We start from the raw sequence: 72,089 nt of genomic DNA, 5'->3' as shown, positions 1-72,089 counted from the left end.
CAGCTAAACAAATATATATATATGTGTATATATATATATATATATAAATTACATATATACGTATGTGTACATATGTACACCCTCACACTCATATATATATATATATATATATATATATATATATATATATATATGCGCTGTATCGATTGGTTTTCTACGTGTAAATCCAATGAAACTCGCGTGAGTTATTATTGGACCACAACGCTACATTAGAACAGTAGCCACATAATAAACCCAAAATAATTCGACATGAACTAAACATGTTAACCTATCAAATATATACACACATTATGAGAGAAAGAATTACCGAATAAAATTGAAAAAAAATGACAACCAATGAAAATAATTTAATTTATACACATAAACACCTTTGCCACGAAAATTACCAAAACATCACTGTATTAGGAAAAATATGAATACTAATACACCACACTTATTCAAATCTTATTAATAAACCCATATACCCATTTAAATAACTAATAACCCGACCATAAAACGTATAACGTATATAGTAACAAACAAAAAAATTATAAAAAAGAAACCAGAGAAAAACACACAAAAGAAAATATGAAAACTAACGAAGGGAAAAATGTGAATTAACATATAAAATAAAAAATAAATAAATAATAAACGAAATAAAAACACTTGTCAACAGATAGGTGCTAATCGTATGAAACCGCACTTCTCCCCGCCGCATCCTTACTCAAAAAACTAGAAAACCAAAAACAAATGAACAAAAATAAAAAAAAAATTAAAACAAATAAAAATAAATAAATAAAAATGACACTTGACAAAACGAAATTAAAGTCACAACCAGTAAAGGATATACAACCGCAAAATCCAACTAAGATATGAAAAATATTTAATCAAGGGAATTAACAAGCCTCCACCTAAAAGAATCACAAAACCCTTCACCACTTATAAAAGAACAACACAGAAAAATACGCTTAAATTTTTTATTTTAATTAATGCATATATTACATTTATATTCTTGAGCTTATTCTCTATTGGTTATTATTTTTTATCTGCAAAATAAGTAGTGCCCTTAGCGTGCTCTTCTGACTTGGCTCTCCCGCGGAGCACATTCGTAAAATACGCTTAAGTATGATATTGTAAACCAGAACCAAGTTTTTTTTTTAGTATTATATTATACGCAATTTTGTTTTTAAAGATAACGAATATGACATAAGTGCAATAAGCTTCAATCGAGATTAAACAATTAGGACACCAACCCTCGTCGTTATTATCTGCCATATCAATAGACAGATAAGAACATAAACATTATATGTATATTAGCTCATGGGTAGAAGTAACTGGTTTAGTCGATTTACTCCTGACGAGGTCAAATTAATTTTTCAATTCTAACCCCGTAGCAGTTATATTTACCGGCTAAAAAACTAATCGAATTTATTCCACACGTTCAAATCCACTACATATCTAGTTTCACATCTGTAGACCAAGAGTGGAAGATAAGTCTGGCAAAGCCTTTTTCTCTATACAGACGGACCATGCGACGTGCGTGTGATGGATCTTTTTTATCATAAATGCCAGCAATTATGCTCTATGAAGATAGTGTGCATAAATAGAACTAGCTGTAGTAGTGAAATAGAATCATAACTAATTATTAAAATTCATTTCACAAAGAAATATGTTAATTTGTAAGAAATTATGAAGTCGCTCGCATAACCAGTACTGAGCACATTGAGCACATGTTAAAAATTTTTTTAAACAGAAGTAATAAGCTTTGCATATCAAGGTCAATGCTACAAAATACTCGACTATATATATATATATATATATATATATATATATATATATATATATATATATATATATATACGGAATAATCACGTTGACACACCGGTTAACGGTCAAATAACTGAAGTTTAGCAACGTAGAGCTTGGCCAGTAACAGCTGGATAAACATTTTCCAGTACAATGTGGATAAACATTTTCCACTACAATGTGGATAAACATTGGAAAGGCTAAGCACTGACTGTACTGAGTGCGCCGAGTAGTGTACATTTCTCGGTGGTTATCTGGGCCGCATAAATACTTTAAGAGAGTTGTGCCTCCAGTCTTCGTTTAGGAGAAGGAAACTCGGATGTAAAAATCTGCGGTCTACTGTATACTATCTCCTGTGGCAGTCTTATGCGCCGACAAAGATAAACAGTAATACAAAAAAGTGTATTGGTTTTACACAAAGCTTTCACCACTATGAACACATGATTTGTGCGGATATTTCGAGCAAATTAGTTGTTGTAGCGGAATCCCATACCTCGGAATCGACGTGAGAATTCGTCATATATGTATCGTTAATTTGATTCTATTAGTGGGCACATTTTCCGACAAAAATTAGCGAATTTCCATTTTTTTTTTCATTTTAACCTAACTTTCAATAACTCGTATTTGTTTTCATTATTTTTCTACGTACTCAAACAAAAAAATGGGTATTAAACATCTTAGAGACTACACGCTTCGCGTATGAGCGTTTAGTCCGCCTTTTAAAGCGTACAATACCAGTTCCTACCGTATATAAAAATATCTAAACTGGATCGCATACCTTCACAAAAGGCGAATGAATCATTCAACTTCGAGAATTTAATCTATTCAATTATAAACGCTTAAATTACCAATTATATCTGTTTGATTTTTTTTTATTATCATTATAATTTTTTGTTTTCATAATACACTTCATATTCAATTCAAGGTTGATTTTGCACAAAATATGATTCAACTCTTAGTCATAAAGTGTAGTTTTTTTTGTTTCTATTGAATAATATATCATTTCAAGTATTTCTTAATAGAAATCCGTGTTACCGTTACCTCTCTCGCTCTATCAAAATAAAAGAAAAACAACCCGATACCCAAGCGAATTAATCATATTTTAAATTGTGTGTCTTAAAATATTCATGAATGTAAAAACATTTGAAAACAGTTAATTTTAAATAAACGACATTGTAAACAAACTGTAATTAAGAAGATTTTTAAAGTTAATAATAAAGGTAATGATAATTGCATATATTATAGGATTGTACACAGTATGGGAATCACTAAATATGAGTAACGATACTATTAATACAATTCTAATTTAGTTGCTTTTTTTCAGATAGTAATAACTAGTATAATTTCATAATTTATAATTTTTTTCGCATCTTTTTAATGAATTAATTGCTTACTAATTAAGCATTCAGGAAAAATAACGTTGAGATAATTCGAAAAAAAAATCTCACAAAAATAAAACAATTATTGTTAAGTTTGCAGGTTTAAACAAGTAACGTAGCAAGCAATACAAATGACGACTCGACAACAATGGTAGATCAAATAAGAAGTGTATTAGGAAAAGGTATATTTACAGGATATTTACATAATGGTGTCAAATAAGGGAGTCTTTGCTGGAGAAACATATCTGCTCTCGCCGGCTTTCGGTGGCTTCTGGTGAACACACCCTCAGACTAACTGAGTCTTCCTTTTTATGTGTAATTACTATCCACATATGCAAATGAATGTGTGCCACCACATCAATTATATAAACTGTTAAATATATAACCTCTACAACTTGAAATATAAAAAACTTGATATAATGTTAATTGTGTTAGTGTTTCCACGATTTTAATACAGTGCATTTTTAAAATACAACCAACAGATTGTATTCCTTCGTCTTTCTATTCATATTGATTCCAAATTTTCGCATAACTGTATGTTATTGACATTAGTTTCATGCGAATAAAGTGTACAAGTATATATATACACATATATATAAATGCCTATACACGCACACACACACACATATGTATATATATATATATATATATATATATAACTAATATAATTGAATGCAATTCTAGTTGTAGAAATAAGAATAATTATGCAATACGTAAGAAACAGTTTTATTTCAAATATGGTTTAGAAATAATGGGAAATGATACTGAGGTGTGTGTTGGCTGCAATAACACTACATTAACCATTTTTGTTCCTTCAAAATTGGGTCAATTTCTTAGTTTGATAAAGTTTCTACGTTTTTAGGTAAATGTGTAAGAGGATTTGATTAGTAGAATATTCATAAAAAAATTAAATTATTAAATAAAACAAATAAATATATGCATACAAAGAGAAGACTGCAAGGAGTGCGTGTTGTATTCCTTTAATATAGTGATATCTATGGGTGTTTTTTTTATTACAAAATGCAAAACATTTAACAAAAACTTTCTCCCTGGAACAAGGAATGCATTAGCCTACCATATTCGGAAAAAGCCAAGCAATCTGCCAAAAATGTCGTATCAAACTCAATTGGATGCGATCAGGGCACCTTCCTCCTGAATTTACTTTCATAACAGAAAATAAATCGGGTGACATTCACATCCATTTGTGATGTTGTCAAACTCATCAAAACTTTGATGCTCACAAAATAAATAATCCTGACAATATTCTAGTCATAGTACTCAAAACCGACGACTAGAATTAGCATTGATCTTGAAAACCTGTGTAATCGATGCCTATAGAAGAAATAATCCCATACATTTTGGAAGAAAAATTGTTAGTTTGTGTAGTATTTAGAAATACTAGCGATATGTCCTCTGCAGTTCGGTACTGACCATATAGCATCATGTGCATCACGAGTACGGTTCTTTAATCTGTATTAAATTGAGCAGTTTTCATTCACCTTGAGCAAAACAATATACTCTGTGACAAACAATATGGTTTCCGTCTTGAGAGATCTACAATTTATGTACTTACTGTTATTTCACAAACTATCAGCGAATCACTCGATGCGAGGATTCGTCTTTAGAGAAATAGCAAATACATTTTACAAAGTTTTGCATAAAAGTCTACGACACAAAATATCCAGCTGGAAATAACTTCTTAATGCTCGAATATTTCTTCTCTAACAGGGTTCTGAAAGTAGTAATCGATGTGCAGAAATCCGAAAAGCAAACTATAAAAGTAGATTGATTTTCGGATTTTTGCACATTGATTACTTCTAAAAAAATATCAAAGAAGATGCGCGTCAAGGATCAATCCGGGGTACAACTCCCTCCTTATATTTATCAGTAAGCCCTCAGATCATATTCTAAGCTTATTCGTAGAAATATTGCAGCCGACACTACCATCTATGGTAAAACTTCAAATGCCAGCAATTGGCAAGATTATCTGGGTATCTTTCCTGATTTTGATCTTAAAATTGCAATAGGGCAAACAATTGTTGGTCAATTTAAAGTCGTAAAAAAACAACCTCTTCTTTTTTTCACCAAACTCGCCATTGAGAACATATGGTATTAATGACACTTGTCTCAACTAAGCACCGTGTTTCAACAAAGATCTAGGGTTGCAATTCACCCGTGACCTGAAATGAAAGACTTACATCAAATCTGTTACCCCTGTGGTTTTGCGTAATTCTATCGCTCCAGATTGTATCTCAGTCCCCATGCAATCCACTATCTGTATGAGAACTAAATACAAATAGAGAAATGTTGCTATACTTGGGGAGAAGTTGCTTTGCGCACCCTATCCTTCCTTAACAAAATTCAAATCCGCTTTCGACTCGTAGCAGTCAATGCTCTGCAACCTCTCCTCTACGGAGCAGACGTTGCTAATCTGTGTCTGATCTTGCATTATTTGCCCGGTAATTCCTGTCTGAGCTACATTCCATGTTACAACTTCCGCCAAACTTTCATAAAAAGGAACTAATTAGCTCCAACCACTACCTCCAATTACCCCTACTCTCTATCAGTGCCTAAGTTGATTCACTGGCCACGTTAGACACATGAACACCTATACTCAGGTGACATCCGGCACTGGATAAGTGGTGATTCCTTTGTAAAAAAATTCATAATGTTGCTGTGCGCATTAATACTGTGGATAATTAGAAGGCAATTGAATATCCATCTAATTAGCATGTGTATTGTAACTCCTCCTCGTGGAGAAGGTGGTTAGAATACCTTTTATATCTGGAATTCTCGGCTCGTGTCGTCTAGTCTTCTCTGAGGTTGTTACATGAAATCTGGTATGCTGAAAGCGAATATCAAAGCCACAGGCAGGAAGAAAGAAAAACTGATGTAGACTAATCAACAGTGTTAATTTTCAAACTTATGTATAAATGTTTTTACAAATATCACTCAGTTTTTTGTAAGTTTTTTCAAAGTCTCAAATCTCTTCACAGACAGCGACAGACGGTTGGATAAGGAAGGTGGGGGGTCACGTCTCAGCGGGAGCGGTCACACACTTCGAAACTCTTTCGTGAACTCACTAATTTCCGCATGACAGTCGGATATATAGTGCGGTGTGTGGATGCGATGTAAGTCTCCCTAGCCAGTAAGATTTCGCCACAAAATCGAAAGCTTTAGGTTTTTGCGTGGGTTCAATTCCCATACCTGGGATTTGAATTACTAATTCTCACGACGCAATAAAGTCAGATTTCAATTCTGACATCCGACTTTGAGTTCACCAAGATCAGACAATGTTATACGTGACATTTCCTGTCATCAACTTTTAGCTGCAAAAATATATTTCTCTGGTTTCAAATAATATCTATTTTGACATGAAATTATATATATATATATATATATATATATATATATATATATATATATATATATATACACACATATATTTATTTATTTATTAATCTTCTCTATCTTAAATCCTTGGGTTATCTGGAGTCACCCGTGAATGATAAGCTATCTCAGCGTAGTTCTAAAGCTGCTCAATGGCGTCTACGTCAAAGTATGCTTTATATACCGCATACATAAATTAGATGGCATATTAACATTCACTTTTAGTTGTATGCATATGAACTAATACATTGTGACTATAATAAGAAGACGAAACAGAAGAAGAAAAATGGAAGAAGAAGAATCGAATATAATAATAATAATAATAATAATAATAATAATAATAATAATAATAATAATAATAATAATAATAATAATAATACGAGGAAGGAGAAACGATAAATCACGTAAGTGAATGTAGCAATTAAGTCTGAAGGACAGGCACACCTGTGTAAGGATAACAGTATACAGGGAACTATGCAAATAGTACGTATATGAGTAGAGTACTAGAAAACAAAAAATACAATATCCTCTCGTGAATTGAGATACAAACAAATAAACCAGCAATGATACCGTGCACAATATTTGTTTAAAAATAGTATAAAATCGTAGATTTTTCTGTTCTGTAAAACACAGAGAGTAAAGATCTACTAGACTTAAAAACAAATATAAAACCCATAACTTGTCATGGACAAAAACGCATGGAAAAATTAAGACAGCTCGATATTTTAGGAAAATATTCGAATGTTCACATCGATAGAGGTTACAAGTATTTGGAGATATTGGAACCGGACAAGATTTAAACACAGAAATGAAAAATCAGTTCACAGTCGAGTACATCATAAGATTAAGGTCTATTATGGAAGCACATCTCCACAATCGGAATACAACGTCAGAGCAGTAGCTACTATTTGATATCCTGCTGGAATACTTGACTGGAACGTGGATAAATTAAAATGTTTGGACACAAAAACACGTAAAGTGCTTACAATTTATGGGGACTTTTCTAAGAAAGGCATGTAGATCGACTGTATCTAACTAGAAATGAAGGAGGCCGAAAATTACTTAGTGTTGAAGATGTTGTAAATATCGAAGCAGAAAGACTATGTAAATATATTTCTGAAAGCCATGAAATTATTCTAAATAAGAAGAAATATATTAAGATCTGGGGGTAAGAAGAATCAGCGATTTCAAGAGAGAGAGAGAGAGAGAGAGAGAGAGAGAGGGGTAAAATTATTTACACAGAAACTACACACTGCATTCTTTAAGAATACTTAACTTAGAGATGGTATTTATTTGCTCCCCCACTGAGCAAATTAGGCACAAGGTCGTTTTTAATGTGAGGTAAAAACCAGCTCCCCTAAAAGTAGGCAAAAAGGGGGCACTCTGGTTACCAAAAATAATAATTGTCCCAGTATAAAGGGTTTCCCCTCCATTGACTGGTACAAATTATCTTAAGTGCAGCATCTGCCGGAACAGATGGTGTTTATTTGCTCCCCCACTGAGCAAATTAGGCACAAGGCCGTTTTTAATGTGAGGTAAAAAACCAGCTCCCCTAAAAGTAGGCAAAAAGGGGGCACTCTGGTTACCAAAAATAATAATTGTCCCAGTATAGAGGGTTTCCCCTCCATTGACTGGTACAAATTATCTTAAGTGCAGCATCTGCCGGAAAAGATGGTATTTATTTGCTCCCCCACTGAGCAAATTAGGCACAAGGCCGATTTTTAATGTGAGGAGTGAAGGGAGGGGGAAGGGGAAAAGGGGACCAGCTCCCGAGAGGTGGGAAATGGGAGCTGGTTAAAGGTCAGGCATGTGGGGTTGCCCCCACATCTGGTGTTTGCTAGTCATAGCTTGCAGTATCTGCCGGAACAGATGGTGTTTATTTGCTCCCCCACTGAGCAAATTAGGCACAAGGCCGTTTTTAATGTGAGGTAAAAACCAGCTCCCCTGAAAGTAGGAAAAAAGGGGTCACTCTGGTTACCAAAAATAATAATTGTCCCAGTATAGAGGGTTTCCCCTCCATTGACTGGTACAAATTATCTTAAGTGCAGCATCTGCCGGAAAAGATGGTATTTATTTGCTCCCCCACCGAGCAAATTAGGCACAAGGCCGATTTTTAATGTGAGGAGTGAAGGGAGGGGGAAGGGGAAAAGGGGACCAGCTCCCGAGAGGGGGGAGATGGGAGCTGGTTAAAGGTCAGGCATGTGGGGCTGCCCCCACATCTGGTGTTTGCTAGTCATAGCTTGCAGTATCTGCCGGAACAGATGGTGTTTATTTGCTCCCCCACTGAGCAAATTAGGCACAAGGCCGTTTTTAATGTGAGGTAAAAACCAGCTCCCCTAAAAGTAGGCAAAAAGGGGTCCCTCTGGTTACCAAAAATAATAATTGTCCCAGTATAGAGGGTTTCCCCTCCATTGACTGGTACAAATTATCTTAAGTGCAGCATCTGCCGGAACAGATGGTATTTATTTGCTCCCCCACCGAGCAAATAAGGCACAAGGCCGATTTTTAATGTGAGGAGTGAAGGGAGGGGGAAGGGGAAAAGGGGACCAGCTCCCGAGAGGTGGGAAATGGGAGCTGGTTAAAGGTCAGGCATGTGGGGTTGCCCCAACATCTGGTCTTTGCTAGTCATAGCTTGCAGTATCTGCCGGAACATATGGTATTTATTTGCTCCCCCACCGAGCAAATTAGGCACAAGGCCAATTTTTAATGTGAGGAGTGAAGGGAGGGGGAAGGGAAAAAGGGGACCAGCTCCCGAGAGGTGGGAAATGGGAGCTGGTTAATGGTCAGGCATGTGGGATTTCCCCCACATCTGGTCTTTGCTAGTCATAGCTAGTCATAGCTTGCAGCATCTGCCGGAACAGATACTACACTTTGATCTTGGCCAAAAGGCCAAGAACGTTTTGAATACTTAACTTAGAGATGGTATTTATTTGCTCCCCCACCGAGCAAATTAGGCACAAGGCCATTTTTTGATGTGAGGAGTGAAGGGAAGGGGGAAGGGAAAAGGGGACCAGCTCCCGAGAGGTGGGAAATTGGAGCTGGTTAAAGGTCAGGCATGTGGGGTTTCCCCCACATCTGGTCTTTGCTAGTCATAGCTAGTCATAGCTTGAAGCATCTGCCGGAACAGATGGTGTTTATTTGCTCCCCCACTGAGCAAATTAAGCACAAGGCCGTTTTTATGTGAGGTAAAAAGCAGCTCCCCTAAAAGTAGGCAAAAAGGGGGCACTCTGGTTACCAAAAATAATAATTGTCCCAGTATAGAGGGTTTCCCCTCCATTGACTGGTACAAATTATCTTAAGTGCAACATCTGCCGGAACAGATGGTGGTATTTAATTGCTCCCCCACCGAGCAAATTAGGCACAAGGCCGATTTTTAATGTGACGAGTGAAGGGGAAACGGGGACCAACTACCCGGGGAGTAGGATAGTGACAATTGGTATGAAGGGATGCCCCTACATTTACCAAGGTCTTATATGTGAGGTTGCCCACACATATGGTCTTTGCTTGCAGTATCTGCCGGAACAGATGGTATTTATTTTCTCCCCCACTGAGCAAATTAGGCACAAGGCCGTTTTTAATGTGAATTAAAAACCAGCTCCCCTAAAAGGGGTCACTCGAGTTACCAAAAATAATAATTGTCCCAGTATAGAGGGTTTCCCCTCCATTGACTGGTACAAATTATCTTAAGTGCAGTATCTGCCGGAACAGATGCTACACTTTGATCTTGTCCCGAAGGCCAAGAACGTTTTGAATACTTAACTTAGAGAGGGTATTTATTTGCTCCCCCACTGAGCAAAATAGGCACAAGGCCGTTTTTAATGTGAGGTAAAAAACCAGCTCCCCTAAAAGTAGGCAAAAAGGGGGCACTCTGGTTACCAAAAATAATAATTGTCCCAGTATAGAGGGTTTCACTCCATTGACTGGTACAAATTATCTTAAGTGCAGCATCTGCCGGAACAGATGGTATTTATTTGCTCCCCCACCGAGCAAATTAGGCACAAGGCCGATTTTTAATGTGAGGAGTGAAGGGAGGGGGAAGGGGAAAAGGGGACCAGCTCCCGAGAGGTGGGAAATGGGAGCTGGTCAAAGGTCAGGCATGTGGGGTTGCTCCCACATCTGGTGTTTGCTAGTCATAGCTTGCAGTATCTGCCGGAACTGATGGTGTTTATTTGCTCCCCCACTGAGCAAATTAGGCACAAGGCCGTTTTTAATGTGAGGTAAAAACCAGCTCCCCTAAAAGTAGGCACAAAAGGGTCACTCTGGTTACCAAAAATAATAATTGTTCCAGTATAGAGGGTTTCCCCTCCATTGACTGGTACAAATTATCTTAAGTGCAACATCTGCCGGAACAGATGGTATTTATTTGCTCCCCCACCGAGCAAATTAGGCACAAGGCCGATTTTTAATGTGAGGAGTGAAGGGAGGGGGAACGGGAAAAAGGGGACCAGCTCCCGAGAGGTGGGAAATGGGAGCAGGTAAATGGTCAGGCATGTGGGGCTGCCCCCACATCTGGTCTTTGCTAGTCATAGCTAGTCATAGCTTGCAGCATCTGCCGGAACAGATGCTGTTTATTTGCTCCCCCACTGAGCAAATTAGGCACAAGGCCGTTTTTAATGTGAGGTAAAAACCAGCTCCCCTAAAAGTAGGCAAAAAGGGGGCACTCTGGTTACCAAAAATAATAATTGTCCCAGTATAGAGGGTTTCCCCTCCATTGACTGGTACAAATTATCTTAAGTGCAGCATCTGCCGGAACAGATGGTATTTATTTGCTCCCCCACCGAGCAAATTAGGCACAAGGCCGATTTTTAATGTGAGGAGTGAAGGGAGGGGGAAGGGAAAAAGGGGACCAGCTCCTGAGAGGTGGGAAATGGGAGCTGGTTAAAGGTCAGGCATGTGAGGTTGCCCCCACATCTGGTCTTTGCTAGTCATAGCTTGCAGTATCTGCCGGAACAGATGGTATTTATTTGCTCCCCCACTGAGCAAATTAGGCACAAGGCCGTTTTTAATGTGAGGTAAAACCCAGCTCCCCTAAAAGGGGTCACTCTGGTTACCAAAAATAATAATTGTCCCAGTATAGAGGGTTTCCCCTCCATTGACTGGTACAAATTATCTTAAGTGCAGTATCTGCCGGAACAGATACTACACTTTGATCTTGGCCAAAGGCCAAGATTTGTATCTGCCGGAACAGATGGTATTTATTTGCTCCCCCACCGAGCAAATTAGGCACAAGGCCAATTTTTAATGTGAGGAGTGAAGGGAGGGGGAAGGGAAAAAGGGGACCAGCTCCCGAGAGGTGGGAAATGGGAGCTGGTTAATGGTCAGGCATGTGGGGTTGCCCCCACATCTGGTCTTTGCTAGTCATAGCTAGTCATAGCTTGCAGTATCTGCCGGAACAGATACTACACTTTGATCTTGGCCAAAAGGCCAAGAACGTTTTGAATACTTAACTTAGAGATGACGACAGCTGGAATTTGGTGGTGAAGGGAGATTTAAAAATATTTGCTGTGAGCACATTAATGACATCCCAGGAACAAGCCACTTGCACTAGGTCTATCAAACACTACTTCGACAAAACTTCAGAATCGCCGATGTGCAGAATGTGTAACGAACGGGAAGAAATATTTGCGCATATTGTATCAGAACGCCCTATGCTAGTTAAACGTTAATATAAAAAAATGGGGGCACAAGAAAGTCACTCTGGTCCTACACTGGAATATATGCAAACTCTATGCATTAGACAACAGTGAGAAGTGGTATGAGCATGAACAAGAAGTGGAGCAGGAGAACGACAATGTCAAACTTCTTTGCGATATGCGCATATAGTCTGATAAGGTCCTTGAACACTCATGACCTGGTATTATTTTATTAAATAAAAAAAGAGAATCATTGACGTAGCCTGCCCTTTTAAGTAAAATATGCGAGAGAAAGCACAAGTAAAATAAATACAGACCAAGATGTAAAATAGAATTTCTTATACTCTTGAAACGAAAAGAAATCAAGGCGATTCTCATTGTGATTGGAACGCTTTAGACCATAACAAAAACTTACCACATATGGCTTTAATCAGATGGACAAGGGAATTTCTCTTACGATTTTACAAAAAGTTTACCTGCTGGGAAGAGCAAAAGTGTTAAAGCGACTCGAATGTCTAAAGTAAAAGGAACTGGCCTGATATTTGAGAAAGAAATCCAACTAAAAACATTCAAAGGTTGAGACTACAATAATAATAATAATAATAATAATAATAATAATAATAACATTAACAACAACAACAGCAACAACAACAACAATAATAATAATAATCATAACAATAATAATAATAATAATCAAGAAAAGGAGAAACGAAGCAAATACACAGAGCTAGCAAGAGAGTTCAAAGGGATTTGGATGTTGAAGAAAGTCCAAATAGTACCGATAATAGTAGGAGCACTAGGAACAATTCCGAAAAACTTCGAAAAAAGAATGTCAGAAATTGAAATCAGATGAATAACTGCAAAAGTACAACGACTAACGATAATGAAAACGACTGAAATATTAAGGAAACCTCTTGAATGCGGAGAATAATACAAGACAATATAACGAATAAGCATTACAGGGAATGAAGAACACCGAAACTGCATATTTACAAGTTCTACACCCCCCATCATGCATTCCCCCCCCCATTATTTCATCACCGATCCCCCCCCAAAAAAAAAGATACCAAAGGGCTGAGAAGGGTCAATAAGGACTGAAAGACCGAGGAGCGAGCGCCAACTAGACCTCGGCTGGACAAGCGCAAAGAGAACTGGGACCTTGGGGAGGCTGAGTGCCACTCAAATTCCAGTATAAACCAATGGCCACTACCAACGGGAAATCAATGGTAAGCGGTTGTTGCGATGACGCAAATTAATTTGCAAATGCTACCGAAGGATTTGGAGAGGGCTCGACGTCTGGGGAGACTTGTTGTCACTCAGCTTCCAGAGAACACCACAGGTTTCCAATCAGATCGTTTATTGACTTGTGTTAAAGCTCCATGTGAGCCAATAATAATAATAATAATAATAATAATAATAATAATAATAATAATAATAATAATAATAATACAAAGAAGCAGAACAACCAAAACAAGAAGAAAAAACGAAGAAGAAAAAGAAGAAGCATGAGAACAAAAACGGGAGGAAGGAGAGAAGAAAACAGAAGAAGAAGAAAAATATAGAAGTAAAGAGCTGTCTATTGTTCGTAGGTATACAAACGTAAATGCTCTAAATAAACATTCCCCATACTATTTCTGAAAACTCTACTTATTTTCTTAAGCTTCCTGTATATTTTCCGTGTGAAAAACTCAAGTGCTTTCAAATAGAAAGGACGAAAAAAAAATAATACATGGGTAAATGACGAAACGAGTTTCACGGAAAAATGGGATGGGATATGACATGGATAATATGGGGGGAAAAACCCAAACGGAACAATTGATACTTGTTTGCTGCGTTTTACTTATTAAGTCAGAAGAAAATAAATAGCGTTATTCTTAAATAATTTATTTATTTGTTAGTGCGTAACATGGTATGGGTTGCTTATTTCTTGAGATATATAAATAGTAGCTGGTTGATCAAGACGATTATAAAACTGGGCTGAGGGCAAAAACACTACGATTCCTGCAAGATGTTCCTCGCAAAATACTTGACCGCACTGTTGTTGGCGATCAACGTGTGTTTCTTCTTTTACATCGGCACCTGCCATGCAAATCCCGGTATACGAGTTCAAATTACACAGAAAGGCCTCAACTACGGTAAATAGATTTTTTTTTCTATTAATTTATTTTTTTATTTCAGACTATTATTCTCATCTTTATGAGTTGTTGTTTTTTTTATCTTTTATTGGTTTTGTTATTCACAACATTTCTACAGTTCCAGATAGACATTGTCTGAATATAGCGGTTTCAATCCCACCCAAAGGGTGCCAGAGGTTAATTGGTCAAAATGTGGTGAGACGACAACAACTATAGATGGCAGTGATGGCTGAGAATGCAGTTAGGAGATTCGAAGTTCCTATCCGTCGCGGTTACCACCTGACGAAGGTCAGAGGAATAGTTGGCCGAAACGTTGTGAATAAACAAAACCAATAAAAGATTAAGAAAACAACTCATAAAGATGAGAATAATAGTCCGAAATAAAAATAAATTAATATATAATGCTCATCTCAAAAATGAAGTCCAATTAAGGAATAATATATAGTTTTTTTTTCTATTTTATATAATACTATATTATTCAACTTGATACGCATGTCAATTATACATACGAATCAAAATCATTATATTTTATCATTTTGATTTAGAAAAAACATTGTTTTTCAATAATTTTATTTAACATAACAAAGGTTTCACATGACAGCAATGACATTTGCTTTTTTTTTTAAATGTATATTAAAGATTTATTTTTGCATGTTAAGTTTAAAGTCTGTACTTAGAAGTGTTAATCATTACTGTGTTAAAATCCGTTTTGGATAATGATATCATTAAAGGGAGATAACTATTTGGGTAGTACCATTTATTCCCCAGCTAAAGTGTATATGCCAATAAGTGTACGCATACATGCATACGTGTATGTGTGTACACACATGCATGAAAACAGATGCACATGTGGGCATACACAGATGTATATACACCTATATATACATGCAGTATATGTATGTATTAATTTATTTTAATAAGTAAATTAATTTATTTTGTTACACTTTTATTTGTTTATTTATGTTTTTTTTATTAATTTCTTTTATGTAGTATCTATGTTTGTTTATTTATGTATGTGAATGCATACCCATGTATATTTTCTTTGTTTCATCTCATCTTTTTTATTACATTTTCTTCCCGAACTAGGCACATTGCCACTTTCGTGTAGGGGTCTACTATCAGGGACATAGACATCATGAGTACTGTGTAGGGAGTTGGGCAGCAAGATGTCGGTTCACGTTATACTTGAACTTCTGCATGTCAATATAGTTTGGGAAGAAGGGACCCGGAAGGGAATTCCAAAGTCTAGCTGGCCTGGGGAAAAATACTGGAGTAGAAGGCTATCTAGGCATCTCTACTGTGAAGGGATTTAGCTGTTTGTCCGGTTTGTCGGGGAAGTATTTACGTCGAGGGGACTCAAGTGCTTGCGGTTCGCCAGAACATTCACCGTTTAAGTAGAACGGGCAGAGGGATGCAACATTTCGTCGATGCGACAAAGGCTGAAGTTTAGATGAGTGTTCAGAGCCTATCAGATCGGCGACTCTCTTTTGAACCTTGTCTACGAGCGAGAGACTAGTGACAGATGCACCAGCCCAAATATGACAACAATACTCAACACATGGGTGAATGATTGCCTCATTGAGGTATAAGATATGTTCGGGCGTTAGTATCTTTCTAGCACATAAGAGATAACCTACCTTCTTAGCAGCGGTCCTGGCGATACTCTCAATGCAATTGTTCCAACTCATGTTTCCTGTGAGCGTTAGTCCGAGGAGTTTAAAAGATGTACTTTCAGATAAAGAGTCATTGGCCATTGCTATTTGTGATAGAGAAGGTTTCTGTTAATTATTGAAGGAAACGAGTTTAGTCTTGCCAGCATTGAATGTGACCATCCATGTATAAGTGGTAATTTATTATATAATGTTATTTTTTAGTGGTCAAGAGAATAAAAGAATTAGTTGTTTGTTATTTAAAGTAGTCATTGCATGTTCGGAGGGTGTTTTCAGTGTTTCTGTGTTTATATATGAAAAAATTAAAACAAAATGGCGAGGTATATCGTGGCTTTAACAAGTGATCATTCAATCTGTATTCGAGTACATTACCACTTAGCTACATCTCCAGACTATAATGCCGGTGTTACTAAAATACCTTCATGCAAAATTATTCTTTTAATCTATAACAGAGAAAAGTCATTTTTAATAGGATTTTAAAAATTGTCTGAGAGTTATCTGATGAATTTATCGACAAAAAAATCCAATAACATTGCTCGTAATATAAATTAGATTTGTGTGGAATTTACAAAAGGTAGGCTCACCCGTTTCGGAACCTATGGGGAAGGAACTCACACACACAAAATGATTTTTTTATATAATAGTAAATGTATATGTTTTCATTAACACGACCACATCTGAACAAACTGATAATTATATCTAGTACAATCTTTATAATTTCTTTTATGCTTTCATAATGCGTCGTTCGGATTAAATTATATAAATGAAAACAATTGACGCTACAAATTAAGAGTTTGCCAATATAAATAAGATTGAGAATGATCTAACTACCATAAATAGTAATAGGCATACATTCATATAATCAAACATATCCAAATGTTATAAGATCCGAAAATGTGTACATAAACACATACACACATATTATATGCATGCATTCCTGATCAAAAATTAAAAATCACTTGTAAAAGAATAAAGAAACCTTTCTAAAGGATCGATTTTAAAATCCTCTACTTAAAGTTACCAATATTTCAACTTAAACTTTCATGGAAACAAAAAAAATATTTATTTTTATTTATTTTATTTTAAGTGAACCTTTTTACACTTGAACAAATTATAAGACCAGAGGTATAATTGTTTTTAGTTCAGTTACAGATTTGCAATTAGTACTTAAAGCATCTCAACGCCTAAAGCAAACAATGTTAGAAAAGTTGAGCGTGCTCGAATTCTAGTTTTCGTTAAGCAAGATTTGTCACATCCGCCGATCGCAGCTACTGTAAATCGAAGTAAACATCACCTTTCTAAGGAACATTGAGAATTATGGAAAATCAACGTTAACTGGCAAGCCTCCAAAAAATTCCCCTGCATTTAGTGTGTGAAAGACGAGACTTTCTTCAAGCATAATAAGGCAGTCACAGCTGGTGATTTTAGTGCAGTAATCATTAGACAATATTTTCGACAAAAAGGCATGGTAAATAAAAAAGCGTAAAAAAATAATTGCCTGCCTCCATGTCACTATGCTGGCCTTAAGGTTTGGTTGTATATACCAAATATGGGAAGTTGGGAAGTAGAAGATTTTTTTTTCTGGTGATAAAAATAAATCCAGATGGTCCCGAATTATTGTAGCGATATTGGCATAATGAAAATATGCCTCTTAAAATTTTCCCAGGTCATAGTCATGGAGGGTCTCTAATTGTATTGGGTGACCTTTACTAACAGAGGGAGGATGGAACTCCAGCTTATACAGGGTAGTCAGACATTGACTAGTTATGTTAGCATGCTACAAAAAAGCATCGTTGATGACGGAGGACCGTCTTTTGTGTAAGGATGTATGGTTATTCTAACTGAATTATGCTGCAATATACGCTGCACGATGTACGTTAACTATCTGCAAGAAAATAAGGGTCATATCATTAGACGTTTTGCATGGTCAGCGGATCTGAACCCAATACAAAATGTTTGGGGATGGATAACAATGGATGTTTATCTAAATGGCAAACAATATTGAACAAAACATGAAGTACGTTAAGCCATCTTCAAAAGCTAGATATATATCCCCTGCACCTTAATGGAAACGCTAATTTATAGCTTCCGCTAAAAGAATGTTTGGTGCCATCAGAACAAGGGGAGCGATAATTCATTATTTAATTTAGTTGTTGAATATTTTCATAAATTTTTCGCACAATTTGAGCTTATAATTTTCATCAAGTCTTAAATTTCATATAAATGTAATTAAGGAATACACTATTTAGAATGTACAGTTTTTCCATGCCTCTGTATTATTAGTAAACCTCAATTGGAGGAGGTTAAAATAAATCGTTAAAATATGTTGCTTGTAAAACTTTGCTAGTGGTCTTATGTTTTTGATCAGAAGTGTGTTTGTGTATATATATATATATATATATATATATATATATATATATTAAACAGTTTTTGTGTATTTCTATGAGTCTGTGCGTCCCCTATAATCATAAAATTTAGAGAATCTACATAAACATTTATGAGAATATTTCTAGATATTATTTACCGGGATGATTAAAGAAGTTAAGCAGAATCTTCAAGTTATGATATAATAACTACAGGACAAATTCTAATATATATGATTTTTTTTAAATTTAATTTCTTTCTATAATTCTTTTACTATCCATATATAATAAAAATACTGCGAAACATCTCTCTGAAATAAAATACCGAAGGTTTACCGCAGCAGATTCAACATTAAAATTCAATGCATCTACTATATCATGTAGCTTTTAAACTATATGTTACACGCATTAAGTCTTGATATCAAAATACTACATTACATTCTAGGAGCAACAGGACTACGGTCTCAATCTTTATAGAGAAAAGAGTCCATTTTTTAACTAAATATTAACTCCTATCAGTACTACCAGTTATTCCCAGAACGAATTCTATATTATAATCTGTTGTATCACCGTAACTGGCTCAAGAGATCATAGACCTAACATACTATTTTCAATTTCCTAGTTAGATTATTATTTCCCCTGCCGTCAATTTCATTTAATACTCAGATTATTTAAATCTTTTGAGTGTGTGTTCGTTCAATTATGTATAATCTAATATACGCGTTTGTCATTTCGTATTTATTAACATCTTCAAAAATTCGACTAAGTTTGTTTTAGTTAGATGGCATATGCCGTAATCACAAGGACACTCACTTATATTTCTAATTTCTTCAATAACTATTTCCGTTACTAATTTATACCGTATAGTTTTTCGTGCGTTTTCGCTATTTACATTAATGCGACATGGCAGTTCATTAAATCTTATTCGTTAAACTTGAACATCTTCATTTTATTTTCATAATTTCGCAACAATTACGAAGAGAAAGGAAAATATTTACGAACATTCTCGTAAATTATATTTGAATAATTTTCGCTGCAAAAATGTGTGTGAAAATAAAGTTATTTTAAAATTTACAAAAAAAAGTATGCCAAAATAATTCCTCTTTTACCATACAACAGCTTTACACTCTTTTCTCATTTGTTAAATAAAATCCAATTGCCTAAATTATCATCCGTTTCCCAGTTACTTTGTTGATTAAATCTCGGAAAAGTTTTCTTTTGAATTTTTCTCATCGATTTTATAATTATAAAACATTGTACTGTCATACAAAACAATATTTGCTAAATGTAAATCATAATTGGTCTCCCACGTACTTTTTTAGTTTTATCTCTGAACTATTTTCTTTTCAATTTTCCATCGATTTGTTTATGATAAAACACTATACTATCACACAAAAAACCCGAAGTATTTATCTCACCTTTTAAAGAAGTTAATGACATTTTTTTTTGCATTAAGCATGATATATATTTATTGATACACAATTATTAGTCTCTCTTTGGCTTTGTCTGTCCCTCTTTTCAACAGAGTGCTAAACAGCAGCTTTTATTTACTGTCTAACAAGCTCCAATCCCTGTCTCATCGCCGGAATGTTGCATATTTATACTTGTGTAATAATATGCCCCAACGGATTTTTCGCACCTTTCTCCTTTCAAGGAAAATAACCCCGACCTAGATCTAAAAAAATGTTTTCTCCAAACCCTTATGCCTTTTTGTTTGCTTGTCTTTGAAATTCCCTCGCTCTTCTTATTTCTCTAATCATAATATGCCATTAAGAGCCATTCGCAATATGCACTAACCGCGGTGAATTTAAAATAATTATAAAAACATTGTCACCGTTAAATGCATAGATTGAACACACACACCCACACACATAAATACACAAACACACACACATATATTAGTTTAATTTTCTTATCCAATTTCTTCTTTCTTTTTCAGCAAACGACCTTGCTTTAACAAAAATGTATAACGAATTGCAGAACTATAAATTTGACAATCAGCGTGGTTCGAGCTCATATAACTTATACGAGTAAGTTTATTGTATAATAGTTTATGGATTCCATTGATTTAATTCAAGCACCCCATTTCTATATTTTGAATCGCCTACATACAAATTGTTTTTCATGTATCAAACACATTTTACATGTATAAAACAAATATTGGGGTACAAGATTTTACTTTGTTAACTAAATTAAAGTTATTTTTCTAATCGAAAAAGAACTGTAAAAGATGTTAGATTACTTATTTCCAAGGAAAACTCAAATTTTATTCTCTTTGCCAGAAAGATAACACATTAAATATGATGTTAATCAATTTTCTTGTTTTTCTGTTTCAGCATAAAAGTAAGTCGTGTTTCTAAGCCCAGAGGTCAAGCTGTACTTGTACCTGGGCAAGGTCTGAGATGGACTGTTGAAATTAAAGGTTATCGTCTATCGGCAAAACTTACATTTTCAAAGAAACTTTTGTGGTAAATATTGTTTTCTTTTTTGGTTTTCGGGAACATATTAAAATGTACATGATCGTTATTATCCAGAAATAATAAGATAAATTCAGTAAAATACGGGAAATTCATAAAATAAGGGAAAGGTTTAAGAAAACATAAGGAATCGAATACATAATTTTGATACTTTTATTAAGCGAATAACACCTAAAATAATTTTTCTCGGGTAAGATCTCAATATAATCGCACATAAAATCGTAACATTTTAGGTTTATATCAAAATTCAGATCCGTAACATTAAAAGGAAAACAACGGATTGGTTATGAATTTTGGTCAATTTTGGCATTTACACAAACTCTCTCTCTCTCTCACACACACACAGACATACACACACACACACACATATATATATATATATATATATATATATATATGTATATACATATATATGTGTGTGTGTGTGTCTGTGTGTGTGTGCGTGTGTGTGTGTGTGTAATTTGCACATAATGGACGTGCATCGTTCAAATTAAAATTCTATTTTGACATATACTCTTATTCGATTAATTTTTATATTTTGGTTGTTTTGAAGTATTCAGGTCGTCATGTTTGAAAGCATAGTACGTAAATAACTGAAGTTACACAAATAAAATAACGTACTAACTGTTGTTTTCCGAATGAATAAAGAATAATTAATAATTAATAATATTACATACATCTATAATAAATAATGATCGATTAATTTGTTGAGGAATTAATCAAGTGTGTAGATGTTACGGTTAGTGTGAGCTGGAGCGTTATTTGATGTACGAAATAATTATACATACTTATAGAGATAAGATATTCAGATATGTTGATAACATTAATAATAAAAGGATATCTAAATGGCATTGTACATATACACACATATTTATGTGTGTATATATATATATATGCATATATATATGTATATAAACGTATGCATATATATATATATATTTAGATATATTTGTGTGTGTGTGTATATATATATATATATATATATATATATATATACTGAAGAAAGTGCTCAATACTGTTGTAGGGCGAATATGCGTTTTATTTTTTATTACCGTATCTTTCTGTAAAGATACACCATTTTTTCGGCTACGCGGCCGTGTTCTTGGCCCTCTGTAGCGTCCTCAGTGTTTTACAGAAAAAAGTATGAGGACGCTACAGACGAGCTAAAAAAAACGGCCGTGTAGCCGAAACAATGATGTAACGTAACAGAAAGATACGGTAATAAAAAATAAAACGTATATATATATATATATATATATATATATATATATATATATATATATACGGCATTTTACTATCATTAATTAAACCCCCAGTGTTACTGGTATTTCCAGAACAGATAACACGCTTTTCTCTTATCTACAAAATTCTGCTGGTTTTTAAAAGAAGGAAAAGTGTATTTTATGATAATCCGTAGTTTAGTATCGGTTTTGTTATCGTTATATTCTCTTCCCAAGGAGTTTCCGCCTTTTTATTAGATTAGAATTTATCATATCAGATATAACGTCCATTTTTTGGATTGGTGTAATGTAGTATCTGTTCGATTGTCATGAGAAAATTTTTTCCATGAATTACCTTCTCTCTTTTTTCTGTAGGAGGGGGGGCGCGTAGTTTACTTTCTATTCTTTCAGCATGATAGACTTTTATTACGCATTTTCTTTCTAAGAGGAGGCATGAAAAAATGATCGTTCGTTAGGTTACCGTCTTTTCAGTACCCCACCATTTCTTATAGGTTCATTCTTCTTGATATCGTATTTTAGCTTATCAAAACCTATTATATTTTTCTAGTATAATCATTAATGTAACATTTTATCGATATGTACATATCTCTTTGGACATCACACGCTTAAATCACTCACGTACTCTAAATAGCTGAAATAGTCTTATCTTAAAGTGCTTTAATAGGAGTTATTTTACATTTACATTTACTGTATATTTCCCAATTCCTATATTTTGTCTGGTGAGAGTCCACTGTAAAAATCGGTTATATTTAATGGAAGTAGTAAAGTAAACACTCTCTACTAAATTCATCCTTCAACCGCCCCTCACTTCCACCGTTCCTGACCGTTCACATGAGACATTTAAAACCGAACACCGGTTAGAATTTATCTAAAAACTGGACTGGACTTACGCTGAAACGAACCACGCTTACTTTGCCATTGGTTAGCATAAACCATATACACAAATTATAAAGCATCTATTTTATTAAAATTAGATTAAAACAGAACACACTCCGTTACTTGTAATTGAATTCACAATTAAATTACTTTGATTTCGTTATAAGCCGCGTGGTTAGAGTTTTATGAAAACCTGAATTGACATTTACGTGAAACGCACCAAACTTACTTACACAAACACAACTTCGTTTTGCTCTTTCCTTTCCTTCTTTTTTTCTTTCTTTCTTTCTTTCTTACCTTTCGCTGTCTTTTTCGCTTTTTGGGGGATGGTGGTGGGGCTACTTCCCTAACTTTACACTCGCATTGGTAGGTTTTTCTAAAAATCAGAACTGCGTTTTACGGGACGGCATGTTTAACATCGTTACATTTTCATTTTCTTTTGTTGTGCTGATGGTGGTGGGGGGACTACTTTCCTATGTTTTCAGTCTACACGATATTTCACTTTGGTAAATCTAATTCTTACCAAACTTCCTTTATAATCTTTCCTTTCGGTCTTTCCTTCTCTCTTTCTTTTCTTTCCTTTTTCTGCTCTTTCCATTGTTAAAACGAAACGAAACGACACAACCTGATATTCCAGGTTTTACTTACACTCTATCACTCTACGACTCTTACTTGTGTATCCAACTCTATTTGTGCCACGTTCCTTTACTTTTTCACCGTACCACTTACCATACGACATTCAGGTAAATAGAGTTTTATATGCGGCGATATTCACGTACATGGACTTCCCTTTTTGTTCTTTTTCTGGGGGGGCCGGTTTACGTTACTACATGGATCGGGCGATCGCTGTCAGACGATAATACGACTTCTTCTTTTTTATTTTTTACTTTTATATTATGCTATCGTTCCACTAATTTCGGAATTCATACTCAGGGGACAGGTGACTTATTACATCAGTGGTTATTTATTTATTTATTATTTTTTTGCAATTTATTACTTCTTTTCCCTTGGTGAAAGTTTCATTAAACCATTGATATGTCAGCAGACGACATTCGAATGGGAAGAAACCGACTACGACGACGACTACGACGACGACGACGACGACGACGACGACTACGACGACGACGACGACGACGACGACGACGACGACGACGACGACGACCACAATGCAGACAAACAGGTTTAATTCAAAAACACATCGTCTGCAACGGATCGCTTACACAAAATAAAATGTACCAAAATAATAAAACAACAACAACGAATAAACCAAAACAAATACACAATTACTTAAGACAAAAAAAATATATAATTACTTTACTCTACCAAACTAACACTATTACTTTTTACAAATACTTACATTTTTCAGCGTACGATTCTTGCAGTTATTCAATATTGTTGCATTTTTATTCTGTCCGGTTTGCGGTAGAACCTCTCTTTCTCCACTTTTTTTTCGTTCTTTATTTACTTCCTTTTTGGGGGGGACATCTGCCAATGATTTTAACACACATTTTCCATTGCGTCATGTACGAAATTTTACTTTGTTGTTTTTTTTGCGAACGCCAATATCATTCGGTTTGGCTCTCTTTAATTCATGTTTTGTACTAACAAGGTGTTTTTTTTTACAATGTCTTAGCACTTCACTTTATTAATTAACTCGGAAATAGACCCAGAAAACTTTATTTTTCACGTGTACAAATACTTTTTTCCCCTTTGGCACATTGCGTTTACTCCTTACTCTTTAGAATACAATAGAAAACTCATAGGAAACCTACAAAAAATTTAGGATAAATCGGCTTGCACAACTAAGTCCCTCATTTTTGCCCGCCCAGTTTTGCACAGTTTACATATTTGGGTCCTTCTGTTTGCCGGGGGGGGGCGATTATAACTTCCCCAAAACCGGGGTATTGGAAACATCCACAGCAATGTTGTTTTTTTCTACAAAAATTGGCCACTACAAGAACTATGATTATTTCCATTTTTGTCCGCAATAAATAACAAATAAATATACATCATTACCGGTTCATTTCGTTTGCAAAATACAGTCCGATGTTTGCATTTACATAAACTTTACTCCCCTCATATATTAAAACATTGCGTGATCTCAAGTCACGTGATGTTGTCATGGGTGGCATCACACTTTTATTATCTGGTGACTTCCGACAAACGCTTCCTATTGTTCAACGTGGAAGTCCTGCTGATGAGCTCGATGCTTGCATTAAATTTTCATATTTGTGGAAGTACATCAAGACTGTAACCTTATCTACAAACATGCGTGTCCATCTTAATAGTGACCCATTGGCTGATAAATTTGCTTCCATACTTCTACAAATTGGAGATGGCAAAATTCCAACAGACAAACATGGTAAAATTGTAATTACTTCAAGTATTGGATCAATTGTTTCCTCACTCGCAGAGCTTTGTAACAAAGCTTACCCAAATATAGCTGCAAATTATACTAATCCTCAATGGCTAACAGAAAGAGCAATTTTAGCTCCAAAAATGATATGGTACACATCATCAATGACCGACTGCTTGATGAAATTCCAGGTGAGGAACAAATTTACACTTCTCTAGATTCTACTGTAGATAATAACCATGCTGTACAATACCCTACAGAATTTTTAAATTCCTTGCAATTACCTGGTATGCCACCACACAAATTAAAACTGAAATCTGGATGTCCAATTGTGTTACGCAGAAACCTTGATGCTCCACGACTATGCAATGGAACAAGATTATGTGTAACACGAATGCAACCTCATGTGATAGAAGCAGTCATATTGACTGGTATAGCTATAGGTGAATTGACATTTCTTCCTAGAATACCACTTATTCCATCAGATTCAACAATTCCATTTAAAAGGCTTCAGTTCCCAATAAAATTATGTTTTGCCATGACAATAAATAAGTCGCAAGGACAAACCTTGGCAGTGGTTGGTCTGAACTTAGCTTCTTCTTGCTTTAGTCACGGACAGTTTTATGTAGGATGTTCACGGGTAGGTTCCCCACACAATCTATATATATTAGCACCAGAGGGTAGAACATCAAACATTGTGTATCCAAGAGCTTTATACAAATAGGAAAGCCAATTCTCCCTTCTATTATTATTTATAGTTATTTTTTGCTGTGAATTATCAGCATGGCAGTCTCATAAGTATTGTCCACACTCCACCCATATTCCTGTCAGGTCAATGTTTTAAAACTCTGATAGGAAATTCTTATGGGAAGTTTCTAATCGTTTTCATTATAGAATGTGTACCTTTTTCTATTCAAAATTTAATTTAATACAACCGTTCACTTCTTTCATGTTAAGTTACTTAAAATCACTAAACTCAGTTGCAGTGCTCCGTGGCATAGTGGTTAGCATGCCGGACAATTCTCATTATATTTTCACATTCGCGCTGACCTACCGTAGTCTTCTTTTGTTTCATAAAAACCTAAAATGGATTTTATTGGTGGCCGAGTTGTTAACATTGCATGTTTTTTTTTTCACACTTAATTTTCCAACTTTGCCCCAATACTCCGGGTTTGATCCTTCCTACTTACCTAACATCACTTTTTATTTATTAAACAATCCCAACGATTTATTTATTCTTTTGTTTTGATTTACTCAAAACCGCACACACCTCGAAACATCCGAGCAACGCCGGGTACCCCTGCTAGTAAAGAATAAAGTCGTATGAGAGGAACGTGTTCGTAGTATGCAGTTAACCATGGTATGAATTTCTCCCTTTTGTCTCTGAAACCAGTGAAATTCGTAGAACTCGGTGATTCAACTTAGTTCTTAAATAGGGGTAATTTGTACGTCACGACAACTCCTCGCGAGCTTTTCATTCGCCTGAGATGATCGTATAGCTCTTTTTCCTGGGGTTGATTTCTATCGGGCCGGTCATTTTCCTTTTCCTGGAGGGCCTGAGTTGTCCGGCTCCTTGTGATGTTACCAAGTCGAACGTGTCATATATCTGGTTCATTACTTCTCGTTCAGCAGGGGTTGTCTTTCGTCATCAGTTATGCGTTTCCGAATTTGGTTTAAATGTTTCTCGTGCGTAAATCTTGGACCTTCGATAATGTAGACCATCCACCCGATCCTTTTCTGGACCTTTCCGCGTTCGCACATCGTGCTATTATTTTTGTATACCTGGAAAAATACTTTTCACCAGGTAAATACCTCTTTTTAGAGACTATAGTATTTGGCATTTTCACCTGTTTTGGGTAAATGTTTCTCAAAGACCGGCCCAATTTTTCTCGCGAACATTAACTCTGCCGGCGACATCTTCGATGACGTCCTTTCATATGGCGTAATTCGAAAAACTTGTAAAAACTTTTTTTACGTCTTTTCTGAAGGCGTTATTTTAGCCTTCTATAGGGCTATTTTCAACGTGTATACACACCTCTTTGCCTGACAGTTCGATCGGGGATGATAGGTTGGCGTCATTATGTGGTTAACCTGGAAATCCTCGCAGAAGCTTTTAAAATCTGCAGAAGTGAATTGTGTACCATTGTCTGACAGTAGAAAAGCAACCACACCGAACCTTGCGAACAATTCCTTTACATCGAAATCCCTAAGCCTCTATTGAAAAACTGTCTATCACTAGTAAATAATAGTTTCCATCCAGTGGGTCTGCGTTATCTACGTGTATTCTTTGCCATGTTTGGCCCGCTTTAGGCAAAGGGCTACATTTTATTGAAGTCGATTTTGCAGTCAATGCGCATCCTTTACACAACTTTACCGCGCCTTCTATATATTTGCCCAGACTCTTCCAGTAAAGTAGGATTTATGAGGTTCTTCATTTGCGTAGACCCAGAATGCCCCGTATGAAAATCCTTTAGAATTTTCTTGTGGAGTGTAGTTGGGATTACTATTTTTTCTCAGTACAGCAGTACCTCATTGTACATAGAATAAGCTCCGCCGCCGATTCATTCGATTTAATTTTTTGTTTCATTTCTTTGATGAAACTATGTCTTCCAAAGTGAATGGTAGTTCCTTGATCGTATTACATAGTATTTGTGTATAGTCCTTTTCACTTTATAGTAACGCTATTACTGTGTCTTCTAGCGGTTCCCTTGATTTCGAGATTAATCGCGAGAATCCGTCTGCGAGACTTAACTTCTGTCGCTTAAGTGACACTGCTGTCCGAACTTTCACCTTCCCGTTCCCACTTGACGCGTCTTCTCTCCACTCCAAAACGAACTTCTGCAACTTTAGCTTTTCTTTTCTGCAAATACACCTTCTCTGCTCGCAATCAAATTTCAGAATGCCCCCCTTCCCCAAATCACTCCTCTTTTATTTCCAATCAGGAGCATCTCATTTGCATACCTCGTGGTCACCCTGTAGGCATATAAAGAAACAGGGCAGCCATTTTTGTTTCTTTCTTCTTCATTATGAACACGAGGTAAGCCACACAAAAACGCGGTCGGTCGTTCTTGTTTCTCTTTTTCTTCATTTACACCACACGTCCCCCTGATCTTCGAGATCAATAGGATACTTCGTAATCCTCCATCCAAGCAGGCCGCCTCCTCTCACGTCGAAACCTCTGGGGGACAACTTCTCGGGGGTTAACGTTTTCAGGTTCACTAGAACGCGGGCCTAAGTCAGGTTGAGCCGCATCATTTGCTTCTCGGTGGCCCTCGATTTCTTCTTCTTCACTGCCCTTACTGCATACCGGCAATGTCACACGACACAGGTCTAAGATATGCCGGAGAACGCCATTCACCATCACATTGTTCTTCGACTGCAATCCTGTTATGACCCCTCTTTTCCAACGAGTGGTACACTGTGCATTGGGGGGTTTCACCCACACCTCTTCACCTACTTTGATAGTGGCTTCTTCACTCTCAATTCCTGCTGCTTTGTTGCACGGATGCCGCCACTTATATGTGAAAACGGCCCTATGAGGCACAGTTGTCTCATCTTGTTTGGTCTTCGGCGAGATGTTATACCAAAACACCGCCTCTATGGGTGATACGTTGCTTTTTTTTCCGCAGCGGCTTTAATGGTGCGATGATTCCTCTCCACTATTCCGTTGCCACTCGGCCGATACGCTGCTCTGAAAAATTGCCTTACTCCCCACTTATCGCACACCCCTTTAAAGGCTTCTGTTCGGAAAGCGGGGCCATTGTCCATTAAGAGTTCCTCAACCGGCCCTCTCTCCAAAAATATCTCCTCGATGACCCCTCCGATCGCCCATGCAGCTTCTGCCCTGATCTATCTCCAGATGGCAAACCTTCCCGGTCCATCGACAGATACAATTTGTGGCGATAGTGTGTCACGTCAATGGCCAATCGCTTCCAGTCCTCCACAACGTGTAGCTCTCCTGCTTCGTGTCTGGACGGTCAAGGGTCAATTGATTGGCACTCTCGACAGTTCTCCACCACCTCCCTAACCTCCTCCTCGGTGGTCTCCGGGTAAACCTCTCTGGCTAGGAATAACGTTCGTTCTCGACCAAAGTGGTGCATTTCGTGTGACTCTTTGACTTCTTCCCCTGCACAGCATACCGAGGAGACCTCCTTTCCCTCCTGCAGCCAGGCCTTCTTCACGCGTGTCATCGAATCCGCCTTGTTTTTTTCTGACGGGACCAACGCAACAGATACTCTCAACTGGATTCCGCTATCAGGTCGGTGAGCGCTCCGAGTCTGCGCTTGATCAGCATTTCCGCAGCACCCCTTGTCTTAACTCTCTTATCGCCAGTTACTGCCGACCGAATCCACGACGCTACCGTTGCCGAATCGGTTTTGACTTCAATTATTTTCAATCCCCATTTCAGGGCCAGATTGATTCCTTTTATAGCGGCATCTAGTTCTGCTACGTTGATATGGGAGAAGTCGTCGTTTTTTCTTAGCCACGCCGCATCCTCCACAGTTACACCTCCTATCTCTAGTACGACGCCCAACGCCAGGTTACTGGCATCGCACCAAACCACACCCGCGTCTTCGCCGCTGACATACCATCTCCCTTTCACTGGGTCCTCATTCCTCACTCTCGCAATGACTTCTTGCAACATGTTCGTGACCTCCTTCGTCACACGGCCTTCCCAGTCATCAGTGCCTGTTTGTCGTTTAATAAAGCTGCATGCTATCCTGAGCCAGCCAGCGATAGGATAGTGCCCGACCAGCCTCTCGCAGACTGAGAAGAGTTCTCGCCTCGTCAGCTCAGATCCGACTTCGGGTATTGCATTCCCTCGTTCGAAAACAAGGCTGTCTTTTCCATCTCGCCTTAGTTTCAACCCCAGCACCGCTCCTCCATCTAGGGCCTCCGACGGTTTTGCGGTTAACCCATACTTCTCGACATGGTTTCTTACTTTCTCTGCTGTCACCTCTGCCTCCTCTACCAGGATGTCGTCAATGTACGAGCTAGTGGCCTCCTCCACTGTACAGTCTTTGCTCAGCACTGTCTTCAGTACGGCAGTCATAATTTTGGGGGCTGAACTCAGCCCAAAGCCTAACTTCGTCAGACAATACACCCGCCCCTTGTACCGGACCAGTTGGTACTGCCAGAGTTTTTCATCTACATGGATCTGCAGATATGCCGATTTCAGATCGACAATCTTAGTGGCCCGCCCCATTCTTCTCCATTTCCTCATGACATCCTCACATACGTCGATCCCCGTTCCAGTGTGGCAGGCTACGTGTCTGTTCAATTCCCTAAAATCCAGCACGGGCCTAATCTTGTTTTTGGTAGGCTGAACAACTGCCAGTAGTGGCAACACTCCTTTTTCTTCCCCTGTCCACGGTTTCAGAATTCCTTCTTTTATCCACCTCTCCACTTCTTCCTCGAATCCTTTTCTTATTTCTCCTCGCAGGGTGTTTTCGTAGCAGCCCACCTTATTCTGTAGTTCTGGGGGCCCGGAGATCCATTTCCATTCCACTGTCCACCTCACGCCATCAAACTTCGCCAATGAAATCTTTGTCCTCAATGCAGCAAACCTCCGGTTTTGGGGTTCTGACAGTTTTATCACCTTCCACTCCTGCCATCCCCACTGCGCTAAGACGTCCAAACGTCACTTGACCCCCTCTTAACGTAGCGCCCCCCCAGTCGGTTAATTGCACTCATACCTATAATCACGTCGACACCACCGACCAGATGATTCACCACTAGGGCTTGCAGTTCGATGGGCACCCCTTGCACCATTACTTCCGCTGTCGTCTCTTCTAGGCATTTCACATCCCTGCCATCCACGGTCCTAATAATCCTGGTTCCGCTCCATGACCTCGCGACATTCCTTGCTAACAGCGTTGTAGTGCAGCCTGTGTCGACAAGGGCTATGGCTCTCTTCCCATTGACTACCACCGGTAACCGAGGCAATGTTCCATCATGCGCCATTTCCACACAGAAGGGGTAACCACTGGCGCAATAGCTCCCCTTCACTCGTTTCCCTGGTCCCGTGCAGCAACACAATAGCGGCTAATATGCCCCACTTGTCCACATCGGTAGCACGTGATCCTCGGTCTCGGCTCTTTGCAGTCCTTGATCAGATGAGGACCCTGGCACCGGAAACACTTGATGGCAGGTCTCCCCTCCTGTCGCCTCGCCGGCTGCCTTTCATTCAAGTGAGGCCTCATGCACATATTTCCACTCACAGCTGCAGCCACGATTGGGCTTTTAACATTTTTCACTAGGACTCTGGCGTGGACCAACAGATCGTCCACTTCCATAGAATGGATCCCCGTGATTCTCTGCATGTTTGCAGAGATTTTCTCTGGGAAGCCGTTCACTAGGTACAGCTTTACCGTCATCTCCAGGCTCCTCCCCACGTAACCAGCCAACCCTGCCAGTCTCCTGATCTCTGCCGCAAAGACGTCAACGGACTCGCCGGTCCACCTCAAACTTGACAGCTTGCCAAGTGCTTCAAATGGGCCCTCCGCGAAGGCCAATTTCATCCTTTGCTCCACTAAGGCAATGTCTTCCTTGTCTTCATCTCGCATCTGCTGGTAAATCGTGAGGGCTTCCCCCTCTAAGTATAGCGACAGCAGGGTGACCACATCTTCTATCTTTTGCAGCTTCGACACCATTTTTAATTTCTCCAGCCACTTAATCAGGTCGCCCTCTCCAGTAAAGGGTCTCAACATCTGAGTGCTCAGTCTCCACTCAGCCATGTTAATTGCTTGATACGCCGAAATAGCTTGTCGCTTAAGTGACACTGCTGTCCGAACTTTCACCTTCCCGTTCCCACTTGACGCGTCTTCTCTCCACTCCAAAACGAACTTCTGCAACTTTAGCTTTTCTTTTCTGCAAATACACCTTCTCTGCTCGCAATCAAATTTCAGAATGCCCCCTTCCCCAAATCACTCCTCTTTTATTTCCAATCAGGAGCATCTCATTTGCATACCTCGTGGTCACCCTGTAGGCATATAAAGAAACAGGGCAGCCATTTTTGTTTCTTTCTTCTTCATTATGAACACGAGGTAAGCCACACAAAAACGCGGTCGGTCGTTCTTGTTTCTCTTTTTCTTCATTTACACCACAACTTCTCAGATGTAAGACATTTCATACTGAAATCGTAATTCAGTAGAATGGTTCCCCATCTTTCAGTCAGTGTGCTGTGTAAGTTGGCAGATCTTTTTTAGTGCCAAAGATGGTTATAAGCGGCTTATGCTCAGTTTGAATTTTAAACTTACGACCGTGTAAAAATCGGTGGAATTTGTAACACCGAATATGATCCACAGTGCTTCCTTTTCGATTTGGGAGTAATTCTTCTCGGGAAGAAGTAAAGTTCTTAACTCATTGGCAATCGGCTTAGTGCATCAGACATATTGTGTAGAATGCACGTCCCGTCAGCTGCGACAATAATTTCTTGTTTCGGATTGAAATGAGTCAGGGATAAATCTGCGGTTAATACATTTGTTTAATTTCTTAAACGCTGCCTGGCACACAGGCATCCCATCCCATGTTTTGCCCTTTTTTAATAGTGCATTCAATTGCGCACGCATTTCATGCATGTTCTTAGTGATCATTTGATAGTACTTCGCGAGCCCTAAAAAACTCTGCAATGTAATTACATTATGAGTTTATGGTATGTCTTTTATAGCCGTGGAGCTGTCTGGAGCGGGTTTCCTCCCCTCCTTATCGATATGGCCCAGGTATTTAATTCGTTCCACAAAAAATTCGCATTTTGCTTCCTTTAGTGTGAACCGTATTCTTTTATTCTGTCAAGCGCTTGAAATACATTATCTCTTTGTTGTTCAACATTTTGACTACGCATAAGAATATCGTCCAGATAGCCTATTACGAAATCCAAACCGCTTAGCAAAGTAACAATTACCTGTTGGAAAATTGCAGGTTCTACTTTTATACAAAATGTTAATCTATTGAATTTATAAAGTCCTTTGTTCGTTCAGGTGCGCAAAGGATTCGAGCAATCGTCCTCTACTGGAATTTGTAGGTACGCCTCGCTTAAGTATATTTTGGAAAAATATTTTCCGCCATTACACTTAGCGACTATTTCGTCAGGGTTTGGTAGCGGGTAGTGATAGTTCTTGAGAGCCGCATTAAATCCGGTCGAACAGTCCGCGCATACCCTAATCTCTTTAGATTTTGTTCACTTATACGGTGGGGGCTACCCACTAACTATGGTTAATACGGGTTAAATCCCAGTGTTAAGTACTCTTTCCAATTTTTTTTCAATTTTTCCCTCGATGCGTTTTTGAATATTGGTTTGGCTTTGTCTAGCAATTCGAATCTCGCCTTTATTTTTGGGTAGCATCCAAGCTTTTCAGATAAAACACTTAAGAAAGAGTTTTTGAGATCATTTATCCAAAATTTGTTTTGATAACTCGTCCTTTTTTATTTTTTGGGTGGTATGGAATTACTTAATATGAAAAACAACCCAATTCGTTGATTTACTTTTCCTATAGTACCAAATCTATAGAGAAAATACTTTACAAAATTCATACCTTTTTTCCGAATATTTCTTTCATATATTTATTTGCTCGCCTGACAATTTTTATGAGAAAATAATTCGGCGTTTGCATTCATAAAAAAAGAAGTAGATTTCGTTTGTCATTTTTCAATTTTCGTAACGTGTAGGAACTGGGTTGAATTCCTTAGTGATATTACACAGTTTTTCCTCTTTTTTTAAAAATAGAAAAAGTTACTTATCTGTGAAAGAGAGTTTATAGCATTTATTTAATATTGGTTATTCTTTTCGATCTCTGTGCAAAAGAGAATGTCCTTTTCTCGTGAACACTTTATTTGTCGTGCTTAGCGAAATCGTTTTGTTTTTTGTTCTTGATGTACAGTCCCGTCAACCAGTAAAAAGTGTATTTTAAGCGGATTAAAATCCAACGCCTTTTTTAAACTTGTACAAATACTCGTTTTAGACAATAAAATAAAATATATCATCTATTTTTGCAGGAGTTTTTTCCTTTTTCCAACGCTTATGCTTTTTAACCATAAGACGTATTAGCAAGACATGCCTTTTAGAATGTTTTTTTGTACTTACTGAAACATAGGTCTCATTAATTCAGTAATAATAATTCTCCTCGTATTTTCTCTTGTGAGTTCTTTTTCAGCTCGTAGTTTACGTTTTAGTAACTTTTTTACCAGCAAGATAAGGCTTTTTGACGACGTCTTTGTAAAATTATTTTATCGGCAAGAATTTTTTTGTCTTTTTTCGAAGTGTTCTTTATCTCGTATTTGTGGAATTTTACGCTCGACAAGTAGTTTTCCCGTTCTTCTCTGAATTCTTGAAAATAAAATACTTTATAAGTTTAAAATTTCCCTCGACTGTAGAAAAAATTATTTCGAATTTCCGCGTGGTCCTTTTTTACTTGAATCCTTTTGGTCGTCATGCTGTCTTCCAGTGGCTGTTTAATTTTTTACAGTGAATTCGTTGCCAGAATGTTCGTCATTCAATTGTTGTTAGCAATTATTGTAGATTAAGCCGGGAAGTTCCTGAACGTCCTCCTCAGCCAGTTATAGTAGATCCATGGTAGGGTTGCAAATGAAGCTACCACAAGTAGTGTAAAGTGTATGAATATAATATGTATTTATCATAAAGAATACAGGAGCGACTAAAGTGGTATTTTTACATAAGCATAACCACTTATTAAGGTCATTATGCCACTGGAGGCTAAAGGGAAAAGAATGTACAGTAGAAATTGGGCAATATGGTAATCATTAGTAATGGAAATTCGGTAAATTTATTAACAATTAGAACAACTCAACAAAAACTTGTGTACGTTATACTTGAAGGCAAACGTATTGTAGTCAGCTTGAAAGCAGGAAAACGGAAGAAAATTCAACAGGCGTGCCTTTCTAAGAAATAAGCTTTGCTCATGGAATCTACGTTCCGGTTTGGGCACAGATAAGGTATGAGACGGACGTGTTTGTAGCATGCAGGTAAACATGGTACAAATGCCTCCATTTTATCTCTGAAATAAGTGGTATTCCTAGAACTCGTTGATTCCATTTAGTTCTGAAAAGGGGGTTATTTGTACCCTACAACATTATTTTGATTAAACAACACAACGTAAACGTAATCCTTATCCGTTTATTCGATTTTGTCTATTTGTCACTATTTGTATCTGAGATTGATAACGGAAATAGGCCAATATATTTTAAGAAAGATTATCAGAAACGGAGACATTAAGCACATCGCTAAATTTAGTTCTTACAACGGAACTTTTTTGTACGAACCTTTCTAGTCAGTTTGACTCCGTTGGAATGTTACCTCTCAATATCTTCTTGTCACATTGTTGTATAAAATCAGATTTATTACAGTATTTATTCTTTTCTGTAAGATTCATGGTGAATAAGTTACATGCAAACATGTTCCTTATTTCTATATACCTCTATAATGTGGGTCATGATGTCCGGGTTCAATTGATGAAGTGAGGAAATGTATTTTAGCAAAGAATAATTATATAAATTTCCTCAAAATTTTACACTAGTAGGTCTGAGTTTAATTATCCCTAGAAAAATAGTAGCAATATGCTTACTTGTATAACGATATTCTTCAACAGAAAATGTCCACATTATATTTATGCTGTGATATTTTGTAATTGTTCAATAATGCTTTGTTTTCAATAAGTTGGTACTGAGTGAACAAAAAGAAAAGACAACTATTTTTATCGTTAAAATATTACTTTTCTAGGTTTGAAAATGTTTGTGTACTTTTCCACAATTTGAGCCAAACTGATTGTTTCATTTTAATCTAACTCTTTAGAAAACACAAATGCAGCTTTTAACCTTTGTAGTGTAGTCCGTTCTTGCAATTCAAATTTGGAAAAAGTACAAAAAAACATACTAAGTGATAACTGGTCTCAAACAATCAAAATGTTTTACATATGTTTTTCATAGTTCTTTTTTTATATTTAAGATTTTGAGTACCACCGTAACATTAACCAATCTAGGTTTTTTATATAAATGACTGAAATGAAAAATAAATGGTGCGTCTTCAATAAGAAAAATTAAACACAGACCAAGCAATATCACTCTTTGTTCATCATCACTTCCATTTATATTTAAACGCTAATATTTTCCAGGGCATTTACAGAATGGGCACGTTTTGTATTTTCTTTATAATTTCAAACAGTTATGTTCCAACATCGAAACAATATATACAATGAAAAATTGAGTCATTTTGAAAATTATCCCAGTTATAGGAAATAAAGTTCCATATTGTATTATAGAAACTGACGAAGCTCAAAAATTTATTTGTATTTTAAGAGTAAAGATGGAATGGATATGTTTAGTTGAATGAGTACAATACAAAGTTGCACATTACAAGGTTTTAGCAATAAACAACGAAATGGCGGTACTCCAAAGAATCAATTCCTCCGCAATAGTATTTTTTGGTGATTTCACTGACGTAAGAGTGTAGAATTTTTAAGTGCAATTCTGAAAGAAAATGTCGTTTTTTATCTTTATAATTTAAAAAAAAAATGAAACACATTGCTTTATGTTTAAGAGTATTGGGAACATTAAACTATGTTATTAATTACACATTTGATGGCGGCCTTTCCAAATAAACATAAGTTGAATGTAAGGTCTAAAAAATATTTAAAAGAAAACATTGTTATTCTAACATTTTATTTGCTTGTCATTTAATTATACATTTGAAAATTGTATTGATCTTGTCTCCTGAATTGATTGATTGGTAAAATGTGTATTGATAATGTTTTACATAAATGTCGCCGATATAGTTTTATCATATATTTCAAAATTTATGCAAACCATTCATAATTTTTTTTCTTAAGGTTTATTGTCGGAAGCAGATTTTTGAAAATTTATGTAAAATATATGTTATACTAATCTATCGTATTTGTCGAAATTTGATGGATTCATAAATATTTATTATATTTTTTCATTAAAATTTAGTTTAAATTATGTAGTTTTATTTTTTATTGTTCTCTAGTATATTGAGCTTTTTATTATCGTGGCAGAGTCCATTTTTTGTGTCGATAATGATTATATTTACAGTTTTATCTATACTAACTTTTTTGTCGTTCGGACACCGCCAAGTTCTTACTGCTTGGGCGAAAATAACAATGGTATAACAATGATAAAGCGTATTTATAAAAAAAATTATATAACATTGATTTGGTTTTGTAGGTTTACTATACGAAAAACATTTTCACTAACTATGGATGTTGACAGCGTTGAACTTAAATTGACTTTACAACCAAGTAAGTACATTTCTGTAGTTTACTGTTGCACACACACACATTTACACACATTTACATATATATATATATATATATATATATATATATATATATATATATATATATATATATATATGTGTGTGTGTGGGGGGTGTATTTGTTTGTTTGTATGTGCGTGATTAATGGGCAAAATATTTTATGAAAATCGGAGTAATACTAAAAGGGCACTAATTTATGGTACAACGCGGGTGGGCACACTAAAAGATAAAAGAATATGTCGACTCTGAACAGTATGTTTGTGACGGGTAAATTATAAAGGAATACATAAAAAAAATCATGTACGTATGTATGGAACACAATATTTTGCTTCTCTAAATTGAGATTTACATATATATATATATATATATATCGTAATAAAATCTTGCTAATCATTAACTTCATTTACGCTTTTAGTCGTATTTGCCCATTCCTCATGACACCATATCCAACTGGGAGCATATATTTGATGCTACTAAGAATAAACCATCTGCTTATCTTCTCACATATTACTATATGGGAACATGTAAATGTATGAACTTAAAAAGTAAATATTGAATAAAGATTCTGTATTTTTACTCTATAAAACAGAAGGAAATAGTCGTCATTGAGGAAATTTCACTTGAAGCCTAATCAGTTTCTTTACAATTAAATAATCCAAGGTGAAGTAGATACGATACACTTTTAAAAAAGGTGCATTATGTGTAAAAGTTATAAAGGAAAAAGCAAGTGACAAGAAAAATAGAATTACTTATACAAAGCAAATATATAATAAATGGCAATGTTGCTTAAAGATAATGGAGGATAAATAAACCAAATCATGCAAAGAAAAGCCGGGAGCTTATGAAAAATAAAAAATAAAAATAAAAATCCGACAGGTAATATAGAATAAGAACATAAAATTTTGATACAGATCAAAAGTATTAAGTTGTTGTTATTTTCATTTATTTCCCTTGTCCCAAACACTTGAAATTAAAAACTTAACAAGATATTGTGTTATAAAAAAGAACAGTTTTGTGCCAAAAGATAGGCATATTTGATTTTTGTCGTACGCATTCGTTAATATTCCACATCTTTTTAATGAAAAATGTTGCAAAACTACTTTGGAGATGTGTAACGTTTTAAAATGAGCATATGAATATGAGGATATCAGTTCAAAGACAATAGTGACGAAGCAAAACCAATTTTTATGTGAGATGATATATGATTATTTTCAAAATCCAACGATGTAAAAAAAAACTAGGAAACCTACAATTAAAACTCCCAATTGGATTTATCAGTAGTTACCATTCGCACTTTGGATTTTAAACTATAACTCTTTCTATGCGAAATAAATACTTCGTCTCCTAATATTCTGTTGCCTAAGCCGGATGCAACATTGAAGCAAAGTATTGACTAATATAGATCAACATCGTTGTAAATGATTTATTTTGGCATGTATCTATTTTTCTTAACAAGGGGTGTTGTTATCCAAATACTTAGAAACAAAACGTATGTCTCACAAGTAGAATTTTTCACTTGCAAATTCGATTCTTTCTAACGAGCTAATCTAGTGTGTTAATGAATTAAAAAAAAAATTAAAACCAATCATCTGAAAATAAAATTCAAATAAAAATTATTTGAGAAAAAAATACGCTCAAAATAGAAATCAGGAATTTATTGACAAAAAAGAACTGTGTATAAAAGAAATCGAGGAAAATATATATTTTAATGATAATATACATGTTTAGAAGGTAACCTATAAACGGATTTAAAAGTTAAAAAAATATGACAAGCAACATCATTGTGAAATGAGAATAGAATAAAACAATGACAAGTGATGTTTATATTGAGTATGAAATTCATACAAACACACGGAGAGACAGACAGCAAGAGAGAGAGAGAGAGAGAGTAACGTCAGGTAAAAATAGAGAAAACTAAACACATACGTCTGGAGGCTTAATTCTCTATAACTACATTACGCACAGACACAGACACGTTTGCTCGGTGAATTATCACTGTAATAGTTTACAGAAGTAAAAGAAAACAAAATGTACACATTTAAATGACATTTCCTTGAATGTGTTTTGCTAGTAACGTCTGAAGAAAGTCGTTTGAGTATGACTAAATCACAACTAAAAAAATAAATACAGAAGAATCCATGAGCGAAAAAAATTCACAAAATATCGTTTACCCGGGTTAATAGTTCAGCATATTTCTCTTAAAAATAAAGTGATAATAATGATAATATATATATATATATATATGTGTATATATATATATATATATATATATATATATATATATATATATATATGAGAGAGAGAAAAAGAGAGAACCAAGGAGAGAGAGGAGACAATGGAAGTGAAAATGAATTCACAAACACTATATATAAGAAAATATGAATGAGTAATTTATTTCACAAGGATATACATACAATTATTTGGGAGATAAATGGGACTCTTTATACCAAGGCATTTCAAAGCCCAATGTTTCTGATTAATAGAGTAAAGATCAGGCTAGGTACCATGACGGGGATTTGACGTTTTGCGAGGGAATCGTCGAATAAATAAACAATAATTTTGATGTTGTTAGGGGGACAATATCGAATCCTGTGATAATGGAGGAGCGTACTATGTAAAGTGTAGTTTTAAAAGGAGTATAGGGTTTCTATCATAGTTTTAAATAATGTATGAAGTTTACGTATTTAAGATTCAGGGGGAGGTATAGGGGTAGTTGGGTTGTGGTTCTATTTTATCCGTATGTAAGATGTATGTTTATGATGTGGGGGATTTAGGTTAAATGTTTTTTCCACAGCGGTAACCGATACAACAACAGCACTAGGAGACAGTGTATGTTTTCAGGCGTAATATTATAATGAATAATTAAGCGATAATGTCTATATTAAGCTGGGTTAGTCAAAGTAACATATATCGCAACATTACTTATAATAGGGGATATGGCTGTATCGTGATGTTACAAGATTAATGCAAGCTAGGTTGTAGATTACATAGAGAGTGTATTAGATTTTTTATTTAGTATAGTAGGGAAAGGTCCGAAGATGAATTACAGGGTTCAGTTATAAGGTTATTATGGGTGGAAATTTGTAAGAGAATAATAATAATTTTCAGGATAATTTTCATATGGTGGGTAATATGTAGTGATAATCCTAGAGATGCCTTGTTTTAAAGAGTAAATTGGCACGTGTAAAATTTAAGACAAAGACATTAAGATAGGGGGTATTTGATAGGCGTGGATAAAGGGGCAAACAAATAATTCGGGCTTGGAATAATAGCGCGAGGTGATAATAGGGAACGGTTGTACTAATGAAAATAATAATTATAAATCGATACAAAAATCGTTAATTGGACGCAATAGTTCGGGCGATATGGTACATGTATACAAAAGTGATGTATAAAGGCGTAAATTATCAATATAGGTTTAACCAGCGAAGCTGTGAGTTCGGTGAGCGAGATAGAAATCTCTAGGCCAGTAAACAGTTCGCAGATATCCATGTTATTATCCGTAATTTTCTTGGATGCATAAACCAGTGGAATAAGCTCTTAGGGAACGAGCAGGTTATAAACAGCAAATTATATTTAGGATCGTGTTTGACGAGGATTATTTTTACTGTATGGTGATTCGATGAAGTGAATTATTAATCGGAGTTAGAATAATTTGTAAATTCAAATTGAGAATGAAAGTTCGACATATCAGGATATATGAACGAAGATGACGTTACCTCTGTCCTGAAAGAAGGATGATGAAGATGGGATAGTTGACAACGATTTGAAAATCACCCCTTCTCGTGTACATGGTATTATAAAAAAACTAGACACTTCAAAAGAATGTGAACCAGATCTCATCCCGGCTGTGCTATTTAAAAAATGCTCTGCCGAGGTTGCTCCACTTCTCTCCAAACTTTACAATAAATGCCTTAACGAATCTTGCTTTCCCGACTGCTGGCAAACCGCTTCTGTGGTACCAGTCTTCAAGAATTCTGGTGAAAGAACTGACCCACTAAATTATCGCCCCATTAGCCTCCTCCTGCTTTTCGCCAAAATATTTGAGTCCTTAGTTAATCAAGCCCTAGTCCAGCACCTAACAGCTGCTAAATTCCTGACTGGCAAACAATATGGATTTAGGCAGATATCTTAATTGTAGTCTCTGAACTTATATACCGTTCACTTGACAAAACAGGGGAGGGTAGAGCGGTAGCCCTTGATATATCTAAGATTTTTGACAGGGTATGGCACGATGGTCTTCTAAAGAAAATTAGATCATGTGGAATCACAAGAATAATACATAATGTAATTAAATCCTTCTTAAGTAAGAGAAAATCCAAGTTGTCCTCGAGGGTCGTACATCTAAACAATATGACGAAAAGGCGGGAGTACCTGAGGGGTCTATCCTGGGACCTCTGCTATTCCTGATATTTATAAATGCCCTCCCTGATAAAATTGTTTTGGAGATGTGTATATTTGCCGTTGACACCACTCTCAATAACAGATATGAGGGGGGATGCACAAATATCCAAGGAAATTGCAGAAATCTAGAGGATGACCTCCAATATGTAGTGGAATGGGAACAAAAATGGAATGTCACATTCAATGCTGCAAAGACTAAGATTGTTTCCTTCAATAACTAAAACAAACATTCTCTACCGTCAATAGCAATGGCCAAGAACACTTTGCCTGAAAGTACTTCTTTTTTCTCCTCGGCCTAACGTTTACAGGGAATATGAACTGGAATAGATACATTCACAGCATTGCGAAGGCTGCTGCAAAGAAGGTTGGCTCCCTCTACCGTGCCAGAAACCTACTTACGGCTGAACGTATCCTGCACCTCTATAAGGCCATCATTCGCCTATGTATGGATTACTGTTGTCACATCTGGGCTGGTACATCTGCTGCTTCTCTGGCTCCTGGACAGGGTTAAAAAGAGAGTCGCCAACCTGATAGGTCCTGAACTGTCATCTAGGCTTTAGCCTCTATCCCATCGCTGAGATATTGCATCCCTCTGCCTGTTCTACAAATACTTTAATGATGAATTCTCTGACGAACTGCAAACACTTGTACCTCTTCGACGTAACTACCCACGACAAACCCGACAAGCCACTAAGTCTCACCCCTTTACAGTAGAGATTCTTATGTGCAAGAAAGCCTTTCACTCCAATAGTTTCTTCCCCAGAATTGCAGGACTTTGGAATTTCCTTCCAGGAGTCTGCTTTCCCAACTGTACTAATATGCAGAAATTCAAGTTTAAAGTGAGCAAACATCTTTCTACTCATCTCCATTCAAACTATGTCCCTGATATTAGCCCCCTGCTTCAAAGTGGCACTGTGCCTTGTTTGGGGTGAAAATTGAATTTTAAAAAATTCCAAGCCTGGAGTTAAAGTATGTTTGTCGTATATTTCGTAAGTTCCTTGGTGTAGTGCTGTTATATTTGATTATTTCTTCATTATTGGCGCATGAGGAATGCGAAGTGATTGACTTAGCAGTTTTAAGCCGGGTTGATGAACTGTAAAATGGGTCAGAATCGGCTTATTGGAGACGAAATTCAGAAGCTTTCAGTGAGAATGAAGGTCAGAGGCTGGTGATTAGTAGAGACGGTATGGCTACGTTGAGCCTGGGTAGGTGGTAAAGGCTAAGTGGGAGTGACAAACTGGGGGGATGAACATTGATTGGTAGTGCTGACTTTTATACAGGTGATGGGGTAAGCGGGGAGTTGCGCGTGGGGTGGCGAATTTTATGAAGATTAGCATCAATGTCCGTTTCCATTAAATTTTCAGTTAATATAAATATGAATATTTTTTGTTTGAATAATTTAGGGGTATTTTTATTGCAAAATTTAATATGTTAATATATAGTATGGAGTTGTTTCAAATTAGTTCTTTTCTTAGCTGGGTTTTGTAGGAGGAAGGAACGGGTGAGGGAATCTTAGGGTTCTTATTTTCGGATTGAGGGTTGTGCTCCTTGGAAGGAATGGAATGGTTATACGTTACTTTATTATTAAGGGGTGTTTTCGAATTGAGGAGGGAACCACTTTGAGTATAATAAGTGTGAGGTGCTTATTTAATATGTCATATGAAATGTTAGACGTGGCATTTCATTGAAATTTGATTAGAGAGAACTGCCTGCAATATTACTAATAAAAATATTTGTAGTGTGGGTTAAAACTGGCATGGTTGTAATGAGGTAACGTGGATGTGTTGTTTGTAATGTTATTTTTATGTTTTATATTTAGAGATTGTAATAGGAAGTGTATATGGCGAGAGCAGGAAAAAATTGGAGTATAAGCTCTTTGCTGGGGGCAATGATTCTTAAGTGGGGATGGTAGGTGACTTATTCCCCTAATAAGTAATGTTGCAATATATGTTACTTTGATTAATCCTGCTTAAGATATACAACACGGCTTTCATTTTTCATTATACTATTACGCCTGATGATTCGCTCGCGCGACGTAACATTCCGACTATGTTACCTAGCACGCTCTCTACTCTTCTGATGGGAAACATTAGGCTTCGATATATATTGGTATAAAGAGAACCCTTATCCCCCAAATGTGTGTATGTATATTATTATTAAATAAAGTACGCATTCTATATTTTTCAATATATTGTGTTTGTGAAGTCATTTTCCACTCCCATTGTCTCCGATATAAGCTACATTGAAATTTGTTTAGCTTTATATTATCCCGATAATTATCCTCTTATAGAATTGAATGTAATCTTTTCTCATATCTACCCTCGTTATATATATATATATATATATATATATATATATATATATATATGCATATATATGTGTGTGTGTGTGCGTGTATTTAAGCATGTATATATATATATATATATATATATATATATATATATAGCAAGACAGAAATTAAACAGACACACAGGCAGATATATATTATATCAGACAATATATCCCATATGCATATATTAAAATAATACTGTAAAATAAATAATGTCCAACTACTGAGAAAAAAATTAAAAAATATTCGATCAAAAATAGTGACATCAATGTTTTTCACTGGGAAATAACAGTGCGCAATCTAATAAACATAATCCTCAGACAATCATTTTTAATTCATATGAATAGGTTGAACAGTATAATTATCATTCATAACATTGGTAATGTATTGATTTTGAGCTAATACGTATGTTTCTTTAAATGTGTTACTTGTACTGAAAACAATTGCATCAATCTTTTATTGGTACTTTAATATTAATTATTGTTCTCGTTTCAGCTAAGGCTACTAATGGTGGACTAAATTTGAAAGCGTTATCTTGTAAGAGCCATGTCGACGTGAAAGTTTCCGCGAAAAACTTCGTTGTGAAAATTATCCTTAAGCTTTTCCGCAGTAAAATCAACAGGATCATTGAAAGGAAGGTAAAATCTATTTCATGGAACAAACCTCTTAGCATCGATTATTGAACATTTTATATTAACAATGTATATTTTATACTCCGTATATATTGTACTGGCACACTTCTATTTTACTTGGTTGATTTAAGATTAATAGTCTTAATAAATACGAGCACCCGAAGAGAGACTCACGCTGTCCTAGCTTTAATAATGTTTCACGCATGCAATACTTTTATTGTCAACGAAATCTGTAAAATTGCTCATTTGTCAATTAAATCCATTAATAGCCTGCACTAGTCGGGTACCCAGCGTTGTACAGTGAGGTGAAGCTTCACATGCCTCCCCGCAATGACTTTGTCCGCAATACATTGTATTCTACATTGGGCTATAGAAAACCTTGTGTGATTTTTTTTAAAATGCGTTATTCTTTTGTATTGCTTAAACTTCTTAAATGCACTTGTGATTTTTTGGTCGAAATCGGGTTGTTTCTTTTTACTCGGATTTTTCCTAATTTTAAATGTTTTATAAAAGTTTACTTAAAAAATAACAAAACTTCCATAATACAGGGTGCCCCCCCAAAAAAAACAAAAGAGACCATCAAGAACATATGCTGTAGAACGGAGAAAAAAGAAAAAAAAGGCCAAAGACCTTAGTGTTTTGATGTGATGTTTTGAATATAATAAACTAGTGATGACCACAATTTCATTTCATTCGCACAAAACATTAAGAAACGGGGCCTAATTAGAGCGGGGTGTTTTGTGAGTCACCCTGTATATAATGCATTTGTGTAAAATTATTGTAAAAACCGGCCCAGCTGTTTCAAATTTCATATATAACGAAATAACACACATACACACGCAAAGACAAAATACCTTTCATATATAATAGAGATCAAGATGCATATGAATATAAAGAGTAATCTAGAAATTATACCAGTTGGATTTTAGAATACTATTGCATCAATCATATTTTATCATCTTTTTCACATTATCTCCACTGTTCATCTAACTTTATATTTAAAATATAAACGTAAACATTGTTCTCATTTAGTTTGAAAATGAAATTGATATAATATCCCTACACAAGTTATATAAACAATTTAATATGATGAAGAAAATTGATAACCCTTACCCCAATAGAAAATTTCAGTCTGCTCAGTTTGCGTTTTCAACATTCTCATGGAATAATTAAAAAATATTTAATGCAATATGGATAATGAAAGCAATATTTATATATTGACCGATTCTTCTGTTGTCAGGCGGAGGCAAATTATTTGAAGACTGTTCTGTTTTAGTTTAATTTTCATATAAAACATCTTATAAAACTGATATTTCACAGTATGTATCTATGTATTTTTATTTTCTTTAATTCACGATTGTTTTAATTTCTTTTTACTGCCAGTTGTGTCAAAGTGCAACGAAGATAATCAATAATGATGTTGCTAGTAAACTCGCCAGTTTTCCAGGTAAGTGATACACTGCATGACCCATTACGTTGCTATTGAATTGTTGAAGATATTAACGTAGAATTGCAATTGTGGCATCCAAAAATCGACCCTGTGATAAGTTTGTCCATTAGTCTACCACAAATTATTCTTAAATAAAAACCATTTTTCGCAAAACTACAATAATGGCGATAATAATAAAGTCTACTCCTGCAGATTATGAATACAACTAAGATGAACGCTATATATTTTTGGCTTGACTTATTTGTGATTCTGCGTACATGAAATATATTAAATAGCATTATTTTTAGTTGTAGATTACATTCATACTTGAAATCTTGTATGCCATGGTTAATTTCATAAACCCTCGCCTTCAACTGAAAGTCAGAGTAAGAGTAGAGAAAAATAATCGCCGAGATCAGACGGATAAGATTTCTGCTGGCGCATTTCCTATCGAGTTATAATTTTGTGTGGTCACATCCTATGTTTATATATAAAAGAGAACACCTACGCCTCAGATTCGGAATGTTATAGTTACACATACACTATAATAAAAACAAAACTAGTGTAAAATTTAATGTCCTTAATAATCGAAATCCCTTCTGACATGCACTATAGAATGATAAAATCCGATTGGGAATCAAACTAATCTTAATTATACATAGTTATTGGACATACATGAAATTATGATGTAGACACTGCTATAGATACAATGAGAGCACGTGTCAACTAAATTATTTTCTTCAATGAAGTTGAGTAGACTAGAATTAATGGTCCCCTACCTACTTAACATCATGCACAAACAAGGGGACACTGCACTATAAACGAGCATTTTCTCATTTGACTCACTATTGTTGCATGTACGCAAAATCATTTACTTCTGGAATTGTCATTCCTTATCTATTATCATTGATCCCTTAGATCGTGTGCACATAAAACTTTGACGTTAAAATTCTAGTAAGAAAACTCTAGTAAGAAAACAATGCAAATAACTCAACAGACACAACATTGGGCAGATTTTGCTTTTGAATTATAATTATTGTATCTGGTTTATTTTTATGAATTTCTTTTTTGTACTAATACAATGTACTTCATTTCTAAAAGTAGTAAATATCTATGACATTTCAAAATGAAACAAATCCATCGATGTATTTATTACGTGATAATATTGTGACTGACACGAGAGCAGATTTCAATTAATATAATATTAAATATGATTATATAATACTATAATATAATTATTCAATAAACGGAAACTCAGCTGACCAGCTAACGTACATTATCTCTGCGTTCAGTGCGATCACTTTTACTTGTGCAATGTAAAAAAACATATTTGTGTTATTATATTTAGGGGAAAACCAATCAAGGTACTTTGACATAGGTGCGTGGGTGCGTGAGACTGTATACGCCTTGCAGGTTTTAGAATGAATCGTTTCAATATACCACGATTTAAAGCCAACTCGAGGATAACTGTTAAATAGTTATTCAGATAAAAAGTCCGAAAGAGGATTAGTACTGATGCTTTAAATAAAGCAAAATAAAAATTCACGGGTAATAAAACTTTTGTTAATTGTAAAACAGCTATTTAGTAATAATTGGGAGACCATCCGCCTTGTATTGTACTCTACGGACGATTATTATTAAAACCTTTTTTTGTGGAAGTTTTGTTTAATTGTAAATGCACACAGGAATAGAACGGCATTATTTACAGTGATTAGAGATGAACGAGTTGTTTCTCATGAATGTTTTAGAAAAGAAGTGACATGGTTTAGAGTTACATCCGTTGCCTTCCAGGAAAATAAAGATAGAGTAGAGAAAGACTTAAAATGTCCTTCTTGTAAGAAAAAAGACGTAGGGAAAATACGAACAAATGTTCCACTTATGTCTTTAATTCACGAAGTTTTAATGGATGTTTTAGGAAGATAGCGCCTAAGCTGAGAGAACAGTACTCCATCTCATGGTTCCTTGACTCGGCTGTTGCTGATACCAGGTGTATTTGCTTATCCTCGGCATGCACATTAAAATCTACAAATCCTATTATTGAATTAAATGAAAATCAAATGCAGATACTTTTTTAGATATTTGAAAGGAATTAAACTTTTCGACTGGAGGAATTAAGATTCACGTTGAGAAAAAAACGGGACTGTTCTTTTTCTAAGTTCATGGTTACTGCGTTCCGACAGTATTTCCTGATAGATTAAAAGCATGCTGATGTGGAAACTAGAAAATTAAGAGTTAACGGATGTGCAAAATAATAGACTAATTGATTAACTGATACACAGGCGAAAAGAAAATCGGCTAACAGACTAACCAGGTAAAAGTATAACGGATCGCGAACTAACATAATAAGTAACGGATTAATGAGTAAACGTATTAGCGAAAACCGGATAACATGTTAAGTGAACAAGAGACTACGGAACAATTGAATGGCTTAATAACGTTTAAAGAAAATCAGGGAAGGACAACATAAATCATTTATGTAATATGAGTGATTGAATAAACAGTTACAGAATAATGAGGCAACAAAAATATGTTTAAGATGTTTCGAATTAACGGAAAACAGAATAACTGAGAGACAAAATAAATAACTAAAGGGTTAATCGACAAACGGAGAGCAGGATAACGGAATAACTAATTAGTAATTAATGATATTTTTCGAATAAGATCGACAGCAACAATAATCGTAAAATATTAAACAAAGAAAAAATTGTGAGAGCATTACTGTTCATATAAATGGGTGTAATTCTATTTTCTAGTGACTCGCCAGATCAAGCATGGATATTTCTTCGACTATGGCTTTGTATCAAATCCAGTTTTTACTTCTAACTACATGCAAACTAATCACAAGGTAAGTATCGTTTACCGTAGTAAATACACGATTGATATTAGTAATAGTATCACTTGAGTAATCCTGTATCATTATTAGTTGGCTGTTAAAAAATAACTCATTGGTTTCAGTCGTTGATGATAAAATGAACTGGTGGAATCACCATTTTTCCCGTTCAGGAATTCAGTTTCCTTGTGCCGATATATTTTCGGCAAGCAATTTGGTCATGTCAGAAGCACCATAAGGCGGACGATAACGGTAAACACGATGGATGCAGTAAGATCTGTAGTGGTGGGAAACACAATTTTGTATGTAAGACATCATAACCAGACGCATATTTTAACATATATTTCCCCTGCATTATACAATATGATGAATGCATTTGAATGCTAAACACTATAAATGTTTATACGTTTTTCTTTTATCTTTTTTTAGGCTGCAATACTGGATAAGAATAAGAACGGGCAGTTCCCGTTTGCTCCACCACAATTGCCACAATTAAATGAGAATAAAGACATGATCTATTTCATCATTTCGGATTACGTGTTGAACACGTGGCTTTATACTGCATATCGTGATAATCAATTGTGGTTAAAAGTAAACTCGAATATGGTAAGAGAAAATTAAAGTAACACTTTACGAAGGAAATATAATTAAATATGTACAATATAAGCATGTTTTATAGTGTTCAATCATTTATATAATAATTGACTCAAATTACTTAAAATGTTTCCCGTTTTATCTGGACAAAGACCACGTTTAATGACAACATACGAGCAGTGACAGCATAGGAATAGTTTTATAATACCATACACATATTTAAAAACGTGACACACAGAAATATATCTGAGCATGATTTACATAAAACAAGCCACGATTTTAAACATACACAAGCACACTTACAAGCACTCTTAATGGTATATCATTTAGATTATACTAGACTTTCAGTAAAGTCGCAGTAGAAATATGTGCAGCTACACATATGTAGCCAGTGATATTTGAGCAAAGAAAAATATTACCTTTTATTCAAGACTATTATCTTTTATTCAAAACTATTATGTTTTATTCAAAACTATTATCTTTTATTCAAAACAATTTTAAAATATAGAGAACAAAAAACATGCAAAACCTATATATATATATATATATATATATATATATATATGTGTGCGTTTATGTGTGCATATATACTATAAAAAAGTATTTTGCGTTACTTGAGAAATACATATCCCATAAATTCTATCTCAAATTAGTTAGCACTTACATTCATTATTGCAGAAAGTTAATGAGAATCGAGAGTTTATACTGCCTTGAAATTAGCCACACATATCGAATAATTACTTCTTCTAATAATAATATAAGAATGTATATCTGCTTATCTATAAATTTGAAAATCTAAAAAAAACTATTTTTCAACACCCAGGAAATTTTTTATATGATAAAATCTTTCATATTATACTAGTTTAAATTGCTCTCAATTAATTCCGAAATGTGACTCCATATGAACATTTGTATTACGTAATTAATTCAGAAAGAAAATTTCCACATAAAAATCTGTTAAACAATTAATGCCACCGCTTAATTTGAGTTTGTAAGAGAAAGATTTTAAAAATAATAAAATGTGTTATTTCTGTAGATATGTGTGATGAATAGTAACTATCCTTTTGTATATATATATATATATATATATATATATATATATATATATATATATATATATATATATATCCTTGACATTTATTGCTATTTTCTCTCTTATAATCATCTATGAATATGGATTTGGATGGACACGGTGTTTAAATTTGAGACACTGGGAATTTAAAAATTTCTTTAATTATTTTGACTGACAAAATTATTTGATAAAAATGTTTGAGATATATTTTTCATTTTTATTTTATATGTACATAGTCTACATTACTTTACATATAACATTGGTTTTATTTTCTAGTTCAAAAAGGAAAACGAACGTGCAATGTTTCAAACAACATGCCCCAATTCCATTTGCATTGGCAGCTTTTTACCACAAGTAAGTAAATTTATTGAAACCTCCTAAACCGTTTCAAATTAATATTTTTTCAAATGTTATATTATTGTTTTAAACGCATTACAGATGTTTTTGTCCTCATCATGTTCTGAGATTTTAATTAAGCACATCCTGTTATTAAATATACCCATCTAATATGAAATCATGGTTCAATGTATGTAGTATTTTGGTTATGAAATTTGCAAAGCAGTAATATTTTTTAAATAAATTTGTTTATACCTCCATCACATATGAAGCACTATTTTCATCATGTTAATACTATAATTAGAATACGTAAAATTAGAACTAACATATAATTGAAATCAGATTTTCCTGTATATTATATTTCACAACAGCAACGATTACACGAAGTTTTCACAACAGCAACGAATCCACGTAAATATAAAAACAGTAGCGAACCATTTAATAAGTTGTAAAACATATGATCGTTTCTGGTAATATATAATCCTTTCTTGTATAAAATGTCTCCAAATATAGAAACCCTTATATATATATATATATATATATATATATATATATATATATATATATATATATATATATATATATATATATATATATATATATATATATATATATATGATTGTTGAGCTGGATTAAATCCGACGATATGAAATAAAATGGAGGTGGAAGGACCTGGATACTCAACGTTTCGCCCGATTTATGCGGGCTTCTTCAAGAGGGATGGTCATTGACGAGAGAGTCGGAGGATTGGGGCTATATATAATGATGGGGGAGAGCAGCGTGTTTTTCCTATGTAAATTAGATGTCATATATACATGTATATACATTTTATGAGAGAAGAACTAATTAGAGTAAACTAGTGTAGTGGATTACGTCTAAAAGATAAAATATCGAAGAGATTAAAAATTGTGTTTGGAAATATAGCGGTGATAGATTTAATAAATAAAATGACACGAGATTACGAAAGAATCTTTTTTTTTTTAATTAGAAATAATTGAATTGGGATAAAATAGCGCAGTAACTTAAAAGATGTAAATTAGTCTCATCACGATGATAAAGTAAAAAGAGGTATTCTAATAGGATTTTTTCTTAGGGCCCTGAGAATATGTAGTGAAGAATACATCGTGAAAGAATTTGAGTATATCGAACGAACATTTATGAACTTGCAATACCCTCAACATTTTTTGGCAAATACAAAAAGAAAAGCACTAAAAATTTACCATAACCGAAACCGAGACCATTCCTTAAATAGCCAGACACACAACAGACAATTAACATTACCAACTAATAAAAACAACGACACAAAAGAACCTAAATAAGACAGGCATTCAAATAATAAAACTAAACTCTTTAACAATTAGGGATCTAACACGTAAAATTATAACTAATACCAACATTAACACCAAAGCCGGAATATATTCCATACCCTGCCTTGATTGTGGAAGAATATACGTAGGAGAAACTCAACGTAATTTAAATAAAAGAATATATGAACACAAAAGAGATGTAAAAAACAACAATACACTCAACGCCATATTTTGTCACATCATGGAAAACGACCACCATTTTGATTTTAACAAAGCAACTTTCCTTAAACACATACATAACAGATCCACACGACGTTTAATTGAGTCAGCTATAATCTCCCATTCCAGCAATATAATTAAGCAAAGAAAAGGTTTTTTCCACGTTGCTCCCTTTCTGTCGAAAATAATTATTAAAGAAAACAACTTAGACACCGGTTAAACGCGAAAAAAAAATCGTAATTTCACTTAATTTTATTTTTATTTTACTTACTTACTGTATTTTATCATTATCTATTTTTAGACTCCATTTTATCACCTCCTATTCTTATTTTTGGATACCATCTTTTAAGTTACTGCGCTATTTTATCCCAATTCAATTATTTCTAATTTAAAAAAAAAAAGATTCTTTCGTAATCTCGTGTCATTTTATTTATTAAATCTATCACCGCTATATTTCCAAACACAATTTTTAATCTCTACGATAGTTTATCTTTTAGACGTAATCCACTACACTAGTTTACTCTAATTAGTTCTTCTCTCATAAAATGTATATACATGTATATATGACATCTAATTTACATAAGGAAAACACGCTGCTCTCCCCCATCATTATATATAGCCCCAATCCTCCGACTCTCTCGTCAATGACCATCCCTCTTGAAGAAGCCCGCATAAATCGGGCGAAACGTTGAGTATCCAGGTCCTTCCACCTCCATTTTATTTCATATATATATAAATATATATATATATATATATATATATATATATATATATATACATGTTATTATGTGTATCTATATATATATATATATATAAGTGTATATATGTATAAGTATAAGGTAATATCGTAAAATAATGAACAGATAATAATTATTTTTGAAATATATACATTCCAGAAAAACATGAGTACATTTTGGTTTTTAATTTTTTGTAATCTTTGAGTGCATATAAATAAAACAGGTTTATATATACGCTGTTATATACTATGTAAAACAATACAACTATGTTATCAAAGCGTATACATCTATTAATGCAAAACTTATCAAGATTAAAAAAGCTCAGCACTATTTGGAGGAGTGAAGAAATATATTAAATGAAATGAGGAAGAAAACATTTTGAACACTTGAAGTTGTTTTATAATCTTTGTTATTTAATCTTTTGGGTTCTATTATCTGTATTTCCATTGTTTAATTTATATTTATATTATTATTTTGTATCCCTTATTTACTTTTTTCCCTGTCTCATCTGTCACCATCTTCTTGTTTATCGTACTTATTTTTCCCTTTTTTATTATTGAAACGATATTTTACTGATTCTTATTATTTCATCTTTTATTTTTCTATTACTTACATATATACTTACACTTCGATTAACCGTTATATAGTGTACCTATTTTATTATCGCTAAATTAGTTTTATCATATAATCTAATTTCTTCATACTCATTTCATATCTCAATGTTAGGCAAATTTTTATATTTATTTGCATTTTGTACTATTCTGCGCCTTCTTCCTTTTCGGATTTAGCTTCAGAATTGCCTGGTCTGTACGTGGTTTAGTTTGTTTTTATTTTCCCCTTGACATTACCCAATTGTTCGGATGATATAATAAAGTTATAAATGATTTTTGTTTCTCATCTGTCATGTGATCCTCATTAAACATAGATTCCATACTAGCAACACTGCATTCATAAAATTGTCAAATGTTATTGAGATTTTTCTGTAAAATATAGTTCCGAGAATACAAATATACATATTGATTTCATACTTTTTTCTCACCAAACAAAGCGTATTGAGTCATTTTATAAATAGATAAATTTCCGTCCACTCTAAGATAAAAAAGATTTAAATTAATCCGCCATTGTTTCAATCTATTTGAATCTATTTGTGTTACATGCTTTAGCATATAATGTCAGAATCCAACATAATCGAACATTTAAAATTTATATCAATTCATTTAAAAATGCAAAATAACTCGGTTCCAACTTTTAACATTTTCATCAGGCATAAATTGAGTTTTTTTTATTCCTAGAAATTTCATATGAATTTAAAAACCCCGTGGTCTAAAACACTGATTTTATTTGCAAATATTGCAATCAGAAAGATCGTTAGGGAATTAAAAATGTTTTTAGTGTTTTAACGAGGTGTGAATTAGAATCAAGTTTTGTAATTTTGAACAATGTTTATTAAAAAAGATATGCGTTATATGGACTTCTTACATTAAACTTTTACTTTAATGCTTTTTTTTATTTATTTTAATTTTGTAGATTGCGGAGAAGTATCCAAATAGCAAGATGGAAATGCACTTCACCACGTATGAGAACCCTATTGTTCACTTCAAAGCAAATCACGTTCAATTGAACGTTCCTGTAAAGGCAGAGTTCATCGTGGTTCAAGCCAATGGATCACACACCACAATCCTTACAGCTGAATTGGTATGGTTTTTCATTTTCATTTTAAGGAATTGTTTATAAGATGGCAGTTAATATTTTACACTGGTGGTTACATTACGGAAGCAAATATAGACACATACTATTAAAACACTATTTTTGTAGTATATATTTTTGAATATACATTGTTCATACTACCTGCACTTTCTAAGATTGACAATTAAATAAACCTTGAATCAAGGTATTTTAAAATAGTTAATTAAATATCGAAATATGTTGGTATATTAAAAAACGTAAGTAAAATAAATTTCAAATATATACACACACACACACATATATATATATATATATATATATATTGTTATATATATATATATATATATATATATATATATATAGTACAAACTGTTATTCCTATAAAACATATTCTCATGCATTAAACTCAACTTGCAGTAATTTATTTAGTTTTAGGGTTAGTTTAGTAAAGTTCGTATGGGAACAAAATAGTGCATGTATTTTAAAAATGTATAATCCTTTCTCTTCTTTATTTCTCTAGGAAACTTTTGAATTTTATTTTTTATGCTTATGTTTTTCAATAAAAACATACTATTAAACTAATAGAAGGAAATACTAGCCAAACGGACGAAAGAGTCAGAGATTAAACAAGGAACTTTACATTAATTGAAGTTCACTTTTCCACCTTATCTTGCTTCTGGTTTATTAATATTGCAGTTGTTCCCTTTGCTATATAGTTTCTCATACGTCATTAGCATCAACATATAACAAAATCAAGACGTGTGATCGCACTTAAGTGGTTCACGACACAGACTGAAACCATTGGGTTATTTTAATTCAAATCCAGTTGTTCCATCGAACCTTTTTCATCAACAGTACGTCTATTCTTTTGTTTATTTTCTAGGGTTAAGCAAATAAATAATTAGATCTTCACTGGATTACTGATTCTGAGACGAGTACGTTTTCGTGTGGAGCAAGAAAGGCTCGTAATGTATAGCAACATATACAACAGAATAAGAAAATAATGTATAGCACAATATACTACAGAATAAGATTATTATCAACTACTATGAAACCAAACTCATACTTAACTCATTAAAATATAAGATCACGTGTATCAGATCATATTTTACTGAGGGAAGTAGAGGCAATTCGGAAGTTTTCCAGGAATGCTTACCTTGTTAACCTATCAGAAATGCGTTATTAATTGGTATACAATTAGGGAATAATTGTGTGCGCCATTTTTACATTTAAATTGAAAACAATGATTTTACTATCGAATAAACAAGCTACTTGCGGATAAGCTGCCTAATTATATATTTCCTTTTCACGATTGAACCTTGCTATTAAAATATTCAGTTATAGTTTTTAGGGGAATCGTTTCAGGCTGGACACGAAGTCTCTTGATTTAAGATTTAAATACAAACATAATAATTACTGCAAGGTCCCAAAAATAATCCACTAGATCTTGATCAAGAAAACAGTAATTCATCCCTCTTTATCAGAAAAATCGCTTATGGAATGCGAGGACTAACAGACAAAAAAGGAGAGATGAAATTCACGAGACTGTCAAAAGTACACCAAAGATCTACTTTCTCATTTCGTTTTATAAACATTAACAGATCAATAGAAACTATAGCGGACGAAGTTTCCAATATATCGGAAATTTCCGATTAATTCCATTAGCAATTAATTCGAGATTTTCTAATTTAAATTAATACGACTGTTTACCGCAGTATAAATTGCATAGCGTAGCTCAGATTTACTAAATGGTCTATCATTTTTTTCCATAGGTACTATTTTCTGAAGTGAAAACGAAAATTACAGGTGTTAATCTCTTGCTTACTGTCACTGAAACAAGGTACGTATATTCGTTTACCATTTGGCTTGGTAAGGCTACTAAAGAGACTCAGAATTTTAATTTTTTGAGAATATATATATATATATATATATATATATATATATATATATATATATATATATATATGAATCGTGCTGATAATTACATCATTACTTTCTCTTGTTATTTCTATAAGTTTATAATATTTTCATGCCTAGAAAAGCACGTCCAAGATTATATTCTTGTGTATCTGAGGATGTTTTTTTTCTGGCAACTGCATTAAAATTTGAAAATCTAACACTGTGTTATTGTACTATTATATATTATTTTAGCTTAAAATTAGCGGATACATTTATATATATATATACATATATATATATATATATGTATATATAATTAATTCATTATTTAAATATTTATTTTTTTATTTTCTACGTGCATAAAATTAAGTTTACACACAATGTTCCTTTTATATATTGGTAGTCATATACATATATATATATATATATTTGTGTGTGTGTGTGTGTGTAAACATATATACATTATTGTTATTATTAATGTTATTATTATTATTATTATTAATAGTATTATTATTATTATTATTATTATTATTATTATTATTATTATTTAATTTTAATTTCCTTCCAGTTTAACAGTGGAGAATGTACATGGAGCTGCTCCTGGTTCTATTGATGTAAGTCTTTTATTTTTATTATAACACGGGAATGCATATAATAAGCACAGAGAGAAAAAACGTAACTTTAACTGAAATTTTAATTGTGAAGTTCTATTATGAATTAAATATAGTAAAGATCAAATAAGAATTACTCTTCAAATGAGGAAATATTAATCTAAATTAAAGGAAGGTCAACATCATATAAATAGTCAATCCTAGATGCATATGCCTCTATCAACTGCGCCACCGCTCCTGGTGAATACTGTCTAAAGATAGTAGTTGTATTCCAACCCGAGCAGTCCAAAACTTGTAAGACAACAACTACGGAAGGTAGTAAATACTGAGGATAAGTTACAAGATTTACCATTTCTCTACCATCACGGTTAATCAGCTTATAGAGACCAAGCTTAAATTAAAAAAGATTAAGATCAACTAAAAATAACAATTAAAATTGAAGAATTTATGCTGCGAATTTAAGAAGACAAACGGTAAATAAAAATGCTGAGTATGTGTGCATATTTGACAACACATAAAGAAAAAAACGGAAAACTTCCCCATCCTTATAGTATAATGTTTCCTTTGCCGGAAAAACAACTTCAACTATAAGAAATCACCCGTCTAAAGTGTATGAATACCCTCAATGTTTCATGCTTCTCTTGATAGATAGAGATACGGAAGTGTAAATGCATAGACATCTTGCTGATATACTTCCATTTGCTATACCCGATATAAATAACCCATTACGTCCAAATGCGAAATACGCATTTTTGGTTCAAAATGTGCAAACAAACAAAAAACACCCCCATTACTATAGAATTTAATATAATATCAGAACTATAACTAAAATATCTATATATATATATATATATATATATATATATATATATATATATATATAAATGTAAATTTGGTTCCTTAAAAGTGAATAAAACCATATTTATACGTTACCAATTTATTTGAAATTTTCAGACAACCCATCTTTAGAGTCGAGGGATGTTTTTATGTCATTAAAATAAATTTATCTCGCGAATTATTAAAATATTAAATAAAATATAAATATTTTTCGAAATCGTTTCTGCGGGACTTGCCTGGTTTTATTTCCGGTAACTTACGTTTTAACTACTCTCGAATTAGAAGATAAGTAAAAAAAAACTTACCCATGCAGAGAGTGATCCATGCTGAGCCACAATCGTCAGCATAGGTCAGTACATAATAAGTTCCTGTAACCCTAAGCTTATGAAAATTAAAGACCATTATCAGAATCGAGCAAGTAGTACAACATCTATAATACAACTTGCCACTCATTTTGGAAAAGATTGCCTTACAAATGATACTGAGAACCCAAACAAGTCTGCCCCTGACATAGCCCAGAAAAGTCGGAAAAAATACACTAGCCAGTTCCATAGTGTTAAAACAGAAGAATGGACCAACCATAAACGGGCAAAATACCTACCGACTGAACTATCCCAAGAATATATTGATAGGAATGGTTCCCTGGACTGGCTTAAAAGAGGATCCCTCCATTACGACCAAGAGAGGTTGATATTGGCTGCACAAGACCAGGGCCTCATGACAAACGCCTTCAAAAGATGTGTGATCAAGCAACAATAACAAATGCAGGTCCTGTAGCACTGAGGTTGAGAGTGTGGGCCACCTGATTTCTGGTTGCAAAGTCCTACTTGGAGACGGTTATTATACAGATCGCCATAACGGAGTTTGCAAATACCTTCACTGGAAGATATGTAAGAAACTCAACATTCAGTGTAGTAAAAACTCCTGGGAACATATACCCGAACGAACAGTTGGGAATGACAACTACACTATTCACTATGACTACATAATCCCTACTGCTACATGTCTTGAAAACGCAGCTGTTAAACCAGATATAGTGATTTGGGACAGAGCAAACAAAAAAGCGACCGTAATAGAGGTCAGTGTACCCAATGATACAGGGCTTAACAGAGTTGAGAGGGAAAAGATAACAGAGTATCAAGGACTTATGTATGATATGAAACAAAATTGGAAATTAAAAGACGTTTCAATTATACCAGTCATCATAGGAGCAACTGGGCTTATGAAAAAGAACTTTAAAAAGTACATAGCAAGCATACCCGGTGAACCAAGTGCAAGTGAAATACAAACGATTGCACTGAAAGGGACGGCAAGAATCCTGAAAAGATCTCTTGGTTGGACTCACTAAAATAGGGGTTAATGTCAGACATCTGGTTGGATGTCCTATCCCCTAGAAGAAAAAGTTTAAGAAAAATGAAAAAAAAAAGAGAGAAATAATAACGTTCTTTTTTAAAAAGCCATTCTTAACATGGGGAAGGGAGGGTGTTTTGTACCTATTCTGTACTTTAACCTTACAATTGAATAAAAAACATATCATAAAACTTTAATTAAACGTGGAAATACGATTTATAAAAAAAATAGCGCTGATAACTCTCTGCATTAGCACACACACAAAAATAATCCCATATTTTAAAAATTTAAATTAATTTATGTACTTAACATTTTTTAAATTTTAAATTCCTTTATTTATGTTAAGGCTTTTCACTCATGAAACATTACGTTTTAATTGTTTAGTTTCTTTTCACGGCATTGTTTACATAAAAAAGTTTGTTTTAACTTTTTCTAAACTGTTTCATTTTTACGACATCCCTCAACGTATTATAAACACACTAACCTCCCCATGTTAAAAAAATGCCCTTCCATAAACCTCGAAAGCCGTTCTTAATATGGGGAGGTTGGAGGTGTTCATTCCGAAAGTCGTTTAAACATGGGAAAATTAGGGTGTTTATAATATGCTGGGGTGAGTCGTAAAATTAACGAAGTTGCTATCTATTATTTATTGCAAAAATTGCTTGCAATGTATTTATTTGACAAAAAAAATACATTTTGGTACTCCTTGGGCGTGGAGTTCCATGGCGACCAGCAGAAAAAAATAGTAGTCGCTCCCTTAGTCCCCCACCCAAACCCGCACGTAACATATTTTATTTACTGACGTTGCCGTAACTAAACGATTATTTATCACATTTACAAACATTTATTTATTTATTTATTTTGAAAAAAGTTTTACTTTTTATGAATATTAAAAGAAAAATGGGCACTTATGCAGAGAGTAATCCATGCTGAAATAATAACGTTATTATTTAAAAAGCCATTCTTAACATGGCGAGGGGAGGGTGTTCTGTACCTATTCTGTACTTTAACCTTGCAATTGAATAAAAAAAAACATATCATAAAACTTTAATTAAACGTGGAAATACGATTTAAAAAATAGCGCGGGTCACTCTCTGCATAAGCACCGAAAAATGTTACTAAGCATTTATTAATAATTTCTCACTTTTACAAACATTTGATTTTAAATTTCTTTTTAAATGACGACTTTTATCGACTTTTTTTTTTAAATATCTACCCCCCCAATGGTGTTTATTCCGAAATCCGTTGTTAACATTGAGAGGTTGAGGGTGTTTGTTTTCAAAGCCGTTCTTAACATTTGTGGAGGTGGACCTAATGTAACAAATAAATAAATAAATTTAAAAAAAAACTAAATCATTTACTGATAACTTCTCACTTTTACAAATATTTTTTTATTTACATGCGCGGATGAACAAATTGTTGAATAGTGCGAAAACAAAACGTTTTTGTAATAAACTTCGGGATAATGTTTTGTGGAAAATATTTACATTAAGGTCCACCTCCACAATTTTCTTTTTTAAATGACGACTTTTATTGATAAATAAATTTACTTCTCCGCAACTTTTATTGATAAACAAATCTACTTCTCTGCCACGGGCACTGAACCCTTCCTTTTTTAATAGTATTTTCGGGTGGGTATGCTTACAACAAATATCAGTTAACTTTTGCAAATAGACTCCCCCCTCCAAAAGTGGTGTTTATTCCGGAAGCTGTTCTTAAGATGAGGAGGTTGGGGGGTGATTATAAGGTGGACCTAATCTAAAAAAAAAAAAACAAAAAAAAATCAAGTTTTTTATGCGCACATAAGCAACAATTTTTTATTACCTTTTTTTGAACTTTTTTTAAATTAGTAAATTTCAATGAATAGAATAATAAATCATTTATCATTAATATGTGTTTTTGGTTTTGTGTTGAATGAAAGATTTTTTTCATTACAAAAATAATGAACCAATTTAAATCTTCCGGCATGCGTTTAAGGCTTACGAATTTATCAAGAAATCGTTTAGTTACTAAGCCAACATCAGTAAATAAAAAGAAAAACTGTTACGTGCGCATGCATTAGCCTTGGCTAGGGGGGGTTAAGGGAGCGACCATTAAATAATTATGCTGGTCGCCATGGAACTCAACGCCCAAGGAGTACCTAAAGTGGCACTTATGCACTTATGTTATCGTGCTATTTTTAAAATAGTATTTTCATGTTAAATTCAAATTTTACAATATGTTTTTCTTTTATTAATTTGTTAAGTGAAAGTACAGAGTACCCGGTCTAATGTGAGGAAAATCTAGCCCCTCCCCCCAAAAAAGGGGTACTCTGGATGATAACAAAACATTAAAACTGCGTCAGTCTCGAAGGATTTTTTCTCTACTGAACGAGGAAACAAACGGCGAAGTGTAGTTCACCTTCTGTTTCTCTCCCCCTCTCTCTTCCTCCCTTAATATCTCTCTCTATGCATCTCTCCTTTTCACTCTCTCAATCTATCTTTCTCTCCATCTCTCTTTGAGCCCCTTTCTCTCTCTAACCCCCTCTATCTCTCTCATTTCCTCAGTCTCATCCCTCTCTGTTTCATACTTCCCCCTCTCTCTGTTTTTCTATCAATCCCTTTATCTCTCTATCTCCTTCTCTTTCTCTATTTTCCACTCACTTTCTCTTTTCTATATATATATATATATCTTCCTCTCTATCTGTCCATCTCTAATCCCTCATCCTATTTTAGTCTCCTAAATTAATTACAGTGAATAAGGCATTGTCAAAACATGGATAAATCATATTTTAGTCACCTAATTTACTGACTGTGACAATAGAAGTTATTTGGAAATGAATGCTACCTTGAACAGCACCAGAAGTTACGGGTAAAAGCTGTCTAATTAAATTGATTTTGGCAGACATTTGGTAATAAAATGACATAGCCTTAGCCCTTGCTGCCAAGTAGAAGAATTATTTATTCTACTTTAAAACATTCAATTTTTCAAAAATCTCATGTTCGACATATCCGAAACATCCAATATGGGGAAAAATATTGCAGAAATGCAAACTTATTGTGTAGGATGAATGCACAATGGTACGCAAAAAATCACTTGAGGCTCTTGGTCGATCCTTGCAAGATTTGCCTGGCAATGTCAGACCATTTGGGAATGCAGTAATATTGCTTGCAGAAGATTTCAGACAAATGCTACCTGTTATTCTTCAATCAAATCCAGCAGATGAAATAAATTCTTGCCTCAAATACTGTACTTTTTCGTTCCGTGTGAAGACATTAAACGTAACTCAAAATATGCATGTCCAGTTGCAGACTGGTCGATCCGCACAAAAACTTTTGCACCACTTGTGGGAAATTGGGTACGAAAAAGTGCCAGCTGATCAGAGTTAAGGGCAACATTCTTTGACTTTTAACTTTTATTATTTCTGTGATATTATTTCACCAAATAAATAGTTAGTTTAAAAGGTGTTTGCAGATATTCAAATTATAAGAATTCCATTTCACTGAGTGAATGAGCTATTCTTGCAGGTCAATACAAAGATGCCCATGAACTTAACGCTATTATTCAATGTAAAATTCCAAGTGAGGTAGTCAAATAAAAATCCATCGACACTGTTGTAAAAGCAGATAAAGTGGTTAATTATCGAACAGCTACATTTGCCAGGGATGCCACCGCATGTATGGCAACTGAAATTTGGTGTACTAATTATCATGTTGTGAAATATAAACCAATCCGCGCTTTGCAATGGCACATAGCTTGCAGTAAAAACAAATTAACAAACGATATCATAAAAACAACAATCTTAACAGGACCTTTCACAGATGAATATATCTTCATTCCATGCATTCCTATGATTCCACCGGATACATCATTACACTTCAGAAAATTGAACTTTTATTGTCATTTGCAATAACCATCAACAAAGCACAGGGAACAATCTTTACAATTGTTGGCCTTACAGTTACACACTGACTGTTTTTCACATGGACAATTTATGTTACGTATTCAAGAGTCACCAACCCGGAAAATCTCTATATCAACAAAGAACATTGAAAAACAAAAAATGTGTACCCATGGAAAATGGAAAATTTAACCTATAAGAAACACGCCTTTTCTCATTTTGGAACTTTTTCCATTGCGCCAATTTGAGCCCCAGCAACGCATGGCAGGGTGCAGCTAGTAATATTATAATATAATTATAACCATTATATATATATATATATATATATATATATATATATATATATATATATATATATATATATATATATACATATATGTATGTATATATATTTATATATATATATATATACGTTTTATTTTTATTACCGTATCTTTCTGTTACGTTTCATTACTGTTTCGGCTACATGACCGTTTTTTTTTTGGGGGGGGGCGTCTGTAGCATCCTTAGGATTTTCCAGGAATGTTCGCTATTTTTCATCCCATAATAGCGAACATCTCTGGAAAAGTCTGAGGACGCAACAGATGGCCAAAAACGGCTGTGTAGCCGAAACAATAATGTAACTTAACAGAAAGATACGGCAATAAAAAAAACGCATATTTGCTCTTCAACACAATTGAGCACTTTCTTCAGTTTTTATTAATTACAATCTCCACAAAATATATATATATATATATATATATATATATATATATATATATATATATATATATATTTAGTGGAGATGGTAATTAATAAAAATATTAATATATACATAAACTATATATAAATTAATATATATATATAAATTAATATATATATATATATATATATATATATATATATATATATATATATACACTTCCAATATAGCTGTAATATGCATTTTTGTTTAGTATATTACATTCACCTACACGTTGATTTTCATTTATAATAGTTAATAATCTCACAGTAGGGTTACTTATATATTTTACTATTCTATTTGATGTATAATATTGCTACTGATAAAAAGACTTGTTCAAATAAAATATGTATCTAAGAAACGATAATACACTGATCGGTTGTTGATAGGTACTTTTCCGATCCTATATAAATGTGTTTCCATAAATGCTATAACCTTTTGCTTTATATATAGCAAAATATTTATCCATAGATTTAATAATTATGATAGCACATCTAATAACAAATTTAGATTTCAGCCTCCCAAAGTGCATTCTAGAATTGTTTGTAATGGTCCATGGTGTAGTAGTTATTGTTCTAGGTAAAATCAAGTTCAAATGCAACTCTTTAAGAAGTTCAATCCTTAATGCGAACAATATTCAGAATTACTTACGCAATTTTAAATTTGATTTTTGATTTGTGATTTACTTTTTTAACGTTCAGTTTTAATTTGTCAATTTGATGTTAGGCTTTATTTGAGATTCAACTTTGAGAATAATTTTGTTCAATGTTATGTCAAGCGTGTTCTATTTTAAGTAGATTCTTTATTATAAAAATAACTGTGTTGCCCTAATATAATGTGATGAATAACATGTATCACATTTAATATATTTCAGATGGTCGCAGTGAAAGGAGCCTTAGAAATTATTGTAAAATTTGTGGAATCTATTTTACCCGGTAAGTACATATCAGTAGTTTTGTAATAAAACTGTATATATATATATATATATATATAAACTATATCAAAATATAATAACATTGTGTATATTTATAAACTATATTAAAATGTAATAAAATTGTATATATATATTAACTATATTGAATGTAATAAAAGGGTTCATATATAAACTATATTAAAATGTTATAGAATTATATATATATATTAACTATATTGAATGTAATAAAATGGTTTATATATAAACAATATTAAAATGTTATAGAATTATATATATATATTAACTATATTGAATGTAATAAAATGGTTTATATATAAACTATATTAAAATGTAATAAAATTGAATATATATATAAACTATATTAAAATGTATTAGAATTATATATATATATATATAAACTATATTAAAATATTAATAAATTGTATATATATATAAGCTATATTAAAATATTATAAAATTGTATATATAAACTATATCAAAATCCAATAAAAGTGTGTATATATATACATATATATATATATATATATATAAACTATTTTATTATGTCTTTTTAAATGCATTTTAATATACTCATGTACTTATTGCCCGACGATACTTTTTTGTAACATATACGGATTTCCTTATCGGAATTAAACACTGTCTAAGGAAAAGTAAACCATGTTTTCAACTCGCACGCTTGTATATAATGCTGCGATCTCGGTTCATAAAGCAGAAAGTAAAATAACAATCTCTGTCACTCATTCAGCTCATGGTCACTTGTTTTAATGAGAAAAATGAGTGTTTAATTCGTATATTCTAAATTATAAAATACAAAATATAAACCAAGTACATTTCTGCTTGATATCCCTCATCTTCTCTGTATCACCTGTTTCGTCCTCCCTTCTTATTGAAAAGCATGTATTATACCTGCTATTATTACAGAAATTATTACAATTTTGTATCCACTGGAATCTGTTCAATAATGATATATTGACGGTTATAGTAACCGATGTTTTCTGTCGCAAAGTATTACCAGTAAATGTAACTAATAACAGTAATAATATAACTGCACGTGCAAGTGAACAGTACCTCAACTTTCTCCAGAGATGACTTTCTTATTAATGAAATATAAATTGAATAAAGATATAAAGGCTAACAAAACAAATATATATTTCACCTAATCACTCAAGAAAGTGAACATAAATCCATGCCAGAACCAATTTTGCTATGCATCATCAAATAGAAAGCTACGCTTGGTCAATAAAAAAAAGAAGAATATTTTACATTATAGAAGAGATAAACTTTATAGCATATTTTGAGTAATGTAAAAACCGTTTAATATTCGGTAAATAACAGTAACCAATAATTACATTTGGTTTCAATTTCAGGCCAGCAATTTCCACTTGTGGTGCCCTCAAACACCCTCCTATCGAATCCATCAATAAGAATCGTACAGGTAAATGTTATGTCTTGCTTTGTTTTTTCCACACAACATATAACCCGTCTTAATAATTTACAATGTTAAATTTCTATGAATCAGGTTCACTCACCACATATATGTTCAACTTATTTCATATTGAATGGACTACTTCAATTACAACTACTACTACAGCTATTTTACTACTACTACTACTACTACTATTAAAAAATTACAGGAAAAAAACGGATTTTCTATTCTTAGAGTTTTTTTTTTAAATGATAAACTGACTGTGATACACAATTCAAAATTGTTGCTTCTCAGCGGACTACTATATGTTCGAATTCAAATCCTGTGTATAAAAATACCTGTTGAGCTGTCCCCTTATTCTCAAGTTCTGCCCCGTTTTAATCACTCTTTCATATATTGGACACCATTTATTTCAGATCATGCGATATATAAAAACTGGAACAGATCTGTCCATAATTCGTCGAATAACCATTCTATTCTTTAATTATAAATTTATAAGCATTTCATACGTTTGTTCGGAATTTAATACTTCATTTCATTTTTAGGTATTGAATAATTATTGTGTAAGTAGTATAATTTATTGAAATTTTCCGTAGTATAATTATTAATTAATAATTCATATTATTTCAAATATGTGTTATGTATTTATAACTTGGCATATATATGGATAGATTATTAATTCATATAAAACTATGCAAGCAGTTTGCTTTTTTATGAATATAAACACTACTCCATACAAAATATGCTGTTAATTCATCTAACATTAATATTATAATATACATTTTATATATTACTCATTAGGAACTTAATATCATATGATATTTATACTAAAATTAATATAGTTTCAGTGTTATAGTTATATATTCATTATGAATTACCAATAGTGTGCCATATTTAGATTAATTTTAACGTGATAATAACTAAGACTTTTACATGATAAATTTTAAATAATATATAATTTATATTCCGTTTAATATATTAATTTGTAATGACTTTATAATTTGTACTAAATATTACACTATACTTAACCAACTATATAACGTTATATTTCACATTACTTTCATATAAAAATAACACATCATTCATTCAACATTCTTACAGTACGTATATTGGAGTTATTTTATTGATATGATTTTCTAATTAACTCGTATTTCACATCATCTGATATATCATGCGATTGTTATATCTTGAATATTAATTTAAAGTTAATATGACTTCCATGACTTTCATATTGTACTCGATATATTAACTTATTTCATATTCATTAAATTTTCTTATTTTAAAGTTTATTTCAAAATTTATATTATATGTCATTTTTTTTTTCAGAATGCCATAATTGTCGCAAGTGACTTAAACATTAAATCCATTTAATCACTAATCGTCAGCTGAAAAAAAGGAGTGAAATATGTCCATGATGTAATATCTCCAACAAGGCACCAGTTTTATCTTTTACATTTATTTTTGAACAAATATTGATTCATGTATAAGTGTATCGATATTACTAAAGTCTAGATTTCCTTCGCTCCTACTCAAGTAACCTTTCGCTACTACGCAAGTAACCTTTTTGTTATAAAAGTTGTTCAAATAAATAAAAACTATATATATATAAATATATTGTTGTTGCTTTCTATCAATTTATATACATGTATTTTTCTTATAATTCTCCAGGTGATATCGCCTTTGTATTTTTGTAACCAGTCAAATGTCTAAGGTCAACATTGTAAATAAAATCTAGTCAATTCGAAACGAATAACAAGAAATTATGATTAATTGGTTTCCTTAAGCCAATGAAGTAAGAACGATTTTAAAATTAATGCCTACTTAATTTGCTGATAGTATCACATCTAAATAACGCAGAGTAAATCCTTTTGAAATAAATGAAGCTACAATACATAATTAACACTGTAAATATAGGCGTGCCGTAAATAGTAGTAATGCAAATTGAAACATTAAAAATGTCAAACTGAATTTTATTTCAGGCTAAATATATTAGTATCTCAAACTAATGAGCCACGTTTATGGTAGTTTGCTCATCAAATTTTCTTAAAAGTTCTTATGTGCATAATTTAAAACCAACCAACTTCAATTATGAGCAGTTTAATTAAACCCTAAGTATTAGTAAAGAATAAATCCCAAACAACTTGAAAGTGTCCGTTGACGTATTACTTTATTGGTATAATTCTTTTCTTTGTAGATATTAAAAAATAGAACTGAAAAAGTTTTGTAAGGTTATGTAAGTGATGACACAAAAAATTGTAAGAACAACGGGAACAATCCCCCCCAAGAAACTTAAATACACAATGAAATAAATTGGAATCAGGAGAATCGCTCAGAAGATACAATAATGAAAACAGCTGAAATATTAAAACAATCCAAACAGAAAGAAAAAGTATAGATGGACACTAAATATTTTATGTTGCAACCATATCAATAAATAAATGATATTAGGAAATAAATTTCATTGCATAGTACGCACACGATTGATAAATGGATTCTGAGAAAAGAAGTGACGTGATCACTTCTCTCAGTTTGTGACTCCCTGGAATAGGAAAACATAAGCTCTGACACAGCACTGAGACTATTACACAAGTACCAGTGGTATGAACAAACATTGAGATAACCAGTATTATAATAATATTTGTAGATTAATTTGCGATATGGCAAAAACCGTTTACTATTGATTTCTAATTGGCAGCGACCATAAGTCCTCACTGGAATTTGGGTGGCAATAAGCTTCCCCAAGGTTCGAATACTGATTCCCATAATATAGCGATAATCTGCACAGTGCTTTAACTTATCGGCCTTTCCATCCTTCTTGATTCTCCTTACTTAATTAACGTGGTGCCCGTTTATGGTGAGACCCACCCAAAACAAGTATACCGTTTCAGTTGTCATGATTCCATGTGATGTTCCTTTGTTTTGTAATCTGTAGCCGTTTCTGTGTGTCAATTTTTTTCTAGTTCATGTGTGTTAGCCTATGCATTCAAGAGTTTTCAAAAGTTATGCAGTTTTTGTTATTGTGTTAGGTTGCATCCTCTATGTCATCCCTCGGATACCTTGTTCTTTCATACTTTTTTCAAAGTTTTTCCGTATTATACTGCTCCAACTATTTGTGGTGTTATCTTGACTTTCTTCATTTTCAATATCCTTTTGATTTTTGCCATTTCTGGGTATTTGTATCGCTTCTCCATCTCATCCGGATCTTCATTATGTGGTCTGCTGGAACGACAAAATATACAATCAGGTATTTTTCTTGTTAAACATTATAACATCCGGTTTTCTTGCCTGGATGGTTTTATCCGTTTGTATATATATATATGTATATATATATATATATATATATATATATATATATATATATATATATATATATATATATATATATATGCCCGATAGTATTTAGTGACTATAATTTTCAAGTATTGTTGCCTGTTTTTGCTTATATACTTTGTGTGAGTATCTAAGATGTATTTTTCTACACATTTCGTAGTAAATTTTTGCTAAGAATAACTGTTCTTGCTTTTATGCGACTACAAAAAAATTCATCATATTTTGATATTACTAGAATGAATGGGCATTGCCTGGTCTTAAAATACGCTTCCATATTATATTTTAAACTGTCCACATATCTAGCATCGGGGGTTGTACGACATTGTCCGGTCGTAATTTACCCTTAAATATGACATGTTAATTTTTTCGAGATTCCGTATATGCATGGTGCCCCAAAAATCGGGCCCCAACTCTAATTAGGCCCGGTTTCTTAGTGTTTTGTCCGAACGAAATTTAACGCAGTGTATTCTTTGTCCCAGCTCCCAATGGTATCTTGGTGTACTCACGGTTGTTGATTCTGCCATGTCCTGTAAGATAAGGGCAATCCCTGAATAAATAATGCAGATATCACGCTTTTTGTGTCACCCTGTATTATATTATAGAGTCGTGGTTTTAAAAGTTAACAACAATGTATTCAATTGCCACCAGCTAGAATCGAAACCGAAAGCAGAACTAAAGATTTCAAAGCTGGTGAAGTTGCTACTGTACACACGTAGCACGCATGTGAACTGATTAAAAATAAACTAAGATAGATTTAGAAAATATATATTGAATGTTTCAATTTTGACTACATTTTAGCCCCTTTAAACCTATTTCAATCGGGCAAAGACCCCCTAGAAAAAAATCAAAATAAACATCCAATCATTTGAATTCCTTAGCGCCGCTCTGTGACTTTTAGTTTCGGAGAATATAGAGTTTGAAAATATCGAAACAGATAGACAGACAGAACAACATAGTGGCTTTTTATATATTAGACGAGCAGGTAAGGTGCCCGGCTTTGCCCGACCGTAAAACAAGCCATAATTGTATTTTAATTTGTCCAAATTAAAGATATCGATACTCCTGTGCATTTGCTTTTTTGTGTGTGTATTGAAATTCATATAAAAAATAACTCTTTTCAATTTACTAGCGGGAAGCCCGGCTTTGTCTATCCGTAAAATGCGCTTGAATATGATATTTTAATTCGTCCAGAATTTATATTAATTATAACAGAGTGGGGATTTTAAAAGTTAAAAAAGAATAGTTGAGTGCCATCAGCTACAATCGAAACCGAAACTGTAGAATTAAAAGTTGCCCATGTTACGCTGATAGCAACGTCACATGCTTTCTTAACTGAGCAAAAATGAAAAAAAAAATAAACGAACATTAATGAATAAGGATTTTTTTTTTTTTAATTTGAGTCGTTTTGACCCCTGGAGAACAATTTCAACCGACTAAACACCCATAAAAGTAGACTCCGCGTTAATACAATCATGTGAGACCCCCAACGCCGCTGTGCGAATTTCAGTTTGTGGTGAGAGTCAGTGTGAATATATGACGCCAGGCAGCCATACAACATTTTATATATTGAATTTAAAAAACAAAATACAATTTTGTAATACAGGATTGCCTATTTAAAGTAGCATAGAAAATGCCGTAGAGAGTAAGAACATTCTTTTATTATTTAAATTATATGTAGCATTGTTCAAATTACCTGTGATATCATAAAACATGCTGGAATTGGTACCCGTTTACATCTATGTTTTTCGGGGCACGTTTAATAACGTTTGCAATTACTGCCTGTCGATCTTATCTGGCGATTCTCCTGATAGCGTTGGTTATGTTCCATCTAAAATGATCTAGATTGTGAGGATTATTTGCATAAACTTTTCAGTTTAAAGTCCCCAAATATAACAATCATATGAGTACAAATCTGGAAACGTAGTGGCCAGAACC

At 33.8% G+C, this 72,089-nt stretch overlaps 1 protein-coding gene and 2 pseudogenes across 1 annotated transcript; 1 reads left to right on the top strand and 2 right to left on the bottom strand.

The window, feature by feature from the left end:
- Positions 1-9,291: 9,291 nt before the first annotated feature.
- On the bottom strand, positions 9,292-9,455 carry LOC145277309 (U2 spliceosomal RNA; annotated as a pseudogene).
- A 2,371-nt stretch (positions 9,456-11,826) lies between these two features.
- On the bottom strand, positions 11,827-11,990 carry LOC145277301 (U2 spliceosomal RNA; annotated as a pseudogene).
- A 1,976-nt stretch (positions 11,991-13,966) lies between these two features.
- On the top strand, positions 13,967-68,436 carry LOC145276830 (bactericidal permeability-increasing protein-like). The gene is made up of 15 exons (XM_080128184.1): positions 13,967-14,322; positions 20,295-20,385; positions 20,692-20,823; positions 37,501-37,574; positions 44,820-44,962; positions 46,340-46,403; positions 49,139-49,230; positions 49,645-49,821; positions 51,158-51,235; positions 55,008-55,175; positions 56,939-57,006; positions 57,634-57,679; positions 65,339-65,399; positions 66,766-66,833; positions 68,151-68,436. Exons 1-15 carry the CDS (start codon positions 14,196-14,198, stop codon positions 68,193-68,195), a joined length of 1,434 nt encoding a protein of 477 aa, XP_079984310.1. The 5' UTR covers positions 13,967-14,195; the 3' UTR covers positions 68,196-68,436.
- The last annotated feature ends 3,653 nt before the right edge of the window (positions 68,437-72,089 follow it).

This window comes from Euprymna scolopes, chromosome 5, assembly GCF_053919585.1.
Source record: "Euprymna scolopes isolate OS-2025 chromosome 5, ASM5391958v1, whole genome shotgun sequence".
Taxonomy (NCBI): Eukaryota; Metazoa; Mollusca; class Cephalopoda; order Sepiida; family Sepiolidae; genus Euprymna; species Euprymna scolopes.
Note: the sequence above shows the minus strand (reverse complement) of the source record. Positions and strands in the feature narration are given on the sequence as shown.

Bases quoted from the DNA above. Each gene is read 5' to 3' on its own strand.
- LOC145276830 (XM_080128184.1), top strand. From the start codon at position 14,196: ATGTTCCTCGCAAAATACTTGACCGCACTGTTGTTGGCGATCAACGTG. The intron at 51,236-55,007 runs GTAAGTAAATTT...TTAATTTTGTAG, and splicing joins TTGGCAGCTTTTTACCACAA to ATTGCGGAGAAGTATCCAAA. The intron at 57,007-57,633 runs GTACGTATATTC...ATTTCCTTCCAG, and splicing joins CTTACTGTCACTGAAACAAG to TTTAACAGTGGAGAATGTAC.